Raw genomic sequence first — 72089 nt, 5'->3', positions numbered from 1 at the left:
TCATTCCAACTCATAAGCTAGTATTCTAGCTGTCATGGACACTGGCACAAGACATGAGACTTTTAGATTAGAGGCCTAGGACTTTATCACTGGGGCACACTTGGCATGAAGCATCCATAGCAGTCTATTTGGACTGTTCCCTTTTGCCTCTGCATCCCACAGGAACAGCAAGACAGGTCCAGATAGAGGCTTCACGTGAAGAAGGAGCATGGTGCCACAGCCAAGGCACCAAGGTTGGGACTCTGCTGCTCATATTGCAAGTAGTAAGCAAGCTCGGAGGGAGGCTGTCCTTTGCCCTTAGAAGTTAACACAGCACTCAAAATGGAGAAGAGAAAAACAATATTTATAAGTCAACAGAACACTAAGAAAGAAGCTACAAATAAACACAGAGCAACGGGAGCACTGTGATGGGAGTAACCAAATAATCCTAAACTACCTGAGGCAATGTTATCCTACAATTTGGTGGAGGGACTATGCCTGCTCCCTTTCGAGGTTCCCTGGAGAAATCAGCCTGGCGCGGGCTCCAGAGACATCTCTGCAGTGCGCTGCTCTCTTCTGAGATTTGTTTGTGAATCTCTAAAGGAGATTTTTAAATATTTCTTGAAAATTTGACTTCAAGGCTATGAATTTCATAAGATGTTGCCTGTGCATGAAGCCCTGTATAGTTCCTTCAAATCTGAATGAGAATCTAGCTGAATAGTGGTGAGGTGTTACTTTTAGAGTTTTTGTACAATATCCTTCCATGTTCTTCTGTTGTGTAGAATCTCATTTGATAGGTCTGCAGTACAACTTGTGGACTTTCTTTTTTTTTTTGATAATGCTTCTTTCCATACTATCTTTATCTTAGGATTTTGCCATTTTGAGTATAATGTGTCTTGGAGTTTTTCTAATGGGGTCTATTTTCACTGAGACTCTTTTGGCCTCTTGCATCTTAGTGTAAAGGTTTTTTTTTTTTTTGCATTTTGGGTCACACCCAGAGATGCTCAGGGGTTACTCCTGGCTTTGCACTCAGGAATTACTCCTGGCAGTGCTTAGGGGACCATATGGGATGCCGGGAATCGAACCCGGGTCGGCCGCGTGCAAGGCAAACGCCCTACCTGCTGTGCTATCGCTCCAGCCCCAGTGTAAAGTTTTTTAGGACCCAAATGGAAGCCAGTGGATGAAATAGTGACATTCCCAGAATCAAAGATCACCCTGTCCCCAGCACAGAAGACAGGACTTATGGCCCACCTGGTGACAGGAAGCCACCAGGCTGCATTCCATGCTTCCTTACATCCATCTCCTACAGATTTCCTTCACTTTATTTGTCTCTGTCCCTCTGTCTGTGCTTTGGTAGGGTTCTCAAATCTATTACGTGGTGCCTGTAATCCTCAACTCTAGGAAATTCTTATCCATAATTTCTTTAACTATTTTTCCTCATCACATTTGCCTTCCTGTTCTTGAGGGGCTCTTTAGTCCCTCAATGATTCTTTATATTGTTCTTGAACTCATAGTTCTTAAGTATGCTGTTAATTTATTTTCAGAATATTCTCTATTTTCTGTTGTTTCCTAGCAGTTTCCTCTTCCTCATCTTGGAGCTCCTTGATATTTTCCTTAGCTTCTATTATTTTGCTGTTTGAAACTTCTATTGACTTTCTTATATCACCTACCATGTCTTTTATTTCTGTCATTTCTGACTGTAGTCATTTTTCAATTTTTACTCTCATACTTTCTTATGCTTTGCTGACTATCTGTGCCATTATTTCTTTGACCTCATTGAACATCCTCATCATAGTGTGACTAAAGACACTCCTGAGGATTTACTGGTGTTGTTTATGTCTTTGGTGATACTGTTTTCAGTCATTGAGCTTGGTGGATTTCTACCTGTTTTCCCATTGGTTTTCTAGTGTTCTTGCTGTTCTGTGGGTAAGATTTTGTTGTTATCACCCCTTGGTATATGCTGAGGGATTAAGCTGGAGATCGCTCTGTCTTCTCTGCCCTTCCCCACAAATAACAGAAAGAATACGTGTGAGTTGCATTTAGTTTGTTGAGTATATCTCCTGTTCTTAAGGAAGGAACTATGGAGTATGTCCTTAATATGTTGCAGGTCAGGTGTGGAGGCTTCTGGGAGAGAGTGGCTTATTTTTTGTTTGAGCTCTGCTCCTGTTAAGAGTAGGCCCAGTGATATCAGCCTAAAGCAAGCCTGGTTTTATTGTTGCTTTTTTGTTTTTGGGCCACACCCAGGAGTGCTCAGGGGTTACTTCTGGCTCTGTGTTCAAGAATCACTCCTGGTAGGTTGGGGGACAATATGGGGTTCTGAGGATTGAACCTGGGTCAGCTGTTTGCAAAACAATGCCCTCCCTGCTGTATTGCCCTTTATTCAGCCTCTGTTTGCTTGCTTTTGAACTCTTTGGTGGTGTTCAGGGCTACTCAAGGCATGAGGTGTTGGTGAGGGCGTGGAGAGATCTGTGTTTGGGAGACCATGTGGTGCTGGGGATTGACCTAGGGTTCCCCTATATGAAGTCTGCACTCCAGTTCTTTGAGCAATCTCCTCATTCCAATTTCTTATTCACTATGGACATGACAAGGAGAGGGTGGGGAAACTCCTAGGAAGAGTATTTGCAAGAAATGAGCTGTTTTGAAATAGCTGGAAAGAATTCCTCATAGCTTGGTGAAAAACATTAAGCTGTTTATTTTTTTTTTAACTCTCCAGCAAAGTATTAAGATAAAATAATTTGTAGTATTCCTAGAAACCCCACAACGCTGTTTCGGCACCAGAGAAACAAATTTTCTGGCTGTTTCTTCTGGGGATCTTTCATATTCCATGGAAATAATTGGGATAAGCTTCAAAGTGCTGGTTGTAGACAAAGATGTATGTTTGTGTGTTAAAATATTTTCCTGACTCATTGAGAATGTGTAAGACTTCTTAGTATTTAGGCAAAAGAGCTACATAATTCTCTTTTAATTAAAAAACTATTTGATTGATATGAAATATGAGGATATAATAATAAACAAAACTCAATTTACAAACTGTCATTACTGTCACTGTCATCCTGTTGCTCATCGATTTGTTCGAGCGGGCACCAGTAACGTCTTTCATTGAGAGACTTACTGTTTCTGTTTTTGGCATATTCAATACGCACAGGTAGCTTGCCAGGCTCTGCCTTGCGGGCTCGATACTCTCAGTAGCTTGCCGGGCTCTCCGAGAGGGGAATTTATAAACAATGTTTAAAAAAAGAAATGGAGAAATTTTTTTGGATTGTTGGGATTGCAGAGTAATAAGTTCATATCAGACTGAGATCTGCATGCAAATAGCTCAGTACACTTCATTTATGGGCAATTTGCATCTGAATAAGCATTTGATGTTTCACAGATCCATGTGTATAATTCTCTGTGAGCAGGCATGAAAGAGGTAGACTTTTTGCTTTTTACCAGTTGTTATTTAGTCTGAAAGCACATAGTGAACAACAGAATAATCTGATGTTGCCAGGTAATGGCTCTAGCTCTGAGATGATGGTGTTACCCTCCTGCTTAGAACCTTCCCGTTTCTTCTCGTCACTTTCAGGCGAGTGTCTATACACCTCCCAGAAGTGAGTGACTTCTTCCCCAGCCCCATGTTCTTCTGGCCTCCCAGGCCTTTTGGGACACATTCAGTCAACAGCATCAGTGTGTGGCCATGGATGCACCTGGCACATCTGGTTTGGCTCATGTTTCTCTCTTCCCATCCCCAAAGCCTGATGAGTACTCTTAAGGTTTCAGGGTTCGGCTCACATTATGCCACTTTCCAGAAAGTTTCCTAATTTGTGTGTGGGGGGTGGTGGGGGGCGGCACACTTGGCAGTGTTCAGAGCTTACTCTTAGCTTTGTGCTCAGGAATACTCCTGGTGAGCTCAAGGGACCACATTGGTTGCCAGGGATCAAACCCAGGTCAGCTGCATGCAAGGCAAGCACCCTGCCCAGTGTAATATCTCTCTGGCCTCCAGCTTCCTGACTTTTATTTTTGCCTCTCATCAGAAATAACTCCCTGGTGCCCTAGTATCATAGGGCACTATGGTATCACAGAACTGTGTGGCTCTTTATTAGCCACCTTTAGATGGCCTTGTTAGACATCTGCTGGCCCCTCAGAGATTTTAAGTTATGAGGGCAGGGCCAGTATATCATTCCTCTTAGGAGTGTCCGTGCCTGATACAGGGTCTGGAGGATATTTTTCAGTAAAAGTTTATTGAACAAAGAAATAGCAATTTTACAGCAAATGCAGATTTTGCTTTGTATCTCTATTATTAATTTGTTTTTGTAATTTGTTTATTTAGGGTGCCAGGGATCAAATTTGTGCACTTGGATTGGTGCTGTACCATTGAGCTCAATGTTGACTGATGCCTTTTCATTTATAAAATTGTGCTAAAATATATGTAACATAAAACTTGCCTTATTAATAATTTCTAAGTGCACAAGTGACACTAATTCAGATTATTGTGCAACCACCACCATCATTCATCCGCAAAACTCTTGTTTATTTTTGTTTTGGGGTCACACTTAGGAGTGCTCAGGGCTTTCTCTTGGCTCTGCACTGTAGGATCACTCCTGGCCCAGGGGACGATACCTGGTGCCAGGGATAGAACCTGGACCAGCAATGTGCAAGGAAAGCACCTACCCACTGGATTATTGTTCTGGCCCCACAAAACTCTTATAGAATTGAAACTCTGTCCCCATCAAACACTTTTTTTTCTGGAGTGATAGCACAGCGGGTAGGGCATTTGCCTTGCATGCATGCGGCCAACCCAGGTTCAATCTCTCCATCTCTCTTGGAGAGCCCAGAAAGCTACTGAAAGTATCCTGCCCGCACAACAGAGCCTGACAAGCTACCTGTGGCATATTCTATATGCCAAAAACAGTAACAACAAGTCTCATAATGGAGACATTACTGGTGCCCGCTCGAGCAAATCGATGAACAATGGGACTGCACTGCTACAGTGACAGTGCTATCTAGATGTAGAAGTGTTTGGTCACTTGGTAATTCTGGGTTTATTACTTTTTGGAGGAATTTCTTGTGCCATTCCAGAACTGCATTTTATACACATTATTATTATTTAAACGGTATTTATTTGCTGCCCATTACAGTTCTACGAGTGAAGTCATTTGTTCTTTTCACATGAAGGCAGAGTTAACTTGCCGATTTTATGAAGCTTACCTGTTATCACTGTCACTGTTATCCCATTGCTCATCGATTTGTTCGAGCGGGCACCAGTAACTTCTCTCATTGAGAGACTTATTGTTACTGTTTTTGGCATATCCAATATGCACAGGTAGCTTGCCAGGCTCTGCTGCATGGGCTTGATACTCTCGGTAGGTTGCAGGCTCTCTGAGAGCGGCGAAGGAATCGAACACGGGTTGGTCGTGTGAAAGGCGAACGCCCTACTGCTATGCTATGAAGCTTACCAGTGGCAGGTAATGCTCCAGGGTCCCAGGTATTCAGCCTGGGTGGGCTGCATGCTGTACTCTCTCTCTGGTCCCTTACTATTTTATTAGTGATATAGAAATTTATCTTTGGATGGGGGCCACATAGAACTGTGCTCAGGGTTTATTCTTGACTCTGTGCTCAGAGATTACTCCAGGCAGGACTTGGGGTGGGGGTGTGTGTGCAGCCTTGTGTGTCTCAGGCTCTGTAACTTATAAGCTTTTTAAGAGATTTAAGCTATTTAATTTAGAGATTGAATCCATAACTAGGATTAACTGGGAATAAATCTGGTTATCTGAAATGTAGTAATGAGTTATGTGCATCTTTCCAGTATTTTTTTTTTTAGGAACAAAGGTACTGTTTTCAGGTTTTTTGGTTTCCCTTGACAAATTATAGAATCAAGAGTTTTAAATTCCAATTTGGTTAATTTATTATATTACTACTACTACTACTACTACTACTACTATTACTACTCTATGTGTGATAGCACATATAGACTAGGACCTTGCACGCGGCTGACCTGGGTTCAATTGCTCTGTTCCTCTCCGAGAGCCCGGCAAGCTACCGAGAGTATCCCGCCTGCATGGCAGAGCCTGGCAAGCTTCCTGTGGCGTATTCAATATGCCAAAAACAGTAACAACAGTCTCACAATGGAGACGTTACTGGTGCTCGCTCGAGCAAATCAATGAGCAATGGGATGACAGTGCTACAGTGTTACCAGTGGCAGAGTTGGAATCCAGATACAGAAATTTAGATTCTAAAATAGAGCTATTTGAGTCCTCAGATACAGGTGGTGCTCAGGGCTTACTCTTCACTGTGTGCTACCACTTCTGGAAGGTCTTGGGAGACCATATGGGATGCCAAGAATTGAACCCAGGTCAGCTGTGTGCAAAGCAAGTGCCTCACCCACTTTACTGTTACTCTGACCCTGAGTTCTGTTCTGTATTTTATTTGTCCCAGAAATATGGTGGACTCCTTGGTGTTTGAAGGACTTGTTTGGCCCAAGAAAAAGAAAATTCCTAATTAAGAGGCTTGCAGGTAGTCTTGGGATTCAGTGTATCCAGTTCTTCACAGGTCTGGATATTTGGTAGCAAGTCTGTAGCATGTTTAGTAAGTTTACAACCAAGTTTGGTAATTACAGAACCACTGATTCAACTTTCACAAACAGTTTGGTTGCTGCGTATTTGTGTGAAGTAATAACAATGCAGGATATCATTTAAAGCTAAATATTATAATTCAGCTTCCCTTTTAGTGGTTTCAGCCATGAAAAAGAGTTGGTTCATAATTAATCTATTAAGTTATTTAGAAATAATTTCTATACAGAATTTTTCCTATCAGGAACCTTAGGTTGTAGGGCTCGCACACCCAATGCTTGCAATAGCTCTTGGACTATATCATTGGCCCCATAATTACTTTTGTTAGGTTTTTTTTGCCGATCTGCATTAAGAGATCACTTTAGGAAATACATAGGGGATCATTTGTGGTGCCAGGGATTGAACCTCTGTCACTCTAGTGCAGGACAAGGATTTTACATGCTGTATGGTCTCCCCAGCACTTATATGTTTATTAATTAAAAATATTGTTTGGAGGGGCCACACCCAGATGTGCTCAGGGATCACTCCGGTGGGCTCAGAGGACCATATGGGGTGATGATCAAACCCAGGTCAGCTGTGTCAGCTGTGTGCAACACACAAGCCACACAAGCCCTACCCATGGTTCTATATCTACAACCTTCTCCAGCTCTTTTAAAAGACACATTTTAGTATCTTAAACTTCAAGCCTATATCACAGAATTTTAGTGGTTCAGATTTGCACAATGTTGCAGAGCACAGTGATTTTTAGGAACATATATGCTGGTGTTACAGCAAAATTGTATTGTTACAGATAGAGCTAACATTTATGAAATTTGAAATATCTAATAATTTAGTAGCTCAGCCTTTTCCAGGTTAGAAATGGTCAAAAGCTTTAATAGAATTAAACATAGATGTTATAATAAAGCTAGGCAGGTAACCCTAATGTATTGTTTCAGGAAGCACTTATTTTCAGAACTGAAGCAAAACAAAGAGGAGGAAAGTAAATTAGACTTATTAGATTAACTTTTGGCATAAATTGATGAAAGTGGAAAATGTGAAAGTTCCCCATCAGCAAATGCAACCTTCCTTCCCTTCACAAGCACAGTATAGTGGGGCTGCCCAAAGATACAGTGGATGACTGTTTCATAGCTCCTTTCAGCTTTTGTGTTCTTTATAATACAGATTTCCTGTGTGAAATCAGGCACTGCATTTTGGATTAGAAGGAGAAAAACGGGAAGGCTAGGACAAGAGGGCATGTTCTAAATGAATACAATGATTCATAAGCAACTAGGAAATATGCAACCACCAACTTAGTCAAATGTTCAGAGAACTGGTCTTAAGACCTCTTGTAAAAATAACTTTTGAGCTCTCACATTCAATATATATATCGCATACAGTCTTTATTACATGCATGACTTACTCATGCTCTCAACCTTGCTTCCATACCTGACCCTCAGGAAGAATGTAAAATGTGAATGTGAAATGTGCCTCCTTCCATTTCTTCTGGGAAGAAGAAATAGCATCCTAGAGTAAGAAGGAACTAAAAGTTACTTTATTATTTACAGATGTTTGAATGTTTCTTTCTCAACAAGATGAATTATGGAAATCCATAGGTTACTCTAGAGATTCTACCGAAGAAACAACAATATCAAAGCTCCATGTATTGAAATAGAAGCAAAGGTTTCCCCACATTCAGGCATGCTTTTCCCAATATTTACAGAGTAGTCTTTTTTCCAATATGCATCAACTTGGCATGTGGAGCTAAGGTCTCAAAAGGAACTGTTACTATTACCTTACAAAATGAAGATGACATGGACTTAGGATCATGCCTAGAAATACATTTTTTATCAGAGAAACCCATCCTAAAACAGCAAAACATTTTAGACCCCTGGTTTTGCTAGATGAAGTCATTGCCCTCATCAGGGGTATCTCCACACCCCAACCCCCCTTTGAAGTGCCAGACTCTTATCTACTTAGGGTGTAAACACTCAGTAAAGCCCATTTACTGTAGAACACACAAATTCTTTGCACTTATGTAATTAACTTGATCTTTTGTTCCTATTGGTCAAATCTGTCTGATAATAATTTGTTTGCTTGACTAGCCTGAGAAAAATTTAGAAGGGTTGGAGAATTTCCCCCTTACACCCTTACAATGTAAAAATTAGGAAGGGTATATGTTAAGTAATCTGCTTGGACTTTTCACAGAAGGTGAAGCTGATCTTCCAAAGTAATCTGATAATTACTTCCAAAATAATCTGGTAATTGCATAGTTATACTTCCTGAAAGACTAGTGGTCCTGAGCCCTGATAAATGAATTTTCATCCCAGGAAATGAATTCTGCCGGTTCAGTGCATTCGATGGTCCAACCAGTGATCTGAAGAGAAATCATCCAGAGTGATTGTAACAACCCAGATAATGCTCATATACTGTCAATTTTCCCCAAAAGGTAGAAATAACAAACCTTCCTTGATGTTTATTTCCTCTGTCTTCCTTCTCAATTCACTAATTTTCTCTGGGTCTGTTAAGTTTATATTATTAAATTTATATTATTTGTCATTTTTTAAAGTTTCAATTCCTTCTCAAGAGTAAATATTTTATTTTATTTTTAATTCTTAAATTTTTTTTTTATTGAGTTACCATGTGGAAAGTTACAAAGCTTTCAGGTTTAAGTCTCAGTTATACAATGCTCGAACACCCATCCCCTCACCAGTGCACATATTCCACCACCAAGAATCACAGTATAGCACCACCCTGCCCCCCCAACATCCCTAGGCCCCCAAACCTCCCCCCGCCTGTGTAACTGATAAATTTCACTTTACTTTGATTACATTCAATATTTCAACAAAACTCACTATTATTGTTTGGAGTTTCTCCCCCCTAAAGTCGGACCTGCTGAAAAGGAAGCATTTGATAATTTGTTTTCCATTGCTGAGAATGAAGAGATATGAGGTCAAGTGGCCACACTAGTGGCCACTTGATTTTGTATTTCTGTGTTTTAGTATTTTAGTAACTAAGTCCAGAGAAATATCTACCAGAAATTGCATCATTGCAAACTTGTACTTCTCAGCTATTTTATATTCCACATATGAGTGCTATCTTTCTATGTCTGTCTCTTTCTTTCTGACTCATTTCACTCAACATGATACTTTCCATGTTGATCCACTTATATGCAAATTGCATGATTTCATGTTTTCTGACAGCTACATAATATTCCATTTTGTAGATGTACCAGAGTTTCTTTAACCAGTCATTTGTTTTGGGGCACTCTCTTTTTTTCCAGATTGTGGCTATTGTAAACAGTGCTGCAATGAACATAGAAATGCAGGTGTCATTTCTACTATACCTTTTTGCCTTTCTGGGATATATTCCTAGGAGTGGTATTGCTGTGTCAAATGGAAGCTCAATTTCTAATTTTTTGAGAATCGTCCATATTGTTTTCCAAAAGGGCTGAACGAGTCGGCATTCCCACCAGCAGTGAAGGAGAGTCCCCTTCTCCCCACATCCATGCCAATACCGGTTGCTTTTGTTTTTTGGGATGTGGGCCAGCCTCTGTGGTGTGAGATGATATCTCATTGTTGTTTTGATTTGCATCTCCCTGATGATTAGTGATGTTGAACATTTTCTCATGTGCCTCTCAGCCATTCGGATTTCTTCTTTGGGAAAGTTTCTGTTCATTTCATCACCCCATTTTTTGATCAGGTTGGCAGTTTTCTTCTTGTGGAGTTCAACCAGTGCATTGTATATCCTTGATATCAACCCTTTATCGGATGGGTACTGTGTAAATATCCTTTCCCATTCTGTTGATTGTCTTTGTACTTTGGTCACTGTTTCTCTTGAGGCATAGAAGCTTCTTAGTTTGAGATTCGAGAGTAAATATTTTAAATGTTTCACACATACACCAAACTGCCTTTCCTTTGTTGTTATTGTTATTTTCATAACCAGCAGCTGAATGCACTCAATTGCAGTAACCACACACTTTTGTTGGAGGGTAAGTGGAGAGTTGGCACACCCAGTGGTGCAATGATTTTCCCCATCTCTCTCCGAAATTGTTCCCAGTAGGGGTTATGGTGATGCCCTGCAGGTCAACCTGTACCTGTGGGGTTAGTGCATCAGCAGCCTGATAGTGCCTTCAGGCTTCCTGATATCCCAAAATTGCCGCTGTGCCTCTGACTGGACCCCAACAATTTGGGACCAAGTTTCCCACGAAATTAAATGGCCAAAAGTTAGGTATAAACACCTCCAACTCAGCTATACAAAGTCATTTATTGGCCTTGCTTCAGAGACCCATAGATAAATCTAGAAAGAGAACAAAAGCAGGCTATTTAAGTGCATTAACGACTATGATTCAGAGACTCATAAATGAATCTCGGAAGAGAGTAGCATGCCAAAGATATGCCCCCGGACCCCAAATATTTAAAAATTTTAGAATTTTAGTGGTGCATGGCCACTTTCACAGCCATGTGACACCTCATAGTATTCATGAAAAGTAATACAAAATAAATTATTTAGCATCTGCCTAAGAGACAGGCTGGGGTGATGGTGGAAAGGTGCAATGGTGGTGGAATTGGTGTTGAAATATCAAATGTAAACATTGTCGTAAACAACTTTATGAAAAATTTTAAAAGAGTAATGTGGAGTTCATTATATATATGTATATACATATATGTATATAATGTGCAGCTTCAATCAGCTCAATCAGTGGTTAAATAAGTAGCAGTATTCCTACATTAAAAAAAAAAAGAAATCGTTCCCCGTGGTGTCACTGGGAATTGAATGGGACCCAGCTTCATGCACTTTCTCCCGTCTCTTAAATACCTTTTAGTTGTAGTGCTTGTCTGGGATAAAGCTTTAGTTTGGTGTACTGGGGTTCACACATTTTGTTGTGGCTCCAAAACGAACAAACTACAAAGAAATTCTGGGATCACATTTAGCATGTTAACTGGTGAAAGTGAAAGGGTAAGGTGGCAAACAATCAAGGTGATCTCATTGGTTATTTTAAACCTTACTTACATAGGGTGTAGCCATCAAATGGCAGAAACAGCTAAGGGTGGGGATATGATAACATAGATTACTGTATGAGAGATCAGACAGGCAGTGATGTAATGTAACAGTGAGAAGATGATACATAGTAGCCATAAAAGAAAAGCCTTGCACTTGTTAACATAGTGGTGGAGCTGGGTGTGAGTTTATAACCCACTATTTACTGAAGTTTCATCAGCTATGTGTATAAATTCTGTTCACCACAACTATATCAACAACACAGGGAAGGGGACAGCAGGGGTCAGGGAGGGAATTTTATTTTATTTTAATTTGGACCACACCTGGCAATGCTTAGGGGTTACTTCTGGCTCTGCACTCAGGAGTCATTCCTGGTGGTGCTCATATGGACCATATGGGATGCTGGGGATTGAACCTGGATTGACTGCATGAAAGACAAGCACCTTACCTGCTGTATTATCTCTCCATCCCCAAGGGTGCGGAGGATTTTAAAAAGTGATATCAGAGTCAATGTTTCATTCATTACAATAGGCTCAGTGTTTAGATTAGAAAGATAATATGTTGGAAACATGTCTATAGATTATTTAGATTAAGATGATTTACTCTGTGCCCTAAAAGGTTATTATTATTGAGGAGGGGTTGTTCGAATCATACTCTTCAGCCCTCAGGAGCTATTCCTGGCTCTGCTGTGCTCACTATGACCCCTGGTGATGTTATGGGGATGTGAACTGGGATTCCAGCTTCCTCAGCAGTGTGCAAGAACTACATTATGTACTATCTCTCTGTCCCTGAAAGGTTTATTTTAAAGGTTAAGTTTGTTAAAACATAATTTTAGTTTTAGCAAGTATGTTTCTGACTTTATAGCACAAAAATCAACATGAAGTAGCCTACGGCAAGCATTATCCTCAATGGGAAAAAACTAAGGGCCTTTCCTCTAAGATCAGGTACAAGACAAGGATGCCCACTCTCACCACTTCTCTTCAATATAGTACTGGAAATACTTGCGATAGCTATTAGACAAGAAAAAGAGATTAAGGGTATCCAGATAGGAAAGAAAGAAATCAAACTCTCACTATTTGCAGATGATATGATACTATATCTAGAGAAGCCTAAAGCCTCTACTAAGAAACTCTTAGAAACAATAGACTTATACAGTAACGTTGCAGGCTACAAAATCAATACCCAAAAATCCATGACCTTCCTATATACAAACAATGAGGCAGAGGAAAGGGACATGAAAAAAGCAATCCCATTCACAATCCTGCCCCAGAAAATCAAGTACCTCGGAATCAGCTTAACCAAGGAAGTAAAAGACCTCTTCAAAGAAAACTATAAAACGCTACTCCATGAAATAAAAGAGGACATGAGGAAATGGAAATATTTACCCTGCTTGTGGATAGGGAGAATCAACATTGTCAAAATGGCAATACTCCCCAAAGCATTATACAGATTCAACGCGATCCCTATAAGGATACCCATGACATTCTTCAAAGAAATGGATCAAGCAATCCTAAAATTCATATGGAACAACAAACGCCCACGGATAGCTAAAACAATTCTTGGGAAAAAGACGATGGGAGGCATCACCCTCCCCAACCTCAAACTTTATTACAAAGCAGTAAAAATTAAAACGGCATGGTACTGGAACAAAGGCAGAGCCACAGACCAATGGAATAGGGTGGAATATCCCTACACACAACCCCAAATGTATGATCATCTAATCTTTGATAAGGGAGCAAGAGATGTGAAGTGGAGCAAGGAAAGCCTCTTTAACAAATGGTGCTGGCACAACTGGACAACCACATGCAAAAGAATGGGCTTAGACCTCGACCTGACACCATGCACAAAAGTCAGATCAAAATGGATTAAAGACCTCAACATCAGACCACAAACCATAAGGTTCATTGAAGACAAGGTCGGCAAAACCCTCCACGATATTGAAGATAAAGGTATCTTAAAAGATGACACGGAACTAAGCAATCTAGTAGAAACAGAGATCAACAGATGGGACTACATTAAACTAAAAAGCTTCTGCACCGCAAAAGATACAGTGACCAGAATACAAAGACTTTTTACAGAATGGGAAAGGATATTCACACAATACCCATCAGATAAGGGGTTGATATCAATGGTATATAAAGCACTGGTTGAACTCTACAAGAAGAAAACATCCAACCCATCAGAAAATGGGGTGAAGAAATGAACAGAAACTTTCCCAAGGAAGAGATACGAATGGCCAAAAGGCACATGAAAAAGTGCTCTACATCACTAATCATCAGGGAGATGCAGATCAAAACAACCATGAGAAACCACCTCACACCGCAGAGACTAGCACACATCCAAAAGAACAAAAGCAACCACTGTTGGAGAGGATGTAGGGAGAGAGGGACCCTTCTACACTGCTGGTGGGAATGCCAACTGGTTCAGCCCTTTTGGAAAACAATATGGACGACTCTTAAAAAATTAGAAATTGAGCTCCCATGGGGCCGGAGCGATAGCACAGCGGGTAGGGCGTTTGCCTTGCACGCGGCTGACCTGGGTTCGATCCCCGGCATCCCATATGGTCCCCCAAGCACTGCCAGGAGTAATTCCTGAGTGCAAAGCCAGGAGTAACCCCTGAGCATCGCTGGGTGTGACCCAAAAAGCAAAAAAAAAAAAAAAAGAAAAGAAATTGAGCTCCCATTTGACTCAGCAATACCACTGCTGGGAATATATCCCAGAGAAGCTAAAAAGTATAGTCGAAATGACATCTGCATTTATATGTTCATTGCAGCACTGTTTACAATAGCCAGAATCTGGAAAAAACCCGAGTGCCCTAGAACAGATGACTGGTTGAAGAAACTTTGGTACATCTATACAATGGAATACTATTCAACTGTTAGAAAAAAGGAGGTCATGAAATTTGCGTATAAGTGGATCAGCATGGAAAGTATCATGCTAAGTGAAATGAGTCAGAAAGAGAAAGACAGACATAGAAAGATTGCATTCATCTGTGGAATATAGAATAACAGAGTAGGAGACTAACACCCAAGAATAGAAGAATAGTAGAAATAAGTACCAGGAGGTTGACTCCATGGTTTGGAGGCTGGCCTCACATTCTGGGGAGAGGGCAACTCAGAGAAGGGATCACCAAGTATAATGAGGTCGGAGGCCATGCGGGGGAAGGGTGATGCGTGCTGAATGTGGTCTAGAGACTGAACACAGTGGCCACTCAACACCTCTATTGCGAACCACAACACCTAATGAGAGAGAGAGAGAACAAAAGGAAATGCCCTGCCACAGTGTCAGGGTGGGGTGGGGGGAGACGGGATTGGGGAGGGTAGTAGGGATGTTGGGTGTACCGGTGGTGGAGAATGGGCAATGGTGAGGGGATGGGTTCTCAAACTTTGTATGGGAGTAACATGAGCACAAAAATGTATAAATCTGTAACTGTACCCTCATGGCGATTCACTAATTAAAAATAAATAAATTTTAAAAAATAAAAAAATCAACATGAAGTAATTTAATTTAAATGAATTTGGAAAGCTAGAAGAGAGATCCCTCACACCTGCAATTAATGTGTCCTGCCATCCAACCTAGGTAACACACTTGGTATTTCCCAAGGAAAATGATGGACTTTGCAACAATGCTTCAGGGTCACCAGAATCTCACCTAGCAATGCTCCAGGAACTAAGTGGTATATGGGACAAACAGGGTAAGGGAGCATGCCCTAACCATTGTACTATATCCCAGTCACAAGAAAAGGTAGTCACATTACTATTTTTTTCTTCCTGAACTTCACTGAACTTCCTTCACTGAACCCTTGGAGAGCAAGTGTCTCCCAGATCTCCTGAGCATGCTTGAAAGTCTTCCCTGTAAGTCCCTCACCCCCGATTTTTTCTAGAAATTATAGTTTTGTGATATAAAATCATTTTTTCTATTTTATTTTGGTATCACTAGTATCAGTTGTCATCCCATTGATCTTTGATTTGCTCGAGTGGGTGCCAGTAGTGTCTCCATTCGTCCCTGTCACATGCTTGTGTAGCCCAGTGGTATCTGCTCACTCCAGGAACAGGAAGAGCCTCAAACCTCAAGGTTTTGATGAAGAAGTCTGACAATCTTGTAGATGGGCAGCCAGGCGGTCTTTTGATGTCCCGTGGAATCCAGTCGGTAACAACTCTAATCTAGCAGTGGTCTCTAAATCGCATTACGTGTCTAGCCCATCTGATTTTTTTTTTTTTTTTGCTTTTTGGGTCACACCTGGCGATGCACAGGTGTTACTCCTGGCTCTGCACTCAGGAATTACTCCTGGCGGTGCTCAGGGGACCATATGGGATGCTGGGAATCGAACCCGGGTCGGCCGCGTGCAAGGCAAACACCCTACCCGCTGTGCTATCTCTCCAGCCCCCCATCTGATTTTTGACACCTTGGCAAACGAGACAACATCACTGATTCTTGATCGTCGACAGAGGTCGGAACTCCGGATTCCTTCTCTCACTTGAGTGAAACGTGATACTCCAAACATAGCTTTTTTGATTCCTCTTTGGGATACCCAAATAGCATTCTCGTTCAGTTTTCATAGGGCCCAGGTCTCTGAGGCATATGTTAGTGCAGGAAGAACGGTGGAGTCAAAAAGATGTGCCTGGAGCCAGAGGTTCTTTGTCCTTTTAACCACTTCTTCAACGCTCTTGAAGGCCTTCCATGCTGCTCTCTTCCTCCTGCACAGTTCTGGCGCCAAGTCGTTCTTCATGTTGAGTTTTCGACCCAGGTACACATAGCTGCTGCATTCGGAGATGTCTGTTCTGTTAAGAGCAAATAGAACGTCAGGAACTAGTTTGTTTTCCATGAACATTGTTTTGATGAGATTCAGCTGCAGTCTGACCTTTCCACACTTGCGGTTGAAGTTGGCCAGCATTTGTGCCTCTTGGCTAATGTTTGGTGCTGACCGTCTATCTTCACTCCCATTCCTTCCCATTCCAATTGTCGCATGACGTTCTTGAGGGTGGCACTGAAGAGTTTCGGTGAAATGGTATCGCCCTGCCAAACCCCTCTCTTTATGTCAATCACTTCCTTGTAGAATGGTGAGATCCTGGTGGTGAATCCGTAATGCAGCTTTTGGAGGATCTTGATGTACTGAGTTTGAACACCCTATTTGACTAGGACTTTGATGGCCACTTCAGTCCCAACAGAATCAAAGGCTTTCTTTAAATTTATGAATGTTAGACAGAGCAGCATCGTGAACTCTTGCGAAACTTCAATGAGCTTGGTCACTGTGTGGATATGGTCGATTGTGCTGAATCCTTTTCAGAACCCGGCTTGCTCGCATGGTTGTCCTTCATCTAGTGTTCTGCCTATTCTATTCAGGATGACTCGAGTGAACAACTTGTAGACAACGAACAATAGGCAGATTGGGCAATAGTTGCTGATGTCGTGGATGTCTCCCTTTTTGTACAACAGAACAGTCCTGCTTGTTTTCCACTGGGATGAAACCTTGCATATGGACAGGTAGTGTGTGAAGAGCCGAGCAAGTGTATTGACGAGTACTGGCAGCAGGTTCTTCAGATGTTCGGGTCTGACCTTGTCTGCACCAGGTGCTGTACACATCTTTGCAGATGAAATGGCTTGTTGGATTTCGCAAGGGAGGACATTGGGAACGACATATCCATCCTGCAGAATTTGATATGTGGGCAGGTGGATGTGGCTGTCGAAGAGATCCGAGTAGAAGTCACGAATAATTCTCTCCATTGCTCTTTTGGAAGATGTGATAGATACATCAGGACGTTGGAGGGTTATCTTGGTCTTGTAGTTTATTTTTAGTTATTTTTTTTTTTGCTTTTTGGGTCACACCCAGTGATGCTCAGGGGTTACTCCTGGCTTTGCACTCAGGAATTACTCCTGGCGGTGCTTGGGGGACCATATGGGATGCCGGGGATCGAACCCGGGTCGGCCGTGTGCAAGGCAAATGCCCTACCCGCTGTGCTATCGCTCCGGCCCTAGTTATTTTTTTAAATTAAGACACCATGATGTACAAAGTTATTTAATATAGTTTCAAACATACAATGTTCCACAGGGAACGTGGGAGGCTTTTTCTTGCCCAGCACTATCTCAGCCAATGAGAGGATGCCATAAATAGCCAATGAAAAGCCACTTCACTCAGAGCTCTCTTTCCTCCCAAGCACTGTTAACAGCATCACGCTAGAATCTGAGACCTTTATTTTTTTGTTCTAAAAATATATTTGCATTTTTGCCAAAAGTCCACAATTTTCCAAATAGCTTTTTGTTGCTATTTCTGAATAAACCCATTTTGCTGGTGAAATAACTGAGTTCTTATTTATTTAAGGTCAACAGTAGAGTTAGGATCTTCATGACTATGCTTAAAAATAGTTTTCTAGGGACTAGAAGATAGTACAATGGTTAGGGCATGGCCCTTTACCCTGTTTGCTCCAGGCAACACTTGATCCCCAAGCATCATCAATCTCTGGAGGTCCCTAAGCATCTCTGGTTGTTGCCCTGGAGGCCCCAGCATCGCTGTGGTGGTTTGGATAATTTCCTCTGCACTCCTCTCCACCCAAATTGCATGACCTGAGCAGCATTGTGTCCTCTGGTCTTAGCACTGAACAGCTGGACTGGTTGACTAAGAATTATCTGAGTTGCCTCCACCTCCTGTGCACTGCCACCCACTCCCCCAATAGTCCTCGTTTCCTCTGACTTATTCAATGTTACCAGCATTAGAGGACATGCTATAGGAGAGGAAACCTCAAAAGCTTTTCATATTTAATATCATTATAGAATTTTCTCCCACCATAAATTATAATGTGAGATAGATATCACAATGAAAGCATACATGAATTAATCTCTATGTATTAATTTTCAGTATAAAATCTTGGATGAAAATTTTAGCACATACTTAATACAATTTCTTTCTAGTGAAAATATGATGTGAGGGCAAAAGTAATGGTACAGGAGATAAGATGTATTTCTTGCATGTGGTCAACCCAGATTTGATCACCAGTACCAAATAGTCCTCCAATCAGGGGGCCATCTCAAAAGTACCTAGAGCATCACCTGATGGCACAGGTAATCCCTGGCACTGCAAGGCCTGATCACAAAGCATCCTCCAGACCTTTCATGGAAGAACCCGCCTACTTGGCGTGGAGTAGCAGGGAGCAATCCTGGGCCTCCCTAGCACACTTGGGAGATCCATCTAAGCCCACAGAAATCTCATGTCTAAGTGGATCTTCATGATCATGCCAATGCCAGCCATTAATTATCATAGAAAATTTCTATGACTTTCCTACTTAGAAAGATATGTACATTGTCAAAATGGTTACAAACAATTTTTACATTGGTAAGATCTTCTAGCATGATTCTCTTTCTAAAATAAAATGTCTGCTTTGATATTTGTCATTACATTCAGAACATCTACAGAATTTTCCTCCTGGATCTGATGGCAAGAAGGTTTAAGCTATGATTAAAAATTTCTCACAGTTAGTAAAAACTTTTAATTCTCTCTCTGGCATAAACATTCATGTGTCAAATTCAATGTTCTAAAGAAGATTTTCTCAAATGTAGTACATTCACAAGGTTTTTTCCAGTCTTCTAATATAGATTTATATATTTATATTTAAATTAATATAACATTATTAATTAATATTAATATATGTTCTCCAGTTTTCTAAAACATATGTTAGATAATATGTCTTATAAAATTGCAATCATGGGAAAACATACATTTATAATATTAAGGGTATTCCCCCCTCTTTGTATTATTCATGGGAAGCAAATGGTCTTTTACTAGACATTACCCTACTTTCAGTTTATAGATAGCCTCTCCCCACATGAATTCTAAGTAAATATAATGTAAAAAATCCTCTAGGACTGGGGCATTTTCACAAATTATTTACTGGTGGGTGGAGTGTGGTGTTTAAACCACTCTCAGTGTGCTCATGGTTAATTCCTGGCTCTGGGCTTAGGGGACCATATGTGGTGTTGGGAATGGAACTGGGATTGGAAACATGCAAGGAAACATCTTTTTAAATTTTTTGTTGTTGTTGTTGCTTTTTTGGGTCACACCCAGCAATGCACAGAGTTTACACCTGGCTCATGTACTCAGGAATTACTCCCAGTGGTGCTCGGGGAACCATATGAGATGCTAGGAATCGAATCCAGGTCGGCTGTGTGCAAGGCAAACGCCCTACCCACTGTACTATCTCTCCAGCTCATCTTTTTAAATTTTTATTTTAAAAAGTTTTAAAATGTATTTATTTATTTATTTATTTGTCACACCAAGCAATGGATGCTCAGGGATTACTCCTGGCTTTGCACTCAGGAATTACTCTTGACAGTGCTTGGGGAACCATCTGGGATGCTGGGGATCAAATCTGGGTTGGCCGCATGCAAGGCAAGTGCCCTTCCCACTGTACTATCACTCTGGCCCTGAAACATCTGGTTTTTTTTAAACATTTATTTTATTTTTATAGAGTTGTTCACAACCTTAGAGTTAGAGTCTCTTGCCCACACACCTGGCTGTCTTCCCCTGGACCCCTCGGAGGGGGTGGGCTCCAGCTTCCCTCCCCACCCCGAGCAGAGCTCTTCTCCACACGTTCGGACAGGCCTCATGCATGAAGGTACCGGCAGAGGAACCCAGGTGTGTGCAATCCTATCTACGGCCAACATCCAGAGAGAGACTTGAAAGCGAGCTCCCAGAAGTGATATCTTTAGCCTTCTTCTCCCTCTGGGAGAAACTGGCAATCTTCTGAGAGTTTCCTGCCCACATGGGACAGCCTTGGAAGCTTCCCATGGTGTATTCATATGCAAAATCCAGTAACAAGCTGGATCTCATTCCCCTGATCCTGAAGAGCCCCCAGTGCAACATCGTTAGGAGGGCTGAGTCGAGATGGACTTCTAAGATCTCAGGGAAAGGACGAAATGAGATGTTACTGAGCCCGCCTGAGAAATCGGTAATTAACGGGATTTTGTGATTTCGTGATTCATGAAGGTTGTTCACAATAATTTATTACATTCAATATTCCAACTCCAATCCCACCACCATTATTTCAAATTTTCCCAACCACCACTCAAGCCAGTCCCAATAGTAGGCTCAAAATAATTTATTTTGTATTTCTTTCTATAAATGTATTTCTTTCTAAAAATGATCAAAAAAGTTTTCCTTAGGAGAAAGTGTGTGAAGATAGTTGTATCTCATCCTGGAGCCATTGAACTCTTGTATAAGAGATTACTAACATGTTGATACAGATTGAGCTTTGTGTGCTGATACTTTTTTAAAATTGAGATTGTTTGCCTTCTACTTTACATTCTTTCCAATGTGTGCTAGTCCTGGTACATCAAAGGTATAGAGTATGAGATGTTGCATGACAGTGAATGTGACTGCATCCTCCAGGAATTTTAAAATTGTAAATAAGGTGATACAGTTGAAATTAAAGTTTTAATTAAAGTTTTAATTTACTTTGGGGTGTGGGGGCATCTCTTCAGCTTGTTGATCTCTTCCGAGATTTATTTATAAGTCTCTGGATCATGGCTATTAATGAATTTATATGGTACCAGAGGCAGTTTGGGGGCCTGACTGCCAGGCACTGGAAGAACAGGGATGTGAGCAGGGTGACAGGTACTGGAGCAGCAAAAACCCGATCTTGCAAAGTGGCCCTGAAACAAAACCTCGCATGAGGGAGTAACTGGGCCAAGTTAGCAAAACAAGATTTCTGCACAATGGTTTCTGCACCAAGTGTCCAGCCTTGAGCCTCACTTGAACCCCTAGTCACATACACCTGAAATACAGAAACTGTCACACATATGGCTTTAGCAAGTCATCCTAATCATGACATACAGCCTTGAAAGGGATTGGACTGGGGACAAAGCAGAAAGGAAAAAGTGACAGGCCAATAGTGTTAAGCTCTAATGTGATTGGACCTCCTGTAAGCCAAGATCCTCTATAAAAATGTGTGTATTTGGCAATAAAGTGAGCTGTGATAACTGCTCCCGGAGGGGTTAATCCGCGCGCTCGTCCTTTGCCCCACAGCCAGACTTCTGCCTGGATCTGGTGCACAACATGTCAGGGTTAACTCTTCCCCAACACACGGAGATGAAGGGAGGTTGCCCATCCCTGACTCCGTGAGAGCCTGGAGATTTTGATCACAAAACCCGTATACCTAAGTTTTTCAACAGATTCACTCCTGGATGAGGCTTGTCTGAGTCTATGGTAATCAGCCGCAAGCATAGTGGCTATTGCATTCTGGAAGTTTTTGGCTGCTGGGGCTCTGTATAGGCAGGTGGAGAAATCAGCGTCCCCCCACCGGAGGGCACGGAGGTGCCCCAGATATGAGGGAACACAAATATCTTGACCCCATTCTATCTCTCTGCTCCATTTCCACAATTCTTTTTTGTTCTTCCTGGGATCTAGCACTGTGAGCGAGTATCCCCTGGGATCTAGCACTGAGAGCGAGTATCTCTGACACATGTCTCCCAGATTCCCTGAGCTTGAGAGTCTCCCCTGTCTCCACAATGTTTTTCTAGAAATTATAAATTGTTTTATGATAGAGAATAAATTTTTGTTAATTTTTTAATTAAGGTACTGTGATTTACTAAGTTGTTTATAATAGTTTCAAACATACAATTTTCCAACACCAGTTACACCATCAGTGTGAACCTCCCTCCCCAATTTCCCCAAGTTTCCTCTCACTCCCCAGCCTGCATCCTTGACTGGTACACTTTTAAGTTTGGTTATTATAGTTTGAGTCTCATACTTACAGTATTGTTAATAAGGTGGTGTATATATATATACATATATATATACATATACCATACCCTTCCTTCCTTCCTTCCTTCCTTCCTTCCTTCCTTCCTTCCTTCCTTCCTTCCTTCTTTCCTTCCTTCCTTCTTTCCTTCCTTCCTTCCTTCCTTCCTTCCTTCCTTCCTTCCTTCCTTCCTTCCTTCCTTCCTTCTTTCCTTCCTTCCTTCCTTCCTTCCTTCCTTCCTTCCTTCCTTCCTTCCTTCCTTCCTTCCTTCCTTCTTTCCTTCCTTCCTTCCTTCCTTCCTTCCTTCCTTCCTTCCTTCCTTCCTTCCTTCCTTCCTTCTTTCCTTCCTTCCTTCCTTCCTTCCTTCCTTCCTTCCTTCCTTCCTTCCTTCCTTCCTTCTTCCTTCCTTCCTTCCCTCTCTCCTGTACAGACCACAGATAAGTGAAATCATCTGATATTTGTCCTTTGTCTTATGACTTACTTCACTTAACCTGATATATTCCAGTTCCATCCCAGGGGCAGTGAATTGCATAATTTCATCATTTGCTACAGCTGCATAGCATTCCGTTGTTTATCTATAACACATATTCATTATCCACTCATCTGCCTTTGTACACGCAGATTAATTCTGTATGCTAGCTGTTGTTTTAAGGGCAACAGTGAATAATAGTGTGCATATGTCATTTTGAATGAATTGTTTCATGTGTCTTGGTGGTAGCACCAAGAAGCAGAAATTCTGGACAATATCCAATATCGCAGCTCTGTTCTTACTTTTTCTGAGAAATTTCTATACTGTTATTCATTGGAGTTGAACCAGACAACATTCAAACCAGCAGCAGTGGATGAGAATTCCTTTCTGACCACATCCCTGCCAACAGATATTTTTCAGTTTTTATGACATATGCCATTCTCACTGGTGTGAGATGATATTGTTATCTTGGATTTCCCTGATAATAAGTAATGATGTGCCTAATGGTTATCTGTCTTCTTCAGAGAACTGTCTGTTAATTTCCTCTCCTCATTGTTTTTTAAATTATTATTTATTTATTGAATCACCGTGAGAACAGTTACAAAGGTTTCAAGTTTGAGTCTTGGTCATACAATGATCAAACACCCATCCTTTCACAAGTGCACATTTTCCACCACCACCAACCCCATTATCTCCCCCCGCATCCCACCCCTACCCTTGCCTGTGTGGCAGATAATAGATAATTTCCAAATTACTCTCTACTTTTATTTCCATCAATATTTTGACACCAGTCCCACCATTATTATTTGGAATTTTCCCCCAACACTCAAACCTGCTGAGAAGCAACATTAGATAATTCATTTTCTATTGCTGGTTATGAATAGCATATGATGTCACGTGGCTGCAAGAGTGGCTGCGAGCACTGTTTACAATAGCCAGAATCTGGAAAAAACCCGAATGCCCCAAAACGGATGACTGGTTGAGGAAACTTTGGTACATCTATACAATGGAATACTATGCAGCTGTTAGAAAAAAGGAAGTCAAGAATTTTGTAGTTAAGTGGATGGGCATGAAAAGTTTCATGCTGAGTGAAATGAGTCAGAAAGAGAGAGACAGACATAGAAAGACTGCACTCATCTATGGTATATAGAATATCAGAGTGGGAGACTAATACCCAAGAACCGTAGAAATAAGTACCAGGAGGTTGACCCCATGGCTTCGCGGCTGGCCTCACGTTCCGGGGAAAGGGCAACTCAGAGAAGTGATCACCAACTACATTGTAGTCGAAGGCCATGTGGGGGAAGGGAGTTGCGGGCTGAATGAGGGCTAGAGACTGAGCACAGCGGCCACTCAACACCTTTATTGCAAACCACAACAGCTAATTAGAGAGAGAGAACAGAAGGGAATGCCCTGCCACAGTGGCAGGGTGGGGTGGGGGGGAGATGGGATTGGGGAGGGTGGGAGGGACGCCGGGTTTACGGGTGGTGGAGAATGGGCACTGGTGAAGGGATGGGTTCCCGAACTTTGTATGAGGGAAGTATAAGCACAAAAGTGTATAAATCTGTAACTGTACCCTCACGGTGATTCTCTAATTAAAAATAAATAAATTATAAAAAAAAAAATAAAAAAATAAAAAAAAATAAAAAAAAATGAAGTGAAATTCATTAGTTATACAGTAGGGGGTAGGGGGTGGGGGCGGGGGGTATACTGGGGTTTCTGGTGGTGGAATATGGGCACTGGTGAAGGGATGGGTGTTTGAATATTGTATAACTGACATATAAACCTGAGAACTTTGTAACTTTCCACGTGGTGATTTAATAAAAATTTAAAAAAAAAATAAAAAATAAAATAATATCAAAAAAAAAAAAGAGTGGCTGCGAGATCTTGGAACTGTAAAATTTTAATAATTAGATCTGGAGAGATTTCTACCAAGAGCCACTTGGTTCTAAGATTTGTTTGTGTGTCTCTGGGAACATGGCTGTTAAGGAGTTTAATAAGTAGAGGCTTCCTCTTTTAATTTCACCATTTCTTGTAGCTTCAGAGTATTCCGTTGTGTATATGCCACATCTTCATGATTCAAAATGGGACCAGGGAGAGGTTTCATCAAGATACTCCTAAAATTTCTTCCATTTTCTTCTTTTGTCCCTGGACACCCTAGCAGCCTGGTCCAGGTCCTGACGGGACTATCTCCGACGCCAGTAATAAATCAGGGCCCCCAGCACAGCCACCAACATGATTACTGAAAGCCAGAAGCCAATCAAGAGAGCCAATGGTTCCCAGGAAGATCCTGGAATCAGGCCGCTGATGCCTGTCAAGCCTATGGCACTGATGGGAGAAGTCCTGCTGATGGACTCCTCAGTGGGCTGGATCAGGAGCCGGGAGCCCTGGGGTACAGCGGAGGGGGGGCAGGAGGCCGGAGGCCGGTGGTCACGTTCCATTCATGTTTTGGGCTCTGGTTTCTGAGGACACGTTGTTCTGGGTGGCGTTCATGGCTTCACACTAGGCATGAGGAGAACGGGGGAGAGAGGCTAGACGGGCTATAAGGCTGTGGCTTTCGTGCACCTGGAGGGAAGTGGTGGCGCTCTTGCCCTTGCCCTGGGGAGTGATGACGTTGCACGTGTAGTTGCCCTCGTCCTCCTACTGCAGCTGGGGAAGCCTCAGAGTAGCGTTTAGGTCTACCTCGTTGTCGTTGTCTAGCTTGTCGGGCTCTCCCTGGTCCGGCTCTCGCTTCTCCCGCCCTCGCTTGTCTGCTTAAGTAGCTTGGCTAGCTTCAGCTCATGCTCTATCTTTATCACGTCATCATCATTGTCGTCATCATAGCCATCATCGTCGTCGTCATCATAGTCGTCATCATTGTTAGACTTGACAGACTTGGCAGACTTAGCAGCTGCGAATTCCACGCCGTTGGTTTTGAAAGTGTTTAGCTTGTCCCACTGCTTGTCCAGTCTCGCCAGGGATCTGAATTTCCCCCACGGTGACCTCCACGTCCACCTTACCCGCGTCACTTCTGAGGTGTTGGGGTCCCAATATTTCACCTGACAGGGCAGCGTCACCGAGTGGCCCAGGCGGCAGTGCACTTTTGCGGGTGCCCGCACGGTCATCTTGGCTGTCTGGGCTGTCTCAGTCCTCTCAGTGGTCTCGGCCATCTCGGCCGTCTTGGTCGTCTGGGTGATCTCGATCATCTCAGCCGTCTTGGTCTTCTCAGCTGAGAGTGGTCTTGGCCTCCTCATTGTCTGGAGCAGGCTCAGACATGCTTAGTCCAGGGGTCTAGGGACGGTGTAGGACGTGGTTGGGACGAGGGGCCGGGTTATCCACTGCAGAGACATGTACCTCTCTAATATCAGATGTTTCATGTTACCATATTTTCTCACTGTGTTTACGCGATCCTGGAGCAACAACAGCAAGAACAGTGGGTACAGCAACAGCTGGGCGAGGGGTTCTGGGGAGCAGGTCAGCCCACTAGAAGCCCGCCACTTCCTTTTATCGTGCCTGGGGCGGGCCCAGGCAGTGACTGAGCTGGAAGCACCCGCCCACAGTAAGGCCCTGTGCCAGCACAGCGCCTGCAACTCACTGCTGCCCCCTACTGGCGGGGCGAGGAAACCAGGCGGGTCCAACAGACCAGGTCATCTTCTAATGCTGGTGATTGGGCTGAGATGGGCCTGGAGCAGGACTGGATCTAGTTCCTACCCATCCACAGTCCTTGTGCAATGGCCCAGAGCCCCACGTTGCTGCGGAAAGCTTCTTTCCCTTCTCAGGGACTCACTTTCCCTGAAAATGCCCACTCACAGGGCGGGGATTGGGGGTGCGTAGGTCTAAACTCCAGCCTTTTTAAACCCTGTTCTGGCTACAGCCTGGGGTAATTGGGTCATTATCACTCTGATGCTGACACAGCAACGTGCTGTGAGAAGGAGGGCATTCCTGCATGTGCGGGCACCAGGGATGAAACTCACGACCCTATGAGAGCAGTCTTTGTTGGGGGGGGGTGGAGAGGAGGACGCTTGGGGGTCCCACTGGAGAGTCTATGCCAACTGTGTGGTTATGGACATCTGGTGACGTGTATCAGCTGAATCCCTATCAGGACTGGAACCCAGGTCTGTTCCATGGGGTACTCTATGTCCACTGTGACCCCAGAGAAACTCTGGAAGTGGAGCTGAGCTGAGCTGTCTGTTGGGGGTTGACACATGGGGTCCTAGGAGAAGGTGGTGGGTGGGACTCCCAGGGAACCAGCAGAGTCCGAGCTGGTCCTCCAAGACCCTGTGATTTTCCCTTTGCAGAGCCCTATCACACTCGGTCAAGGGAGGAGCCGCCCGGCTCTCCTGAGTTCCGTGAGTCCTTTCAGCCACCACAGAGCCTGAGGGATGTGCTAGGACTTCAAGTGCACAACTCCACACTGTATGTAGGATGCAGAGAGGACCCCCTAGGGGCTGGCTGGGGCGGGGCCCAGTCTATAATGGAAACTTTGTCCTTGGGTCAAAGCTCAGCTTTGACATTACTCCCAGTTCTAGTGTCTCCAGGTCGGTCCTTCTGTCTCCTGGCTTCTCTGTTGACAGGTCCTGGGAAGCGCTGGCTTCTCTCTGCACAGCTGCACAGGAGACAGCCTGGAAAGGGAAGATTCAAGCCTCTAAGGCAGATTTTCCACAGATTACCTCCTTCCTCATGGATTTCTTCACTGTAATCTCCTGGCGGGCTCGCCACATTCTGATGTCAGTGGACCCCACAGCTGGCTCACGTGAGTGGGGAGGAGAAAGATAGTCACTTTCTCCCCATCCCCCCTTGCCACCTAGGACCCAGGGTTACTGGGTTCTTGTCTCACTCGCAGAAGGAGTAGAAAAGCAGTGAAGTAAAACCGGTTTTATTTGGAGGATTTTAAGGTGTGGAGGGAGAGAGGGTGAAAGAGAGAGTAATGTGCTCAGGAGAGAACAAGGGCTTCTCCAAGGGTGGAGAGAGCCCCTACACACATCCCAGCATTGGATACAAAAGCATGAAAGTACATATCTCAAGAGGGGAGATGTGGGCTACACATATGCTCAGACGCCACATGTGCTTGGCCATGCAGGCGCAAGCAGCACATAGGCTCTGGCAGCATATGCACCTCCTCATTGTTTTTGATAGGGGTTTTGTATGTTTTGTTGTCGATCTTTGTGAGTGCTTTATATACCTTTATTACACCCTTTATCTGGTGTGCTGAGTGAAAATATTTTCTCTCATTTAGTTGGGTGTCTTTAAATTTTAGTCCATGTTTCTTTTTTCATACGAAAACCTTTAAACTTGATGTAGTCCCATTTACCTTTCTGTTGCCTTTGCAATAAAACCATATCACTGAAAACAAGTTAGAGTTCCAAATCTTGGAGAATTCTGTCTATAATTTCCTTGATATATTTATGGATTCTAGTCTGATTTCAAGGTCTTTGAGGTAATTTTAATTGACTTTTGAGTAAGGTGTGAAAGTAGGATCGTTTCAATAAATGGTTAATAGTCTTCCCAGCACCGTTTGTTGAAGAGGCTATCTTTATTCTATTTGGTGTACCCAACTACTTTGTCAAAAATTAGTTGACCATAAATATATGCTTAACTAAAGACCCATAGTGTCTTTGGGCACCAATTCTAACCCATTGGTCAGAGAGTTTAATCTTGTTTCAGTACTATGCAGTTTTGATCACTATAATTTTATTGTATAGTTTCTAGATAATGAGATACCTCACAATTTATTTTGTAGTATTGCTTTAACAATTTTGGGTGTTTTATGATTCCTTACAAACTTTATTATTGACAGTTCTTTGAAGAATGTCATCAGAATTTGGATGGTGATGTTGTTGAATCTGTATAATAATAATTTAGGTGGGATGGTCTTTTTGACAATATTGATTCCTCTATTTCATAAATATGAAATATTTTTCCAGTTCTAATATCTTTCCCACCATCTCTGTAAGTTCCAATTCTCTAATCACAGGTTGGCTCCTCTGTCAACTAGCAAACCATTTTGGGGCATTGCAAAAGTCTCATTAACATAAAATCAGGCGTAATGTTACCAATAAAACACACTCTCTCTCTTTTTTTTTGTTTTTTGTTTTTTGGACCCTACCTGGCAATGCACAGGGATTACTCCTGGCTCTGCACTCAGGAATCACCCCTGGGAGTACTCAGGGGACCATATGAGATGCTGGGAATCAAACCCAGGTTGGCTGCATACAAGGCAAACACCCTACCCGCTGTGCTATTGCTCCAGCCCCATACACTCTCATTTTTGTCAGTCATAAAAGACAAATATAACAAATAATGGTTTTCTGCTATGCTTATTTAAATTTATTTCCAAATCAAAGTTTTTAGGATCTCTGGCTCAGAGCTAGCAAATCTGACTGGCAACCAAAGTGAAAACATTCATTTTGCTGCGATGCCTTTGTGAACAGGCCTCAACAGGCCTCAACAAGCCTTTATCTACTGCAGCATTGAGGACAGAAAATAAATGGTGAGGAAGGTGTCACTAAAATGGAAATATGCTCACTTTGGAGTTGGAAGTACTTTTCTACTGACATATATTTATTACAAATTTAGAAAATTAGACAAAATGTATTTCCAAATAAAAAATTAATTGTATTAATTGTATTCCCCACTCTCTTAAAATTAGTGGCAGAAGGTAGTAGAACTATCAAACGCCAACTCTGTGAAAGACTTTCTGAAAGTCACTCATTTGAATACTGATGATTTTTTTGTTTTTACTTTTTAAATTCAGGAACATTTTTCCAGAATGCTCTACATGTGACCATGGAAAAATATTTTTACAGACTTAAAGATACATTTTTCTTTTGGAGGAGGCGTTTTTTGTTAAACAAGTTCGGGGCTGGAGAGATAGTACAGTGTGTAGGGTGCTTGCTTTGCATGAGGCCAACCTGGGTCCAATCCCAGCAGCACTGAGTACTGCCAAGTATGGCCCCTGAGCATAGAGCCAGGAGTAAGCCCAGTGGACCACTAGATATAGCCCAGAACCAAAAACAAACAAGAACTTCCAAACTAAAAAACCTCATTAGAGCAATAGTTCAGTAGGTGGGGTCACTTGCTTTGCATCCTGGCATCACATATGGTTCTCTGAGCACCCCAGGAGTAGTTCCTGAGTGTAGAGCCAGAAGTAACCCCTGAGCATTGCTGGCTATGTCCCAAAAAAGCAAAACCGAAATTCCTAGTGAGTACATCTCCCTTTTTTTCTTTTTTTTTTCTTTTTGGGTCACACCTAGCAGTTCACAGGGGTTACTCCTGGCTCTATACTCAGGAATTACTCCTGGCGGTGCTCAGTGGACCATATGGGATGCTGGGAATCGAATGTGGGTTGGCCGTGTGCAAGGAAAACACCCTACTCGCTGTGCTATTGCTCCAGCCCGCCCTTTTAAAAATTTTTACTGATTAAATTAAAAATGTTTTGTTTGTTTGTTTTTGAGACACATCCAGCAGTGCTCAAGGCCACTCTTGGATCCGAGTTCAAGAGTCACTCCTGGTAGTGGTGGGGGACAATATGCAGCACTAGGGTTTGAATCAGAGTTGGTCACAGGTGAAATTAGTTAGTACTTTACCTCCTACTATCTCTCTGGCCCCTCAACCTCACTTAATTAATTTAATTTTTAATTTTTTAATGAATCACCGTGAAATACAGTTACAGACTTACAAACTTTCATGCTTATGTTTCAGTCATACAATGATCGAGTACCCATCCCTCCACCAGTGCCCATTCTCCACCATGAATGTTCCCAGTATACTTCCCCCCAACACCCCCTCCTTCCCGCCTCTCTGGTAGGCGGATTCCCTTTAACTCTCTCTCTCTCCTTTATCAATCTCACTTTAAAATTTCCAGGATAAAGTCATTTTCATATATATATGCATATATATATGAAGGTTCCTTAGTGGTATGGGGTTGCACCTGGTGGCCTTCAAGAGGCCATGTAATTCTGGGAGCCAAGATGCAGAAGCCTGTGCACATTAGCCAAATTTTCCAGTCCTTTGTGCTATCTCCCTAACCCAGGACAAAACCATTTAAAAAGTGTTTTTTTACACAAAGAAAAGTATTTTTATTTGTACAAGAAAAATTCCAAAAATGATGACATCATAAAGTTAGAAGTTTATGTCAAGAGCTGCATATATATATAAGAATTATCACTTCTTTGTTTCATCCAGTTTCCCTTGGATTATTATAGAGCATTTCTAGCACGTTCCTGGTTTATCTTAAGCCTGATGTATTCAGTTGATTCATTACATTTCCCTTCCATTAATCCTCATTTTATGTTTTCTATTTCTTCTTTTTCTCTGGGTTCATATTTGTTGTGATACTGCATGACTCTTTCTCAGAAACCACATCTTCCTTTATGTGTGTCTTGTTATCCTTTTACTTTTTTTTTCACAGATGTTTCCTGTTATCTCACCTCTATTACTCTGTCTTATCCTTCTTCTTTCTTGACTTTTTGGACTTTCTTTTTCAGTAACTCCTTCTTTTATAGGTACATGTTTTATCTTGAACTATTTCGAACTGGTTGGCAGCGTAGAATCACTAAAAGGATTGTAAGTCTTCACTTTCATATCCATATTTTTTTCTATGTTCACCAATACCTTTTCCTTATCCACATATTTGTCAGGGTCCTAAAAACTGGTCACTCATTTGTGTTTTCAGCTCCCATGGCAGAACTAAAATCTTTACCAAAAGTATCACACTTTATAGCTAGAACAGTCTTGGCTGCCAGGATTAGAGAAATCTTTCCTTTGTTTTTGATACTTGATTGGCATATAAGAGAAAAAGAATAAATGAGACCATATTTAAGAACATACTTTTTAGATATGAGGGTTCTGAAGAGTGCGAGTGCCTTTTCAAGAATCTAAACTGTTGAAGCTGCATGTTTGGCCAAATTCAAAAGAGAATCTTTAATAATCAATAAGTTTTACTTCAACTAACTCCTCAACCATTTTTGTTTGTTTTGGGGTCACATGCAGAAATGTGCAGGGTTTACTCCTGGCTCTATGCTTAGGGATTAGGCTCCTGGCCATGCTCAGGGGACTATATGGGACTGTTGGGGATTGAACCCAGGTGGGCCACATGCAAGGCAAGCAGCCTACCCACTGTACTATCTCTCTAACCCCTGTTATTTGTTTTTATAGTTTTAGAGCTGTATTCTATATTCTTAAATTTTAATCGCCTAAGTTCACAGGTGCAAAATGTTCCAAATATCTTCTGAAATCTTGATTACCAATGGTAACTCTTCAGCCACTTTTATCTCTTCTATTGGATAACACTGGTCAGTGTAGGATAACATCGGGTTTGTCTTTTCAGCCTTGGAGCAGGGAAGTTTACCTTAAATGTCCTTTTTTAAAAAAAATTTATTAGTGAATCACTATGAGGTACAGTTACAAACTTTCGTGTTTGCATTTCAGTCATACAGTGATAATTTACCCATCCCTCCACCAGTGCCCATTCTCCTCCACCAATGTTCCCAGTATCCCTCCCACCACCCCCACCCCATCCTCCACCACCCCACTCTGCCTCTTAGGCAGGGCATTCCAACTGTGTAGATGTACCAAAATTTCTTCAACCAGTCATCTATTTGGGGGCACTCTTTTATTTTCTCCAGATTTTAGCTATTGTAAACAGTGCTGCAATGAACATACAAATGCAGATGTCATTTCTACTATACCTTTTAAGCAAAGTCCTTTCTGTATGGATATAGGAAGACAGTTAATATTATGTTCTTTTAGCTTGGGAGTTGATTGACTCTGAATAATATTTACTCCTGGGCATCTGCTTTCTCGACTCAGTTGCCCTTAGTTCCTAGCACCCCAAAAGCAGGGTCCCGACGAGGAACTGAATGGATCCAGGGCAAGCTGTGAGCTATCCTGGCATCAAAATGAGCCAGGCCAAAGCACCACAATACTCAACTATAAATTGGGAGCATGGTCATAGACAAATGCTGTCATGATCCAAAAGTAATGACGAGACTAGGACCCTGCTGGGGTTAGGAAGACTAGCCTGACCTGAGGACTGTGGTCTGGAATATATAATGAGATGTCCTTGGAAGAACCAAGCTTTAAGTTTGATATATCTCTTACTGTGCTCATACAGAATGACATTGCTAGAAATATTAGAAGTAGATTTACTACAACTAATTAAGTGGATTACTAGCTGAGGAAAGAAGAAAGCAACACACCCTGGATGGGATCCTGCCCTTAAGAGGATCTCCTAGTAATCTGGAGTAATCTCCTTAGATGAGATTTGGTCCTTGAGTTAATCACCTGGAGAAGTGGTCTTACCTCTCTTTGTTGATTTGTTAATATTTAACCCACCTTTGTATCACCACCCTATGTGATTGCTATATAAACTAATATTGTTAGATTGGAAGGGTCAGAGTCAGAAGAGAGAGAAGCAGAAGGGCTCCAGAGAGAGATCGGAAGAGACCAAAGGAGAGGTGACAGAGACAGAGTCAGAGATAAAGAGACAGATGGAAGAGAGCACTGCGGCACACACAGAAACAGAGCCCAAAGGAGGAGCCATCCCGATTCAGTCCATACACAGAGGCTCGAGAGCACCGAACATGAGTGGTGAGAGATAGATAGATAGATAGATAGAGAGAGAGAGAGAGAGAGAGAGAGAGCCCTGAGAGCCCTCGAACACGTCATCACATTAAGAGATTACTAACATGTTACAGGTTGAGACTTGTGTACTAATTTAATTTTTTTACCAAGATTGATTGCCTTCTACTTTACACCCCATCAAATGTGCTGAGCTACTCTTAGTACACCAGTGGGGTAGGGCATGAGCTATTGCTTCAAGAATTCTAAAATTTTAAATAGGGTGATACAAGTGGAGTTAAATTTTTAAATGGATGGTGACTTTGGGGTCCAGAGGCATCTTTGTGGTGTGTTCCTCTCTTCCGAGATTTTGAAATTTATCTGTGAGTCTCTGGATCATGGCCATTAATGAGCTTACATAGTGCCAGAGGCAATTCGTGGACATGACTGCCAGGCTCCTGAAAGAACAGGGAGATGGAGGATGTCACCCATCCCTGACTTAGTGAGAGCCAGTTCCAAGCACTTTAGGCTTAACATTGGGTTGTCCTTTTCCCTCCTGCAGAGAGCTTAGGAACACCCACACTAGTGCTCCTGGAGACATATCTATTTTCATAGGGACACTCCCAATCTTCTGTGTTTACCTTTAACCTCTCCTTTGTGCTCTTCTTCCCCTATCTGTTAGTCACAAATATCTTCAAATCAGACATGGTAACTTGTAAAGTCAAACCTTCTATGACTCTGGATTTTGTACATGCAAGTGAAATATTGCTTTTGTCTTTCCTTTATGACCTTTGCATAGTTTTATTTTTTTGAGCAATGTCCATTTTGTATAGACACAGGAATACAGTTAATGTTATGCTTTTGTAGTTGAGTCAATTATAAAAGCATAATATTAACAGACTCTGGGAATCCATCATATTTACTTGACTAAAGCCTTAATTGCTTTTAGATTGACCTTAGTTCCTTACACCTCAAAAGGTGGGTCCCACAGAGGGATTGGATGGACCCAGGGCAAACTGTAAGCTACCCTCACTTCAATGTGGGACAGCCTAAGCACCATAAGAAGTACAGTTAGTTAAGAGTACAGTCATGTGTTTACAATAGCCAGAATCTGGAAAAAACCTGAGTGCCCAAAACCAGATGACTAGTTAAAGAAACTGGTACAGCTACACAAAGGAATACTATGAAGTTGTTAGAAAAGATGAAGTCATGAACTTTGCACATAAGTGGATCAACATGGAAAGTATCATGTTGAGTGAAATGAGTCAGAAAGAGAGGGACAGACATAGAAAGATTGCACTCATTTGTGGAATATAAAGTAACAGAATGAGATACTAAGAACCAAGTAGAGATAAGTACTAGGAGGTTTGCTTCACTTTTTGGAAGCCAGCCTCACATGCTGGGGGAAAAGGCAGCTCAGATAGAGAAGGGACCACCAAGTAAAGAGTGTTTAGAGGGCCTGCTCGGGATGGGAGATGAGTGCCTAAAGTAGGCTATAGACGAACATGATGGTCATTCAATACTTGCATTGCAGACCACAACACCCTAAAGGAGAGAGAAAGTAAAAAGGAATGTGCCTATCACAGAGGTGGAGTGGGGGAGGGCAGGTGGAATGGGGGGATGGGAGGGATACTGGGAACATTGGTGGTGGAGATGGGCACTGATGTAGGGATGGGCACTCGGCACTCGATCATTGTATGACTGAAATGTAAGCATGAAAATTTGTAAGTCTGTAACTGTACCTCATGGTGATTCATTAAAAAATAATTTTTTTTAAAAAAAGGTACAGTTATGGTAGTGGAAAATGTGCACTGATGGAGGGATGGTGTTTGATCATTGTATGACTGAACTTCAAACATGAAAATTTTGTAACTCTATCTCATGGCGATTCAAAAAAACAAAAGAGTACAGTCATGGAATAAACTCTGACATGACCCAAAAAGAAGTAACTGAATAAGTTCCCTATTGGGGTTAAGAAAAACTAACCTGGACTGTACGCTAGGAAATATAGCGATATATCCCCAGGAAATGCTACTCTTTACCATTATTCCAGAGAGACCATTTGAGACTAATCTAGGGTATAGATTAAAGTATATATCTCTTACTACTTATGCAAAATGACTAGAAATATTTAATAAGTAAATTTAATGATTGTTTAAATGGATTTTACCAGTAAAGGAAAGGAAAGGAAAGGAAACCAATATGCCCTTAGATGGAATTCCACTCTTGGGCCGATCTCCTAAGAAGAATCTAGAGTGCTGGAGCCCTTAGATGAAATTCCATCCTTGGCTATATCTCCTCCTGAAGGAGGAGATTTACATCTGTTCATTGTTTATATTAATGTTCAACCACACCTATGTGTAATTGCTTCCCCCCCTCTTCCCCAACCTTTCATGATTTCTCTATAATAATGCAGATAGATTTTAATAAAGTCCCACTATTTACCAGCCTTCAGATCTGTTTTTTTCATCCATCAGTTGGGGGAATGGTCGTCAGCCCCAAACACATCAAGAGACACACCCTCGTTATCATGACATGGTGACTTAGATAACTGGTACCCCAGATGGGACACCTCAGAATTTATAAACCATTCTTTACAATACATAATATAGTTATTTATTTTTTGTTGTTGTTTTGTTTTTGGACCACACCCAGTGATACTCAGGACTTATTCCTGACTTTGCACTCAGGGATCACTCCTGGAGGGCTTAGGGGACCATATGTGATGCTGGGTATTGAACCTGTGTGGGTCACATGCAAGGTAAGATCTCTATCTCCTGTACTATCTCTATGCGCTAAGTTGTTTAATTATCAATCTAAATCACCCAACAAGGAAATTGCCTGCACACTGGGTTCACATTATTCATGCTAAATTTCAAATCTATATTGGAGTAAATTGCCAATCCAAGGAATGCAGCTGCCATTCCTAACCCAGGAGTTAATCCATCTGTGAACAGATTCCTCTTAAGTTCATCATAACAGGATAGTGGATACAACTTTCCCTACTCATGCTTCTGCTATATCCTGAAATTTCTTAAAATGTTTTAGCTTTGAAAAAAAAATTAAAAAAATGTTTTAGCTTTGCTATTTTACTTATTTCTCTGAACTTCCAAATTATTTGCACAAACTATCAATCTCTTGAAGTTTCTTTTCATCCAGAACCTTAAAGATGGGCCACTCAGACAGCACCAACATGATCAGGCTGGGTTAGGGAGCAGTGTTACCCATTGCAAAGTCATATATCGGTGGAGCAAAAAATCTTGAGGGCCCCCAAAGGGCTACAAAGGCCAGGCCTGGACAAAAACAGAATCGTGCACTGTTGGAGAGTAACCCTAAGTTTTATAGGCTTCATCAGTGAATTGTCCTTTTTACTCCTCCCAGAGAAGCTTACAATGCTCTTGCAAATGCCCCTTATCCCTGGAATTTATCTTTAACCTTCCTTTGTGTTTTACCTCTCATTGTCAGTCTTGGTTACGTATAAGCCAAAACTTACTGGTAACTTTGGACTTTGTATTTGTAGAAATTACCTGCTTTTCTATTTTCCCTGTATCCTTTTCATATTTTACTATAGAGCAATGTTCTTTGCTTAAACACAGAAAGACCATTAATACTGTGCTCCTAATGTTTGGGAGTTGAGTAACTCTGAAATAGATCTACTCCTCTCCTTAGCATCTGTCATAATTACTCGACTCAGACTTCGGTTGCTATGAGTTCACAAAGTTTGTGAGTGCTGCACAACTCATGTGTTCGGTGGTCAAGAGCCACCTCCTGTCCTCCCCAGGCCTCCCCAGTAGAGAGACAGAGAGATGGGAGACCACAGCCTGATGGTGAAAATGGCCCATTTAATGCAGAGCTGCTAGCATACTTATAGAACATCTGAGGGGGTTTGAGGTATAGGACATAGATGTGACTGATCATTTACAGAGATAAAACATTTAGCAGAGGCAATTCTCTTGGGGAGATTAACTCAAGGAGAACTGTCTCCCAGGGACATCTACAATGCTTTTGTCTTTCCTTCTAGTTGTACGCTGTATCACTGTCATCCCATTGCTCATCGATTTGCTCGAGCGGGCACCAGAAACATCTCCATTTTGAGACTTGTTGTTACTGTTTTTGGCATATCGAATACGCCACAGGTAGCTTGCCAGACCCTGCCGGGGGGGCGAGATACTTTCGGTAGTTTGCTGGGCTCTCCGAGAGGGGTGGAGGAATTGAACCCGGGTGGGCCACATGTACGGCGAACGCCCTACTGCTATGCTATCGCTCCAGCTCCTCTAGTTGTATATGTTAACCAATTAAGTTTACTTCTTATCAATACCTGCAGTTATTTAGATAAACACAGTAAGAGATAAAGATCCCCAAACTTAGTTCTCTGGGCTCTGAGAGCAAGCAAGTCTTTTACTGTAAATACCAGACTAGGTCCTCAGGCCAGTTCAGCTTGGCCTTCCCATGGGGGTCCTGTCTCTTAAGTCATAACAGCTTACATCAAAACATGCATTTATGTTTTCTAGACTGTCCCATTTTGATGCTGGGGTAGCTTCGCCACTTGCCCCGGGTCCATCCCAGTCCCATGGTGGGACCTTCCTCTTGGGGTCTTAGGAACTACAGCAACTGAAGCCTGAGTCAAGTGATCATGACCAAAGCCCAGGAGTAGATACATTTCAGAGTCAATCAACTCCCAAATATTTGGAGCATAGCATTAATGGTCTTTCTGTGTGTTGTGTGAATATTCTTTCCATCGGGGGCACAGAGATAGAACCACGAGAAGAATGGCTGGAGGGCTGCTAGCTTGCTCTGGCATGGCAGTGGTGAAGAAGTGTCCAACGGCCTCTTTTATTCACTATCCTACATACATGCATCTAATGAACTCAGTACAAAGGAATCATTAACAGGAAATAGGGGTTACAGGAGGGACATCAAGACATCAAGGCCACATTGTCTTATCACATCTGTAAGCCCAAAGGTCGCAGCTTCCAGAGAGGAATCCAAGGCCAAGCAAAGCAGTCTGGCACCATGAGCTACAGTCCCTTGCACTTGGAGTGATAAGGGGATGTGAGAGACTGTATTCCAAAGCTGAGCTGGGTTAGGGATCTGTGAAAAAGGGAAGATTGCATCTATGTAATACTAAGAGCTAAAAGGCAGCCAAAGGAAGAGATGTCAACCCTGTCTAGATCAGTCTGGACACACGAGTTATGGCTCACCCATTATTATGGGATGTGTTTCTACCTGCCTGCGGGTCGGTCTCCATAGGCTCATCCTCACAGTCTGGTTGGGCACCAATATCTATGTTTAATCAAAAAACATTGCTCTATAGTAAAATATTAAAAGACTATAGGGAAATAGAAAAGCAGGTACAAATACACAGCACTTGAAATATGAAGGACAGAATTACCAGAAAGTTCTGGCTTATAAATAATCAAGACTGACTTGGGGACCTAAAACAAAGAGAGGTAAAACACAAAGGAAAAGTTAAAGTTAAACTTTGAGTTTGGGATGCTAGCAAAAGCACAGTAAGCTTCTCTGGGAGGAGGAAAAGGGGCAATTCACTGATGAAGCCTAAAACACTTAGGGTTAACATCCAACAATACCTGATAACCTTTATTTTTTTGCAATAAGCATCTGTATTGCAAACCATAATGCCTAAAATGAGGGAGAGAAAGAAAGAGAGAATTTAGGTGCCGGCCATAAAGGCAGGCTGGGCTGAGGGATGGTTTGGGGAGGTGAGAGGGGGAAAACTGAGGACACTGGTACTGAAAAATTACACTGGTGGAAGGATGGGTGTTGGAACATTGTATGACTGAAACTCAATCATGAACAACTTTGTAATGCTCTCATGGTGCTTCAATAAAATAGAAAAATATTAAAAATTAAATCTAAAAATCTAAAAAAAGTTAAATGATAGTGTCTGCATTGCATTAATGAGTCTAAGTTTGATCCTCAGCACTGCCCATGTCCTGTTATACTTAGCACTACTGTTGTGATCCCCATTGTGATGTGGCTGTGGTCACAAATGGGTGGCTCTTGACATCACAGCAATGACAATAGTAACAACACTAAAGGAAGAGAGAGAAAAAGAACCATTAATCTTTTAAAAAAATTATTATTGTTACTGATTTTTGCTTTTTTGGGTCACACCCAGTAATGCTCAGGGGTGGGGTTACTCCTGGCTCTGCACTCAGGAATTACTCTTGGTGGTGCTTGGGGGACCATATGATATGCCGGGAATTGAACTTGGGTTGACCGTGTGTAAGGTGTGCCTTACCTGCTGTACTATTGCTCCAACTCCAAAAATTAACTAATTTTGATTGAATCACCATGAATTATGTAGTTACAAAGATATTTGTGATTTTCAGGTGTACAATGTTTCAACACCCTTCACCAGAGTTCACTGCTCTCCACCAAGGTCCCAAGTTTCCCCTCCCACTCTCAGCCTGTGTCTCTGGGGGGCACTTTCCCTCTCTGTGATTGTTCTAGTGTTCCTTTTCCTAACTTATTTCCCCAAGACATGACCAAGTGATCTTTCCTACTGAAGATCAGTTAGTTCTCCTGCACCTCATTTCTATTGCCTTTGGGCATTTGATATTTCTATACTATTTTTTTTCTTTTTTTGAAATCAAAATACTTCATTTGAGCACCATGGTTTACAAAGCTGGTCATTAAACAATCGTTACAGGCTTTTAATATTGGCCGCTACGATGGAGGCCAATGTGCTTACTAAAATTTGTTGAACTTGAGGTCTGCACGTCCCTCTGCTGGCAAAGCTACATCCCCCTAAAGCAGCTCCGCTAGACAGGCACCTCGGGCTCAGGGCATACCTCCCTTTCACCCCAGCTCTCTGCTCCCGCGGGGCACTCCTGGGGAGAATTCTGGGGAATCTGGGGGAGGCAGGACAGGGGTGGCGGAGGGAAGGGGACGCCCTCACGGCCTGTCCGGGACAGGCTGGCACTCTTGTCTCCGAGGCTGCTGGCTGGCTGCGCCACACTGCGGAGTGTTCTTCCCGCTCAGCTGGGCCCAGCCAGAGGCTTGCAAGTGGTGCGAGTGTACGTGTGTGCGTGGGTGTACGCGTGTGCGCGCTTATGTGTACGCGTGTGCGTGCGTGTGCGCGTGCATATGCGTGTGTATGTGAGCATGTGCGCGCGCGAGTGTGTGTGTGTGCGTGTGTGTGATGGTGGTCGTGGGGGAGGGTGGACTTGCAGCTTCCTGGAGGCGCGGTGGGCTGTCCGCGTGGAGTGGGTGTAACAGGGTCTCACCGTGACGGCTGTCCACGCGGAATAGCGTGTCACCCTGAAGTGAAGAGAGGGCTTACTAGGAAGAAACGGCCCTCCCGACGCTCTTGCTTGGGGGAACGACCAACTTTTAGGATGAGGCGACAAAGAGTGGGGAACAGAGTGCCAAGGAAGCCGGTTTTTTTTTTTTTTATCGCAAGAGCCTAAGGAATTGAAGAACGCAGGAACCACACCACAAGGGAAGCACTGCCAAACGCGCCCAGAACAAATGTCGCAAACCCGGGCAAGGAAGGTCGGCAGAGGGCGGCATTGCTCGTCCGGGACTGCCTGGCACCACTGAAGGCCACTTCCTTGTGGACCGCAGCGGGCACCCTTCCCCACACATGCCTGCGTGCTACAGTGCTCTCTTCCAACAGCCCGCATGCTGGACATGTTAGCTAACAGACCTAAACCTCCCCCAGCTCTGCATTGACAGAGTTGGCTAACGGTCTGTAAAGGAATGGTAAATATTTCAGATATTGTGGCATTTTTTTTTATGGTTCACAACCTTGCTATTGAACAGAAAAGAAACTATACTAAAATGGGTGCTGACACCAAAATTTGAAATTCATGAATCAGGAGGTCTTTCAACCAGTGTAAAGCACGATGCTCAGAATGACTATTGTACTATAGGGTTTTTTGGGTAAGGGAGCAGGCAAGGTGAACACCCCTCTAGCAATTCTCAGCTGCATGATGCTGACCCTTCAATTAGGTGCTTGGCTGGCATTGTCACTGGGGCCATTAGTCTTGGTGAGCGTTAGGGGGCAATGCAGGGAATGCTTTCTTGCCTCTCTCCAGCTCCCACAGTAGTTTTAAATCAGTGAGTTTTTTTTTTTTCAATTAAGTTGTAGACTTTTAACAGGCAACTTTGTCTCCTATCTGCTTTATCCCAGATGCCAGAATGGCACACAGTTCTTTTATTTTTATTTTTTTGTATTTTTGGGGGGCACACCCAGTTGTGCTTACTCCTGGTTCCGTGCACAGGAATAACTCGTGGCAGGCTCAGGGGATCATGACCACATGGGATGACGGGATCAAACTTGGATCAGCTACATGTAAGAAGTGCCCTGCCTGCTGTACGATTGCTCCACTGTAGCAACCAGGTTCTTAGTGGAAGAGTTCCAAACTTTATGGGATTTTGTACTCTAGAAAAGATATAGGGGCTTAAGAGACAGCACTGAATAGAGTGCTTGCCTTGCACATAGCTGACCCAGGTTCTATCTTTGGTATCCCATATGGTCCTCCAAGCTCACCAGGAGTGATCCCTGAAAGCAGAGCCAAGAGTAAACCCTAAGCACAGCTGGAAATGGCACACAGACCAACAAAGGAAGGCTATTCCATGGGCCTTGTGTATCCCTGACACAGAGACAAAGGGAATGCTTACTTACAATTCTCTATAAAGTTAATGACTCCCACAAGCTTAGTTTTCTGTAATGTATTGCTTTCCCTTTTCATTCCTATCTTTTGGTTTCATGACCTCATATTAATATCTACAATATAATTGCCGAACACCAACTTCTTAACAAACAGAACTGTGAGAGGAAAATTATAAAAGGGACACAAAAGCATCTCATGTGCATTTGTTTCCTTCTGATTATTGGCTCATCTGATTTTCATCAAGGTGCATGCCTGACAGTCATTTACTAGCATGGTGCTCTTTCTCAGATTAAGCCTTTCCTCTGCTAATTTGAGTGCTCCTTCACTCAGGATGCATCCCTGCAGCCCTCTCTTCAGCACTCATTTACAATAATACAGATAGCTTGCACCTTCTTTAGAACCCTCGTGTCTTTGTAAGCTTGGCCTCTTGCTCCTGTTCTTTTTTATATGCACTAGAGAAAAAACTCAAATTGATGTCATTTTCTCTTGCTCCTTCTCTTTACCTCCCTGCAAGGAAAACAAACAAAAAGTCCAAGAGCTTTGGGTTAGAAATAAAAAAAAACTGTAATACTGTGGTTAGAGGCATGAAGTCTGAACATTATCTCACTCAGCAGACTGGCTGCCCCAGGTACTGAGATGTCTGATTTAGTTAATCCTGGAGAACATAGAGAAGCAAAATGTTTCACTCTCATTGCTCTCCTGTTCCTCTGGGATGCACGCTGCTTTATTTATCTATTGGCCTTCAAAGTTCTTCCCAACCTCCCCCACATAGAGAGCTAATCACAAATGATGGTAGCCTGTGGCCAGGAGCTCCACAGCTTCATCTGGCACGTGGCTCTTAGGAAGCTGAACTGGCGGGGTAGTCCTAAGCGCAGAGGCAGAACAGTTGTGTTGGAGAATTTCCAAAGCTGCCTGCTCATGCTCCATGGTTGTTCTGCTTAGAGATTATCCTGCCACCATGAGCTCTGGTTTCTGCCAAGATCTATAGCTCTGTGCCTCAGTTTTCTCATCTGTAAGATAAAAAAAAACTTGATAAAATACACCTCAAAATGTAAAAATGAGCTTTTGCAATAAAAATTAAGATAGGAAATGACTTAGTGCTGCACCTGATCTGGGTTAAAAAACACTAAAACAAAACATCTTGTGTGCTTCTAACTTAAAAGACTAGTACAGTCAAAACAACCTGGTGCAAAAGAAATACTTAGCCTAGCATCTCACTATGGCCACAGATTTGGGACTCTGCAAAGATTATAGTTGACTGCTATTTGGAGTTGGCTTATCTCATTATCATCAAGGAGCATGCCGGATAGCCCATTTACCAGATTGCAGAGGTCAAAGTTGGAAGAAAACTCCCCTAGAGTGGAGCATGTTGAGTCAAAGGAGGGACTAAGATCGTTAAACACAGGCAGAAAGTTGGAATATGACAGGTCCTCAAATATTCTCAGGACATCCATTTCTCTTTGGGACACCTGCTCTGTACCCTGAGCTAGAGAAAAGTTTTACTGGCAACAAATGAATTTTCTTTCTATAACTGAGTCTCTTGACTGAATTATTTCTTTCAGGAAGGTGAACCCAGATAGAGAGGGTCCCCAAGCTCTGCATCCCTTTTCCAGATAACAAAGGGTCTCTGACTAGATGGGTCTGAAACTTGGGAGATATAAAGATGGGGGACAGAGACTGAAGAGGGTACCCTCTGTGGGGCTATTTTCATCTACAGATTTGAATTTGAAGACTAAACATGAGGGAATAAAAAAGCATTTTAAATGCTCTATTCTCCTGGAAATAATTTTATAAATTTGTAGGTACATAATGTGTACTCTGAATTTTCACTTAACATTACAGGAAGAACTAAGTAACTGTTGAAGCCAGGGGTCCAATTCTTAGTCTATGAGACCTCAGGCAAGATACTTTAGCATCATGGGTCTGTCTTTCCATCTATATAGAGGACTTTGTTGCTTACAAATTTACACACATATTTATACATACCACCATAGTGCACATATTTGCACTACATGGCTATAGTGTGCAAAGGGGTAATTATAGTCATGAGAATAACTGAAAAAGAAGAGATCATATACAAGCATATGCAAGTAAACTACTATCAGAGGTTATAACCGAAGGATGAAGATATTGAGGGATGAAGAGTCTTAAAGTTTTAAGGATAAAATGAAATATTAGCTGCAATTCCCAAAAACCTAGTACTTAGATTTTCAAGAAACCCCCAGGATTCATAATCAGAAACCTGTCTAAAAATTGTGAGAAAAGGGGCTGGCGAAATAGCACAGTGGGTAGGATGTTTGCCTTGCATGCAGCTGACCTAGGTTTGATTACCAGCATCCCATATGGTCTCCTGAGCACTGCCAGGGTGTAATTCTTGAGTGCAGAGTCAGAAATAACCCCTGTGCATCACCAGATGTGACCAAAAAAGAAAAAAAATAAATGTGAGAAAAGAATGATTTGTTAATGCTATTAAGATGTACATAGTAGTATTATTATGCCTTTAATTACTCTGCTTTCTACTTAATCTGCTTGCTAAATTAACCATAAGTTAATTTACAAATTTCCTTTGTAAGAACTGCTGATGGCCTTGATACACAATGTCTGGTGCTTAAGTTTGACATTTATTATTGGGTTATATATGAGAAAAGACTGTCCTTCTTTTGGGGGGAGGCCACACCCGGTGGTGCTCTGGGACCACTCCTGGCAGTGCTTGGGGGATCATATAAGATGCTGGGGCTTGAAGCAGGGTCAGCAGCGTGCAAGGCAAGTCAAGAGAAGTAGTGGCTGTACTAGCACTCTTAGTCTTAATTGCCCTCATTTTAATGTAATGCATGCTAAGTATTTAGGTGTGAAATATCAGGTGTTTCCAATACTTGAAAAACATGATGAAATGTTAATTTTTAAATGTAGCTGGCAGATAAATTTCTTGCTAAAAATATCTAAACCGTGGACTGGAGAATTATAAAAGAGGGAAAAACACACCAAGATCTAGGATTCTCTACTATTATTCTATTATGAGGACATCAGTTGCTTCAGTGTATAGTGGAAATATTTATAAACACAGTATTTACATAATACAAAGGCAGGAAATACAAATTAATGCAAAAGATGTGGTATGGACTTAATACTCCACACATGCATTCCAAGAGAAAAGGATTCTGTAGGTATGAAGTGGCATTATAGAAATTGCATCTTACATTTTTTTAAAAAAAAACATGAGTTTAATACCGGAGACAATCTGCTTTGTAAAGTATGATTCCATGATATCAAGGTTAAGTAATGTTAGGACATGGGGAAACAACAACTTCTTGAAGAAAATACTTGAGAGTCTTAAAAATGTTATCACTCTAAGTTTTTCCTTCCATACCTGTTTGTAGGATGTTTACACAACAGTAATGTTCAAGTTGTGTGGTCCACAATGGTTAAACTGATATTTATGACACTAGTATTCACACCAAATTTTCCTCATCTTGCTCAGGTAAGCTCCCTGTGCAAAGATATCTCACAATTTCTTTAGGAACATCTCTATTTTTAAAATCTGGGGATACTAATTAATTTTCAAGTAGTTCCTATTAATCAGTAAATAATCAATATTTAAATGTTATTTTGCAAATAATCACGAATATTTGAGATCCTACCAATTTCATACCATATCAACTAATTCTACTTTGTTACTCAAGCCAATCTATTTATTAATTTAATCAATATATAGTGATCATCTATACTATGCAAGGCACTGAAGAAACAAGAACAAGATGAAATTTTAATTCAGCATATCCTGATAGTGGAATGTTATATATAGTTAATATATATATTAAAAAATTATTATTTTTTTGCTTTTTGGGTCACACCTGGTGAAGCTCAGGCATTACTCCTGGCTTTGCACTCAGGAATCACTCCTGGCAGTGCTCAGGGGACCATATGGAATGCTGGGAGTTGAACCCAGGTCGGCCACGTGCAAGGCAAATAGCACTCATTGTGCTATTGCTCCAGCCCCCATATATTTCTATTTTCATTTCTGTTGATGTTCCTTTTTATAATTTAGAGCCCACTCGTTTCTTAAATTATTGCATTAATAATTACTTTTAATAAAAACTCCATCAATTTGCAGTATCTATATCAGTACTATTCCCAATAATTTCCCCTTGTTTTCTCAGCAATCTATTTTACTTTCAGTATAAAGAAATAGCAATTCCAATTATTTCATTAAAATCTGATTTTTAGTTTCTCATAAACAGGTGGAATTTTGCTTTTTAAAATCCAGTCACTTTCCTCAGGTAATTAAGCCCAAGACTATTACGTGTGACTAGCTACCTATGTATTATTATTCCTGACTTAATCTGATTTCCCCCAAGCCACTTTCTGCGGTGAACTCAAATTACCACTTTCCTCTTATGTTTCACCTCTTTCCTTTTGTGGTATATAGAACATTTACTGGACTGGTTCTAACTTATTAATGCTCATTCAATGACACAGTATCAAAATTCATGTCCTTATCTTCTTTCACTTTAGAAAGATTTCTTTCTCTTAAGAAATCACCTGTGACTTTCAGCAAATAAGCCTTAAAAGGCTCTAATTAGGAAGTCTGGGACCCTGAGAACAGTGGACACCCAAGAACTTGTATTTCAATGGAATAAATGGGTTATCTACAGTAAAAGTCATGAGATTTTGTTAGTTTAGAATATAAATAAAAGGGAATTTTACTGTTTAATTTTAATAATCACAGATATAAAAATTTAGTGAAACTAAGGCCAATATGTATTAAGTATTAATACTGGATGTATAATTTTTGCATAACTAAGTTTGTATACATGTCTAAGGGTTGGGGGCTGGAGCGATAGCACAGCGGTTGGGCATTTGCCTTTCACGAGGCTGACCCGTGTTTGATTCCTCCGCCCCTCTTGGAGAGCCCAGCAAGCCACCAAGAGTATCGAGCCCTCGAGGCAGAGCCTGGCAAGCTACCCGTGAGTATAGGATATGCCAGAAACAGTAACAATGAGTATCTCAATGAGAGACGTTACTGGTGCCCACTCGAACAAATCGATGAGCAACGGGATGACAGTGACAGTCTAAGGGTTATATATACACTAACTCCTACCATAACACATTAAGAGATTTGAGATAATCTCATTAAATCTTTAATACTTAAACATCGAAAAAAAAAACCACATAAACAGTGGTTATGTAGAAAGCATTGATACTACTGCTTTTTGTTTTGTAAACCTATCAGGTCCCCATGGCAGTTACGGCATAATAGGAAAAGAAAAGTGAAAAGCAGAAGAGAATTCTCTATTTAAGGCTTCAGAATTGAGAAAAACTAAAGACCCAAAAGCAGCATTTCCTTTTGTATACCAGTCATGTTTTCTAACGTAAAATTTCTACTTGATGGAAGCTTCCCTAAGTCACACTTATAAGGCCTCATTAAGAAGTACTTAAAATATAGTAAGTTGATGAGTTGCAGATTTTTGAGTACTTACCTTCATAAGGTTTCTTTCTAGAATAGAGCAAATTGATATAGAATTAAGAAGTGAATGAACTTCTCTTCTTAACACATTAAACTTAAAAGGCTATATTGACATTACTAATTCTGATACTTCTGCCGAGTGCCATCTAATACATATTGCACTTCAGGTTTTTCTTAAATGTTTTGAGTACAAAATAAGATTTAAATAATTAATTTTAAAGATCTAAACAAAAATCTCCATATAGGTTAATTACGGTTTTTGGCACCTGTATGAACACGCTGATGCTGAATAAGGTTTGTACTCTGGGTGAAACTTTTACCACATATACGGCATGCATAGGGTTTCTCTCCTGTGTGAATTCTCTGGTGTTGAATAAGGCATGTTCTCTGGCTAAAATCTTTATCACATTCATTACATTTATAGGGCCTTTCTCCAGTATGAGTTCTCTGATGTTGATTAAGTGATGAGGAATAAATAAAAGCTTTCCCACATTCATTACATTTGTAGGGTTTCTCTCCCGTATGAATCCTTTGATGCTGAGTAAGATTTGCACCCTGTCTATATGCTTTCCCACATATATTGCATTTAAAGGGCTTTTCTCCATTATGAATTCTCTGATGTTGAGTAAGGTGTACACTCTGACTGAAGGCTTTCCCACAGACACTGCACTTATATGGTTTCTCTCCAGTGTGTGTTCTATGATGCTGAGTAAGGTTTGCACTCTGGCTGAAGGCTTTCCCACATATATTACATATGTAGGATTTCTCTCCAGTGTGAGTTGTCTGATGCTGAATAAGAGTTGAGGAATGAGCAAAGGCTTTTCCACATTCATTGCACTTATAACACTTCTCTCCAGAATGAATTCTTTGATGTCGAATAAGGTAAGTACTTTGACTAAACACTTTCCAGCACTCATTGCATTTATATGGTTTCTTTCCAGTATGTATTTTTTGATGTTGAAGAAGGTGTGTACTTTGACTGAAAGTTTTCCCACATTCATTGCATATATAAGGTTTTTCTCCAGTATGAACTCTCTGATGATTAATCAGTGATGAACTGTGGCTGAAAGTTTTACCGCATTCCAAGCACTTATATGGTTTCTCCCCAGTATGTGTCCTTTGATGTATAGTGAGGTGTGCACGCTGACTGAAGTCTTTCCCGCAGTCATCACACTTATAGGGTTTCTCTCCTGTATGAATTCTCTGATGTATAGTTAGATGTGCACGCTGGCTGAAGGCTTTACCACACTGGTGACATTCATATGGTTTTTCTCCAGTATGCATTCTCTGATGTGCAATAAGGGATGATATGTGCCTAAATTCTTTTCCACACTCTTCACATTCGTAAGATTTTTCTTTGGCATGGGTACTTTGGTGTTTCATTAGAGATGGGTATCTCCTAAATTTTTTCCCACAAATATTACATTTATAAGGCTTCTCTCCAGGAAGTATTTTTCTATGTACAATACCATAAGCGACATGATTGAAGGTTGCCCTAACTTCATCATACACAGAAATTTTATTATTTGATAGGGCACCAAACTGTACAAGTAGGTCTGAATGCTTTTCAAAATTATTTCTATATATACTATATTTACTAAAATACTCTTCTGTTGGATCATCTTCTTGTGAATGGTCAGACTTAAAATTCAAATATCTTTCATTGGTGGTAATTTTGCTGTAAGTATCGGCTGCTTGCCTCTCTAACCTGTCACCATAGTCATACGGTTTTTCCAATTTGATAGCCTGGGTTCCTTCTCTCATGTGTTTAGAAATATTCTCCACTAGAGTACTTTCTTGGTTTTCTGTTTTCCATTCTGAAACACAAAGAAAATAAAGTATTTCCCTCTATTTGGAGAAAGGAAAGTGCCATGATATAAACAAAATGACTGATTAAAATGCCTAAAGTGACTATTGCTCTGACATTATAAAAGGTCCCAAAAACTTGGTAAATGAGAATAAAAGGGTAGAATAACTGAAGCCTAAATGGTTGAACAAGGAGGTGCTCCTCATTATTCAACGTGGGTATAGAATAAATAAAATAGATTAGAGGAAGTGTTAGAGCAAAGAGAAGTGAAAACAGAAAAAACTCCATATGGATAATCTGGAATGACTTCATGGATTACTTTATAAAGTAGACATGCTAACCCTCACAACTCCCTCTAATAAGATGTGCACAATCCTATATAATCTTAAAACAACCTCATAAAGTGTTTTCCATGAGTAAGTATGTTTAGTAAATTTTCCAGAGGCTAAATCCATGATTCTCAAAGCACAGCCCCAAACTACTCATAGACACCATTATCATGAGACTGTTTATTATATTATTAAATCCCATATGACATATTGAATCAGGAGCAAGCAATATAGCTTGTTTTGATGCACACTAGTGTCTGACTAAACACAATTTAGAAATGATCACTGCACTTCTATGTTCATTGCAGCATTACTTACAACAGTCCAAAACTGGAAACAACTCAAGTGTACAAGAGAAAATGACTGGAAAAAGAAGTTATGGTACATACACATACAATAGAATACTACTTGGCTGTAAGAAAATAAGAAGTCATGCAATTTGCTGATACATGAATGGATCTGAGGGCATCATGATGAGTGAAATGAGTCAGAGGGAAAGGAACACACAGGATGATTTCACACAAATGCATGATATAAAGAAACATAATAGGGAAATAACTAATGCAAAAAAGGCAACAGAAACGAAGAGTAGGAGAATTGATTCTTAGTAGGAAGTATACTACTAGGGAGAGTGAATGAGGGCAGAAAGCTCAGTGAAGGGACCACTATGATAATGACAGAGGGAAGTGGTCACTTCTGAACAAGGACTGGATGCTGAAAGGAGGTAAAGTGATATGCATGATACCTTATCAGTAACGGTGGCTAAAAGGAGGGAAAATAAAGAAAAAGAAAAAGAGAAGAAACAAGTGCCTGCCATCAAGGCTGGAGAATGGGAGGGAAACTCTGGTGGAGTGCTACAGACACTGATGAAGTGATTTGTGTTGGAACATTGTATGTATGAAACTCAAACATGAATTACTTTGTAACTTTGTAATTCATGTGATTCAATAAAAAATAAATGGCTTAAAAACAAAAAGTTCTAAAAATGTTTAAAATATATTTACACATTCAGTTCACAAGTACTCTAACCATTTTAACTAAGGTATAGTCTCCTATAGCTTTTTATCACAGTTTATATTCAGTTTAACCTATTACACAATTCATAAGTACTTACTAAAATCTTCTATAAGTAGGACTCACAAATAAATCTTGGAAGAGAGCAACACCTGCAGCGATGCCTCTGGATTCCAAAATCGCCATCCAGTTAAAAATTTAACTCCAGCTCTATCACCCTATTTAAAATTTTAGAATTCCTGTGGTGTATGTCGCTGCGCTACATTTTATACTTTATGCCACTTATATACCAAGAGCAGCACACCATATTTGATAGTGTGTAAAGCAGAAGGCAACCAATCTTGATTCTATATGCATAAAAATTTTTTATACACATGACTCAACTGTAACAACATGTTAGTGATCAATTATACAATGGGCTTAATGGCTCCAAGGTGAGATACAACAATTTTTCACACACTTTCCTTTAAGGAAAACATTTTGGATTATTTTTGTGGATAACAAGCAATACGAAATAAATTATTTAGGATCTGTCTTTGGGGCAGACTTGGGTGGTGGCGATAAGGTGTAATGGTGGTGGGACTGGTGGGAATATTGAATGTAATAAATTACTATGAACTTTATAAAAATAAAATAAAAAGTAAATTAAAAAAATCTTCTACAGGTTCCATACTAATTCCAAACTCTAGACCTCTCTTCTCTTTTTGGGAGGTACTTCTGAAGTAATCAAGGGCTGCTCCTGGAGGATCATGTAGGGCTAGAGATGAAACCTGGCCTACTGCATACAAACCATGCACTATAGTCTGTAAACTATCTCCCTGGTCCTCTAAATCTTAAGATAACTCTGCCTATTAAAAAAATAATGAATCCAACTCATATTTCTCCTTTGGATCCCAGATTAAGTTGAGTCACATAAAAATACCTCTTAATGTCAGTCAATATGGTAGGCTATCATCAGTTTCATATGGATTTTCCTATGAAAATTCATATAGAGACTATGACAGTTTTTGGCCTTACATTAGCACTGTAGCATTGTCTGTAGCATTGTCGTCCCGTTTGTTGTTCATCGATTTGCTCGAGTGGCACTGGTAACGTCTCAATTATGAGACTTGTTGTTACTGTTTTTGGCATATCGAATACGCCACGGGTAGCTTGCCAGGCTCTGCCGTGTGGGCAGGATACTCTTGGTAGCTTGCCAGACTCTCCAAAAGGGACAGAGGAATCGAACCCAGGTTGGCCTCGTGCAAGGCAAATGCCCTACCCGCTGTGCTACTGCTCCAGCACAGCCTTACATTAATATTTTACAATTTGTATGTTTCTTATATTTTCGACTTATCTTCAAATTCTGTTTTATGCTTCTTCAGTAATTCATAAAAATGCTGACTCTAAATAAAGATAAACACTGAACTGTTAAGTGATAATAACTTGTAAAAAGGTGAACTCAAGTGAAAAGTGTACACAGAATAAAGACAAAAACAAAACAAATGCTGATTTCAAACTTGGATGTAAACCAGTTAAGTATTTGTTGATTTATACTTCTGATATGACTTAAAATAATTTAAATCGTGATCTCTCTTTTTCCTTGCTTTTGGACCACACCTGGCTATTATGCTCAGCAGTACTCCTGGCTCAGTCCTGTAGTACTGAGCTAAGTAGTACTGGGAATCAAACTCAGGGCTTCTTATGCGGCTAGAGTAATAGTACAACAGTTAGGGCCTTTGCCTTGCACACAGCTGATCCAAGTTTGATCTCCAACATCCCATATGATCTCCTGAGCACCATTAGGAGCTTAGGGGTTATTCTTTCATATGGACTCAGATGGGGACCTCCATATGGTCCCCCAAGCACTTGTATGGTTCACTTATGGGTTATTCTTGGCTCTTCACTCAGGAATAACTCCAGATGGTTCTTGGCGATGTTAGGGATTGAACCTGGCTTGGCCAGGCGCAAGACAAGTGCCCTTTTCCCTGTACTATTATTTCTCTGGCTCTCTTTCAAAAACTTTCTAAGATACACATCATAGTATAACTTTAGAAATATAACAATTCAAAAGAATAAAAAGTGACAATATGATCCATTAATAAAGTAGTAAGAATGGGGAACGAGATATCAATAATTGATAAAAATAATTAGGTAGGTCTCTATACACTGATATAAAGTGGTATGTGGTATCACATACAGAAGAGGTATAGAACAGTATGTAGAGTAAGAAACAATCAGTGAAAAGAAACGCTAAATTATAGTTACACAAATATATATATATGTACACACAGTGATAATTTAAGGGGAGAATGATACTGATAATGGGTGAGGGGAAGGAGACATATATTTCATTTTCTTTCCTTTACTGTTTGAATTCATAAACCACTTTTATTATGATGTCAAATAAGAGCCAACACTAAAATATGCTTAGAAGTAATGTTAAGTGATAAAAGCAGCATCAGGGCTAGAAGGATAGCAGTTGGTAAAGAACTTGCCTTGCAGGTGGCTAAATATGGTTTCTCAGTGTTGCATACTGTCACTGAGCACCACCAGGAGATGGGCACTCCTGTGTTAGCAGGTTAGAAAACAACCTCCCACCTACCCACTCGACCCTCCAAATCTCACCTTTAACGAAGGAAAGAAAGAACTTTCCCTAAATCAGTGCTTGTTGGAGGAAAAATTTCACCTCAAAACACGCAACAGTAGTGGGGCCGGAACGATAGCACAGCGGGTAGTACGTTTGCCTTGCACGCGGCCGACCCGGGTTCGATCCCCGGCATCCCATATGGTCCCCCAAGCATCGCCAGGAGTAATTCCTGAGTGCAAAGCCAAGAGTAACCCCTGAGCATCGCTGGGTGTGACCCAAAAAGCAAAAAAAAAAAAAAAAAAAAAGCAAAAAAAAAAAAACCCCACACAACAGTAAACTGTCTCCTTTGGTATGGATTCACAGCTTTTACCACTTACAGGATCTTGGTTATTTGTTATACTGAGAAGTTCATCTAAAGTGTCCATCTAGAATAGCAGTACCTCCTAGAAAACTATTCTCACTCTTGTTTTTGCATACTGATGCATATATATATATATGTGTGTGTGTGTGTGTACATATATATATATATATATATATATATATATATATATATATAACTTGAGGGACTGACTAGATAGTAGAGGGATTAAAGTGCTTGCTTTGCTCAAGGCTGACCCTGGTTTGATCCCAAGCACAGGATATGGTCCCCCGAGCATGCCAGAAGTTATCATTGGGCATTTCCTGGTTTGTCCCAAGCCCTGCTCCCTTCAAAACAAAAGTGAAAGAACGGATAAACAAGAAAACACTAACTAAATACAAATATAATCAAATTTAAGATAATTAGGGCTGGGGATACAATTCAGTGGTAGAGAGCATGCCTCTCAAGTGTGAGGTACTAGGTTCTAAATCCAGTGTCCTCTTCTGCCCCCAAACCCATAATTAGAAGGAAAGAATTCAAGAAATTTTGAGTCTAGTATACTATTCTTTTTGTTTCGTTTTTTGTTTGGTTTTGTTTTTTGGGTCACACCTGGCGATGCACAGGAGTTACTCCTGGCTCTGCACTCAGGAATTACTCCTGGTGGTACTCAGGGGACCATATGGGATAATGGGAATCGAACCCAGGTTGGCCGCATTCAAGGCAAACGCCCTACCTGCTGTGCTATTGCTCCAGCTCTGAGTCTAGAGTACTATTAATGAAATATTTTCAAAGAAAAAAAATTTGAAGAAACTGTGAAATTTTTCAGCTTGTTATCGGTAGTGATATTATTGGTAGTGTATATATACAATTTTATATGCACATATTTATATATATTTTGATCAAGATTATTTATCTTATACCTTACACCCCATCGATGTGGTGTGCTACTCTTACAAGAAACCAGTCTTCCCGTGCCCGCCAGCGGCAGCGGGACAGCTCGGAGCACCCCAGCCCCGCCAGGCAGGTCCAAGTCATTCGCCCACCACGCCTGAGCCCGCCCTCCCGTGTCCGACAGGTATATTGGCTCTTCCCCTTGGAGACCCTGTGCCACCCGGAAATGCGCCCCCTGCGTCCCATGCCCGCCCACGGCAGCGGGACAGCTCGGAGCACCCCAGCCCCGCCGGGCAGGTCCCAGTCATTCGCCCACCGCGCCTGAGCCCGCCCTCCTATGTCTGAACAGGTTAGGGGCGTGTCCTCTCGTTAGGGGGCGTGGCCTCGAAAGTGGGCGTGGCCTCTTTCCGGACACCAAAGGTCATTTTATATTTATCAAGGAATATGTACAACAGGAAGAAATCACACTCCTAAATGTATACGCACCTAATGAACGACCAGCTAAATACTTAAAAGAACTAACAGAATTTAAGGAGGACATAACAAGCACCACGATAGTAGTTGGAGATTTCAACACTGCCTTATCACCTCTGGATAGATCGACAAGAACAACACTCAGCAAGGAAACGATGGCCCTGAAGGAAGAAATGGAGGAGACAGGGCTAACAGACCTATACAGGGCTATACACCCCAAAAAGAAAGAATACACATTCTTTTCCAGCGCGCACAGAACGTTTTCCAAAATAGACCATGTTCTGGGCCACAAATTATACCTTAATAGAATTGGGAAGATAGAAATTGTATCAACTATCTTTTCAGACCATGATGCACTGAAGATGGACGTTAATCACACACAGATGCGGAGAACCAAATCAAACACTTGGAAATTAAACAACTCACTATTGAACAACGAGTGGGTCACGAAGGAAATCAAGGAAGAAATCAAGAGATACCTCGAAACAAAAGAGAATGAAGACACAAGCTACCAGAACCTATGGGACGCAGCTAAAGCTGTGTTAAGGGGAAAATTTATAGCTCTGCAAGCCTTCCTCAGAAAGGAAGAAAGGGCCTATACAGATAGCTTGACTTCGCAGTTCAAGATCTTAGAAGAGGACCAGCAAAAGGAACCCAAACCAGATCGAAGGAAAGAAATAATAAAACTTAGATCAGAAATTAACGATATGGAAGCCCGAAAAACAATCCGTAAGATCAATGAAACAAAGAGCTGACTCTTCGAGAAAATAAATAAGATTGATAAACCGCTAACAAGACTCACAAAGAAAGAAAGAGAGAAAACCCTAATAAACCGAATGAGAAATGAAAAGGGGGACATCACAACAGAAACCAAGGAGATTCAAAGGATCATCAGAGACTACTTTGAAAGTCTGTATGCCACGAAACAAGAGAACCTAAAAGAAATGGATGAATTCCTTGACTCCTACAATCTCCCAAGACTGAGCCAAGAAGACGTGAAATACCTGAATAGGCCCATAAATATCAAGGAAATCGAAACTGTAATAAAAAGTCTCCCCAAAAACAAAAGCCCAGGTCCAGACGGATTCACTGGCGAATTCTTCCAAACATTTAAAGAAGACTTGTTGCCAGTTCTCCTCAAGATTTTCCAGGAAATCGAAAAGACAGGAACCCTTCCGAACAGTTTCTATGAAGCACATATCTCCCTAATACCAAAAGCAAACAAAGACACCACTAACAAAGAAAACTATAGACCAATATCCTTGATGAACACCGATGCGAAGATCCTCAACAAAATACTAGCAAATAGAATCCAACAACTCATCAAAAAGATCATACACCATGACCAAGTGGGATTCATCCCGGGGATGCAAGGATGGTTTAACATTCGGAAAGCAATCAACATAATCCATCACATCAACAAAAGTAAAGATAAAAACCATATGATCATATCAATAGATGCAGAGAAAGCATTTGACAAGATCCAACACCCATTCATGATAAAAACTCTCACCAAAATGGGTTTTGGAGGAACTTTTCTGAAGATAGTCAAAGCCATCTACCATGAACCTATGGCAAGCATTATCATCAATGGAGAAAAACTAAGGGCTTTTCCTCTAAGATCAGGTACAAGACAAGGATGCCCACTCTCACCACTTCTCTTTAATATAGTACTGGAAGTATTAGCAATAGCCATCAGGCAAGAAAAAGATATTAAGGGGATTCAGATTGGAAAGGAAGAAATCAAGCTCTCACTATTCGCAGACGATATGATACTATACCTAGAGAAGCCTAAAAGCTCTAGTAAGAAACTCTTAGAAACAATTGACCTATACAGTAAAGTCGCAGGCTATAAAATCAATACCCAAAAATCCATGGCCTTCCTATATGCAAACAATGAGACAGAGGAAAGGGACATGAAAAAAGCAATCCCGTTCACAATTGTGCCCCAGAAAATCAAATACCTTGGAATCAGCTTAACTAAAGAAGTAAAGGACCTCTACAAAGAAAACTATAAAACGCTACTCCATGAAATAAAAGAGGACATGAAGAAATGGAAACATATCCCCTGCTCATGGATAGGGAGAATCAACATTGTCAAAATGGCAATACTCCCCAAAGCATTATACAGATTTAACGCGATCCCTATAGGGATACCCATGGCATTCTTCAAAGAAACGGAGCAAGCAATCCTGAAATTTATATGAAACAATAAATGCCCACGGATAGCTAAAACAATTCTTGGGAAAAAGATGATGGGAAGCATCACCCTCCCCAACCTTAAACTCTACTACAAAGCGGTAACAATTAAAACAGCATGGTACTGGAACAAAAGCAGAACTGCAGACCAATGGAACAGGGTGGAATATCCCCACACACAACCTCAAATGTGTGATCATCTAATCTTTGATAAAGGTGCAAGAGATGTGAGCAAGGAAAGTCTCTTTAACAAATGGTGCTGGCACAACTGGACAACCACATGCAAAAAAATGGGCTTAGAACTCGACCTGACACCATGCACAAAAGTCAGATCAAAATGGATTAAAGACCTCAACATCAGACCACAAAACATAAGGTACATTGAAGACAAGGTAGGCAAAACCCTCTACGATATTGAAGATAAAGGTATCTTCAAAGATGACACGGAACTAAGCAATCTAGTAGAAACAGAGATCAACAAATGGGACTACATTAAACTAAAAAGCTTCTGCACCGCAAAAGATACAGTGACCAGAATACAAAGACTATCTACAGAATGTGAAAGGATATTTACACAATACCCATCAGATAATGGGTTGATATCAATGGTATATAAAGCACTGGTTGAACTCTACAAGAAGAAAACATCCAACCCCATCAAAAAATGGGGAGAAGAAATGAACAGAAACTTTACCAAGGAAGAGATACGAATGGCCAAAAGGCACATGAAAAAGTGCTCTACATCATTAATCATCAGAGAGAAGCAGATCAAAACAACCATGAGATACCACCTCACACCACAGAGGCTACCACATATCCAAAAGAACAAAAGCAACTGCTGTTGGAGAGGATGTGGGGAGAAAGGGACCCTTCTACACTGCTGGTGGGAATGTCGGCTAGTTCAGCCCTTTTGGAAAACAATATGGACGATTCTCAAAAAATTAGAAATTGAGCTCCCATTTGACCCAGCAATACCACTGCTGGGAATATATCCCAGAAAAGCCAAAAAGTATAGTCGAAATGACATCTGCACTTATATGTTCATCGCAGCACTGTTTACAATAGCCAGAATCTGGAAAAAATCCGAGTGCCCTAGAACAGATGACTGGTTGAAGAAACTCTAGTACATCTATCCAATGGAATACCATGCAGCTGTTAGAAAGAATGAGGTCATGAAGTTTGCATATAAGTGGATCAGCATGGAAAGTATTATGCTAAGTGAAATGAGTCAGAGAGAGACAGACATAGAAAGATTGCACTCATCTGTGGAATATAGAATAATAGACTATAAGACTAACACCCAAGAATAGTAGAAATAAGTACCAGGAGGTTGTCATCATGGCTCGGAGGCTGGTCTCTCATTCTGGGCAACTCAGAGAAGGGAACACCAAGTAAAATGTGGTTGGAGGTCATGTGGGGGAAAGATGATGCGGGCTGAATATAGACTAGAGACTGAACACAATGGCCACTCAACACCTTTATTGCAAACCACAACACCTAATCAGAGAGAGAGAACAAAAGGGAATACCCTGCCATAGTGGCAGTGTGGGGTGGGGGGAGGCGGGACTGGGGAGGGGGGGAGGGATGTTGGGTTTACTGGTGGTGGAGAATGGGCACTGGTGAAGGGATGGGTGATCAAACTTTGTAAGGGAGAAACATGAGCACAAAAATGTATAAATCTGTAACTGTACCCTCAGTCTGACTGACTAATTAAAAATAAACTATTAATTAAAAAAAAAAAGAAACCAGTGTTTTGAGGACATACTCCTGATGGTGCTTGGGAAATCATCAGTGCTAGTGAGTGGTTCCATATGAAGCATATACCATCTGTCTGGCCCTAGAACTATTATTATGTGTATTACGTGATAAGAAAAAAAATGGATAAATATACTGTTAGTGGGAACCAGTTCATTTGCTTATAGGAAAGGAAATACAAAATAGAATATTCTTGTGATGTTGGATGTGAATTAGTTATTAGTGTGAAATCATGATTTACAAATACAAAAACAATGTACATGCATTTCCCAGCTCTACCTACTGAACAGATCTAGAAGGAATGGCATTCCTGGTACACAGCAAATTTACTACCCAGTTTCTAATATCTAAGTTCTACTTTCCACTAAAATGAATTATGATTAGAGAAATTCCAGACCTAAGATTGGTACTGGGTAAGCCTAAACAACACCTCATGTCAGAAAACAAGAAATGGTCAATGAATAATCAGCAATCTCAAAAGGATACTTGACTGTTTCAAAAGCTCCCAGTTGTCCAAATCTGGGACAACTGATCTTCAAAACCAAACCAATTTCCACACATCCCAAATACTGGAAAAAATAAACTGACAAGACATTGAATTTTAGAAAACTCATTTAGTCCACTCAGAAATACACACACAAAAATTGGGAAGAGACATCTGTTTTTAGATAATATTCTATTAAACCAAAAATTACTAATTACTGAGAAAAGAAAGTTCTTTAATATGGAGTAATGTAGTAAACAACATCTTAACCAAACTGAATCATGATTTGACAACTGGCACTGTCTTCTGAGATGCAATAAATGCACACCTACGGAGTGTTCTCAGAAAAGTTTGATTTGCTTTTAATCATGAGGAACTAATTATTTAAATCTAAATTGTAGGTTACTCTAAAGATCAAATCAACCAAGATTCTTAAGAAAAAGATTTTTTTTCATGAAAGATTTTAAGTGAGCAAAATGGTAAAGGCCAGGAAACTAATTTTCAAATAGTTTACTAAACATACTGTGCATAAAGGAAAAGAGCAAATGTGTCTAATAACTTGTGATTCCAGAAGAATGTGTGTATGTGAGCATGTATATTTAAAGTGCTGTTCAACTTCCCTGCAGGTTCTTTGCCTTTTCCTCCCCTTAGCTGGGAACTGAGAGACTCACACATGCATCACAAATTTGTCTTCCCTGAACCACGTTCCTAGCCTAAACTTTTCAGCAGGTTTGAAATTTTTCAAAATGAAATGTTAAGAAGAAAGAAATATATCCAAAAAATCAAGCCATACAGAACATATTCAATAAATTAGAACACAATAAAATAATAGAAATTAAAAAAAAGTTCTTACCATACCATACACATTCCTACCACAAATCAAGATATTATTATAAGTCAAAAAAAGTAAAGTACCAGGGCTGGAGAAATAGCAAGGGGTAAGGTGCTAGCTTCGCATGTAGCTAACCATGATTTGATCTCTGGCACTGCATATGGCCCAATGAGCACCACCAGGAGTGGCCCCCAAACAAAAAACAAAGCGAAAAAACAGAGTACAAAACTGTGTATAGTATACTTCTATTTATATAAGGAATTGAGAAAAGTGCTGGGCAGGCATGCAGTCTGGGAGACTGCATTAGTGGGCATCACACATGCAAGGCATATGTTTCACTCCTTTGAGTTATCTCTCTTCTTCTGGAAGTGGGTTTATTTAAAAAAAATTTTTTTGCAGTGCCTTTTTGCAGTGCAACCCAGGGTCTCATGTAAAGCACACGTGTTACCACTGAACATTTTTTCCTAGCCCGGGAAAAAAGTAATATATTGATTTCATATGCAAATGAAACAAAATAACACCTGAAAGGATAAATTAGGACATATAACAGTGGCTGTTTGATGGGGATATGTAGAAACCATATAGGATGAATGCCATATAGAGGTGACAGGTTTTTATCTGTGCATGTTTAAAATTCATTTTGAATCCAAGAACAAAACCCCATATACATTAAGGTCAGTTAATCTTTGACAAAGGAGCTGAGGGGCTGAAATAGAGTAAGGACAGCTTCTTCAATAAATGGCTTGGGAAACGAGTAAAAAATTAAAACTGGATCTGTATCTCACACCTCACACCTTACATAAAAGTCAATTCAGGATCTGGAGAGAGTAGGGTGTAGGGTATGTGAGTAGGGTGCTTACCTTGTAAATGGTTGACCTAAGTTTTTAAAACCTGGTGTCCCATATGGTCCACTAAGTACCACCAGGAGTAGTTCCTGAGTGCAGAGCCAGGAGTAACCCCTGAACATTCCTAGGAGTAGTGGCTCAAAAGCCATGAAAAAAAATAAAAAACAACCCTAAAAACAATTCAAAAGTCATCAAAGACCTTGGGATAAAATGAGCATCTTTAAAGTACAGTGAGGGGGGGCTGAAGCGATAGCACAGCGGGTAGGGCGTTTGCCTTGCACGCGGCCGACCCGGGTTCGATTCCCAGCATCCCATATGGTCCCCTGAGCACCGCCAGAGAGTGATTCCTGAGTGCAGAGCCAGGAGTAACCCTTGTGCACCGCCAGGTGTGACCCAAAAAGCAAAAAAACAAAACAAAACAAAAAGTACAGTGAGGAAAATATAGGTAGAATGCTCCAATACTTGGACTTCAAAGGTGTCATCAATGATATAATGTTACAGGCAAAGACAACAGAATCAGAAATAGACATATGGGACATCAAATAAAAGAATTTCTGCATGGCAAAAGAAACATGAGCTAAAACTAAGACAGCTAACTGAATGGGAGAAAATATTCACATTCAACACATCAGATCGATATCCAGAATATAACATACAAAGGTCAACAACAACAACAAAAAACCCCACAAAAACTCTCAAAAAATGGAGAGAGGAAACGAACAGGAACTCCTCTGAGGACTCCAATGGCCACATGAAAAAATGCACACCATCACTTATTATTAGGGAAATCCAAACTAACATGACAATGAGATATCATCTCATACCAGTGAGAATGACACGTGTCAAAAATACTGAGAAAAATTTGTGTTAGCAGGATTGTGGTTAAAAAGGAACTCTCATCAACTTCTGGTGGGAATGCTGTTTGTTTTTGGGGGGAAGCCACCTGGCAGTGCTCAGGGTTTACTCCCAGCTCTGTGCTAAGGGATCACTACTGGAGGGGCTGAAGGGACCTTAGGGGACTCCAGGGATTGAACGTGGGTCAACTGTGTACAGGGCAAACTTCTTACCTACTGTACTGTCTGGCCCCATATTTTGCTCTGATCTAGATTTTCTTTTTTTTTTTTTGGTCACACCTGACGGTACTCAGGGCTTACTACTGGTTCTGCGCTCAGGGATCACTACTGGGGACTTTGGGAGGCTATATGGGGTGCTGTGAATCAAACCTGGCTTGGCTGTGTGCAAGGCAAGTGCCCTACCTGCTATACTACGTCTTTAGAATATTTCAACCCTGTTTCAAATAGTATAGAGATTTCTCACTCTATAGGCTGCTATAAGACCCAATAATTCCACTTCTTAGTATATATTCTAGGACACTAAAACATTTATTTGAAAGGATATATGTATACCATTATTCATCACAGCACTTAGAATAATAGCTAAGATCAAGAACCAACCAATAGCAGACATGAAGTGGATCATGCATAAGTGGTATATATACACAAGGAATAATGAAATATTGAAGTTTGCTAGAACATTAATTGAACTGGAAGATACCATGTTAAACGCAATAAGCCAGAAAGAGTAGGACAAACAGGATGATCTTACTTATATGTGGTGGAGATCATCCTTAAACCCAGAGTATAGGGAGGAGATGGACAGAGAAAGAAAGAAATTGAAGGGTTGAAAGCAACAGGAAGCAGGGATTAAAGAGACTCAGGTAAATAGGTGGTGCAGAGGAGTGTTATAGATATGAATCCAAAACAGAGTGATGACACTAAAATCATGACATTCAAAGTTTGAAATTTAAGATTTTAGGGGACATTCATGCATGTTTAATTATTGAAGGAGGGAACAGAGGCACAATTAAAGTTCTAGACAAAGCACTAAAGGACAGAAATGGGGACACATAGAAGGTAAAATACAAGAGGTACTGGGGAAAAGATATAAAAATGACATGAAAATAATTTCTTCCTGAAGCTGGGCCTGTAAGGAAGCAATGCTAAACAGCTTAGAGCTCAGTACACATTAGATACCTTTGTAAAAAGTGACTCCACCATATTTTAAAAAGTATGTCACCCAGAACTGAGGTTACCAGGGCAGGGGCAGGGAATAGACAAGAAAGGTCTTTTGGACAGTGGTGAAGGGATATTGGCACTTTGGTGGTAGGTGTACCGTTGTAACATTTATCCTTAAAATACAAACATTTAGTTTTGTAAATCAATGTCACCTCACTGAAAAAACAGAATTTAGACACCTTCCCACCCCAGATAACTGTATTTTACCACACTAAGGCTTAAGTGCAAACAATCTTGTGCTGAATATTTTCTCACCTGGATTAGGTCCTTCTAAAATTTCTTTTAACACCATCCATGGTTCTTCCAACATGGGAATTACAGTTGGTCTGTATACTGTAAGTCCTGCTCAGGAGGAATATAATGAAATAAAAATGTATAAAATTTATCTGACATCTATCTATACGTGAGGAAAAATAGAAAATATTTTTTGTAGGAAAAAAAAAGGAAAGCATGAACATCTAATCAGCGAATTAGGTTATTATCCTTTCCAGAATCAGGATAAAAAATTCTTGCTCCACTGTACCTCAATAAAAATGGGAGAAAATGGTTATGTGGAGAACCAGAGGGAATTATGGAAGAAGGGAATGGGCAAGGCACAGAACTATTTTTTTGGAGGGGAGGGAGCACCATATTAATGTAATGCTCAGGGCTAACTCCTAGTTCTGTGCTCAAAAATCACTTCTGGCAGTGTTTGGGAGAGCACATGAGATGCCAGGAATTGAACCCAGGTCGGCAACGTGCAAGGCAAGTGTTCTACCCACTGTACTGGCATAGGATTAGGAAATCTGCTCATCTTTTTTTGTTTTGTTTTGTTTTGTTTGGCCACAACCAGCAGTGCTCAGGCTTACTTCTGGCTCTGAAATCACAGATCACTCCCGGTGGGACTCAGGGACCAAACTGATGTTAACTACATGGAAGGCAAATGCAAGTACAAATTCCCTTGTACTCTCTGGCCCCGCATCAGTTTTTAATGAGCTTTAGAAACCTTTCAGTTAGGAAAATGAAATAGGACATTGTTATCTCTGTGCCCAATGGGAAACACACAGCATTTTTAGGCCCACATTTTTTTTTTTTTCTGGTACCAAGGAGATAGAACCAAAGTCTCTCATAAGCAAGATTCGTGTGCTTTTACCATGAAGACACACCCCAACCCTAGACCAAATCCCCTTTTTGGGGGGCAGAAGGTGGGCTCTCAAGTGGTGCTCCAGAGGGGGGCCACACCAGGGATTTTTTGCCAACCAGGTTGGTGGTTTAATACTGGGTATTACCCAGGTCACCTAGTGGTATCAGAGATTTCCAGTGCCACATATAGCAAGTGGCTCTAGCAATGTCAGGGCCTCTATATTTGTACCCAGTGATGTAGAGCTGGGGATGGAACCAAGGCAAATGGTATTGAAGGTGCACAAAGCCCCTACATTATCTCTCAGCCTCTGATCCACTTTTGACAACTGTAAGCTAGTCTTGTGGGTACACTAGAACAAGGCAGAAAGATGCTTACCCAGAGAAACCATGTTCCAATAGTTCTGTAATGTTACAGTCTTGTATAATTCTTTCTGTATGGGGCGCATTAACTCCCAGTCCTCTTGGGTGATATCCACAGCCACATCTTTGAATGTCATTGATTCCTAAATATAAAATATAAGGAAATAGTTATAACATTAGCTGTACATGTGTAAGAGTAATCACAGAACCTTATGCCTTATTAGGACTCTAATGATTGCCTAGTCAAAACCTTCAGCAATATATGGATGGGCATAAATGAATGACACTAAAGTGAAGTTAGAAATAAAGTAGAGGGCCTGTATATGTCCCTGTTCAATCCCTGGCACCCCAGGAAAAAGAATTGATCATTTTCAGTTGCCTCTAGTGCACATACTGGTGGCTTCATTTAAAGAACAATTGGTGACAGAATTGAATGGTTTGGCTTTTGAAGCTTTCCTTAAGAATTCAGAGTGCTTGACGGACAAAGTGACAGTGCAGGGGGTAGAGGCACTTGCTTTGTTCCTGATCAACTGGGTTTAGAAATTATGCACATAAAACTATTTTAAAATATTTTAAAAAATTTTTTAAAATACATATTTTTATTTTTTAAGAAAAGGTTGGCAAACTCTCCAAGACAATGAAGCTAAAGGTATCTTCAAAGATGACATGCCACTGACCAAGAAAGTGGAAACAGATAAACAAATGGGACTATCTTAAACTAAGAAGCTTCTGTACCTCAAAAGAAACAGTGACAAGAATACAAAGACAGTCTACAGAATAGGAAAGGATATTCACCCAATACCCATCTGATACGGGGTTGGTATCAAGGATATACAAGGCACAGTTTGAACTCTACAGGAAGAAAACATCCAATCTCATCAGAAAATGGGGTGATGAAATGAACAGAAACTTTCTCAAAGAAGAAATCTGAATGGCTAACAGGCACATGAGAAAATGCTCTACATCACTAATCATCTGGAAGATGCAGATTAAAATAATAATAAGATATCATCTCACACCACAAAGACTGGCTCACATTCAAAAGAACAAAAGCAACCGGTGCTGGTGTGGATGTGGGGAGGAGACTCTCCTCCACTGCTAGTGGGAATGCCAACTGGTTCAGCCCTTTGGACAGTATGGACATTCCTCAAAAAATTAGAAATTGAGCTCTCATTTGACCCAGCAATACCAATTCTGGGAATATACCCTGGAGATGCAAAAAAGTATAATAGAAATGACATCTGCACTCATATGTTTATTGCAGCACTGTTAGAAAAGATAAGGCAAAAAAAAAAAGAAAAGATAAGGTCATGAAATTTGCATATAAGTGGATTAATATTGAGAGTATCATGCTAAGTGAAATGAGTCAGAAAGAGAGGGACAGAAATAGGGAGACTGCACTCATTTGTGGAATATAAAGTAACAAAATGGGAGACTAACACCCAAGGATAGTAGATATAAAGACCAGAAGGATTGCTCCACGTCTTGGAAGCTGGCCTCCCATGATGGGGGAAAAGGCAGCCCAGATAGAGAAGGGATAACCAAGTAAAGGATGCTTGGAAGACCCACTTGGATGGGAGATGTGTGCTGAAAGAAGACTATAGACTGAACATGAAAGCCACTTAACACCTGCATTGCAGACCAAAAGACCTTAAAGGAGAGAGAGTAAAAGGGAATGCCCTGCCACAGAGGCAGGGGAGGGGGATGCGGTGGAGGTGGTGGGAAGGATACTACAAACATTGTTGGTGGAGAATGACTGGTGGAGGGATGGGTACTCGATCACTGTATGACTGAAATGCAAGCACGAAAGTGTATAAGTCTGTAAATGTATCACGGTGATTCATTAAAAAATAAAAAAAATTTTAAAAATATTTTAGATGTTTTAAAATTTAAAAATATTTTAGGTATTATTTTAAAATAAAATATGTGATATTTTAAAATAATAATAATATCTGGTACCCATATAATTCAGAGGAACCCTGGTGTGCGGGACCCAGGGCTGAGATCTCCAACCAAGCCTGCTCGGATCAGGACTGTACCTCTTTCACCCAGATCCCCCATTTTCCAGTAGCTAGGCAGTCACACCCACAAACTGCCCCTGGAGTTGAGTAATCCCATCAACGGCCAACATCCAGAGACCAAGCTCCCAAAAGCGCATGGGCGCATGATATCTTATAGCCTAATTCTCCCTCTCGGAGAACCTGGCAAGCTACCAAGAGTTTACTGCCTGCACTGGAGAGCCTGGGAAGCTCCCTGTGGTGTATTCATATGCCAAAAACAGTAACAATGATGGGTCTCATTCCCTTGACCCTGAAGAGCCTGTAATGCAGCACTGTTGGGAAGGATGAGTAAAGAGAGGCTGCTAAAATCTCAGGGCTAGGATGAATGGAGATGTTACTGGACCTGCTCGAGCAAGTCGACGCTCAATGGGATGACAGTGATACAGTGATACAGTGATACCCATATAATTCCCCAAGCCCTGGAGTAAGTCCTGAACACCAGTGGGTGTGACTCAAATCCCCCACCAAATTTTGGTGTTCTTGATAATAATGTAATCCTGAAAGACATCAACATATAAACAGACACTCATATAAAAGACACTCATATAAACCAATGCTACCCCAAAAAAAGGGGAAGGGGAGAAAGATGTCAACTGACTGTGCTATATCTGAAACTTTAACACACTGATGCTGACACTGCAGTTTGTGTTATTTTAGCCATATCCAAGTGTGAGCCACAAATGGTATGCATCAACATGTGAAGATATTTGGGGTGTGAGGGGGCGGGGTGGAGCTATACTGGGATACTTGGTGGTGGAATATGAGCACTGGTGAAGGGATGGGTATTCGAGCATTGTATAACTGAGATTTAAACCTGAAAACTTTGTAACTTTCCACAATAAAAAATTAAAATAAAATAAAATAAAATAGCAGCATGGTTGGTAGGTTGTCAAAACAGCACAAATAGGAACTTTCCAATAAAACAGACTAACCCACAAAAAAAAAAAACAAAAAAAAAATGTGAAGATAGTTTTTGTGCTCTACACAACAGACTCCTTCCTTCCTTTTAAAGGAATGAATGACCACATGAACTGCTATACTTTTAAATAAAGTTCATAATCTGGTAAGCTTAGTGTCCCTCTTTGCTCTTTCTTTTGTGAAAAAAAATTATCAATTACATATTTTTCAAATAAACTATATATTGGGGTTTGAACTCACATTCAGTTCTATAATTTAAAAAAACCGACAGCTTTACAACATTTATATATTATTTTATGTCCTATAGAATAAAATGCCAATGTTTTAAAAAAATGCACTTCCACATCATTATTCTTTTGAGGGGGAGTGTCACACCCAGCAATGCTCAGAGGTTACTCCTGGCTCTGCATTCAGGAATTACTCCTGGAGGGGCTTGGGGGATCATATGGGATGCCAGGGATTGAATCCGGGTTGGCTGCATGCAAGGCAAAAGCCCTACCCTCTGTACTATTGCTATGGCCCCCTAAAATGCCAAACTTACACATGCTTTGTCTTATATCTATTTTGAGGGGATGGTAATGGTACTGTAAATAGCATCTTTTATCACTTACATATACAAAATGTAACCTATATATGTAATATCATGATACAGTAAAAATATATAATACAAAGTAATTTTTGTATGCATTTTTCTGTTACTTAAAAGTGACCATGTTACTCAAATTTCCTATTATTTCTTAAAAAAATTTACCTTTGATTTTATTAGCTTTTAAAAAATACTCATTATAAATGGTTATTTTACTCTGGTGACTAATTTCAGGGCATCTATTAAGTTTTTACATTGAATACTTTTCTTAAGGTGGTCTCATTTGAAATTCCTTAAAAAACACTCATGGGAATAGTAACATCACAGAATGCATGGCTTTTTAAAATAAAAGAATGTTAACAACAACTGTTTACTAATTATTTACTATACATGTCTCATAATATTTAATCTTTATAATCTAAGAAGTAATTTCTATTTATTAGCATTGAATAGTTCAGGATTCATATTGACAAAGTACGTGTTCCAAATCATAGATTCAATAGCAGAACTAGACAACCAGGAACCAAAACCTAATCTGTCTGGTTGTTGAAGTAAATCCCTTAATCTTTATATACCTTGCCTTAAATCAAAGAATAAGGAAAGGCATAGCCAGAAAAGGCAATGAGAGCCCCTTTCATATACAGTTAATTTCCCTATCCTAACTGGTCAAAGTAACAGGTAAAGAAACTATGGCTAGGCACCCTGATAAGACTTTTGAAGGCACAGACGCTATAGAGCCAGGATAGAATAAATCCTCATATATTAAATAAGCATTTTATTAATTTTTCTGTCAATAAGAGATGTAACTGTGCTTTTAAAAAAATCTAAATCTGGCCTTCTCCAGAAAAAAAAGTCAACCAGTTTATTTATGACTGTTTCAAAGTTCAACTGCTGAACATGTTCACTTAAACATTCTGATTTGTATTAATATTAACCAGGCATTTTTAAAATCACAGAAGAAACTAAAACTCACTTTGGTCATGTCATTTAGCCAACCAGTTTGGCACGTAAGTCTTCTTTTAGTATCTTCCTCTGTTGTCTCTTGAGAAAGAAGAGAGTTTTGAGGAGGAGCTAGAATGAGAGAGAGAGAGAGACAGGGGGGGGGGGAGAGAGGGAGGGAGGGAGGGAGAGACCTTTACAGAGATTAGTCCTATTTAAATAGCTTAGGAAATGCTCAACCAAAAAGATGCTTATACTTTCTTTAAGAATCAGATAAGGACTAGTGACTTGCACAGGCTTAAAAAATAATTCTGTGTGAGGAATCAAATATATGGTTAAACCTAACAACTTTAATCATCAAATCCTTATGTGATATAAATTTTGTGATTTGTCCTTTTAGTTAAGAAGATATTCTTGGGCTGAGAGACAGTATATAAGTTACTGCTGGATTTGATTTTTGGTATCACATGGTCCCCTGATCACCACCTGGTGAAACTCTGGAGTAGCTTTTAGCATTGCCCATGTGGCCCCAGATATCCCTGGCACTGCATCCTCTTGCCCTTGGGCTGAACTACTGGCCTATTTGGCCAAGAATTAATTGTAGGGACCCCAGACCTCCTGAACACTGCTTGGGAAGTTATCATATCCCTTCTTCTTCTTCCTGCCCCCTCAAGTAAGGGAAAGAAAATATTCTCTGGATCCTTTTCTACTTTTCAGGAAATACATTATTAAAAAATTTGAATTCACAAATTATTGTCACAATGGTTCAAAATACTGCAGGTTCACTTTCTGAGGTTTCAACCAGGTAATCTGGTTGTGCTGACCTCTATGACACTAGATAGCATGTGCTTGATCTCAAACAATTGAAAGGGAAATACTATACAGGATAGGGCTCCTAAACTATGTGATGGCTCACCAAATGACCACCATTCTCTTGAATTTCTTTAAAGGGCTGCTCCCCTTTTGGCCCCAGGGGTCCTCCTGTATTCCCTATAATTCTCACCTTCCTCTTCTAGGATCTGAGTCAAATCCTCCACCAGAGTTATAACTTCCTCGCTGCTCCCTGGGTACTGGGACTTCACCCAAGTCCTAACCTCCCCAGGTAGGATGGTCAGGAATTGCTCCAGTAATAGCATTTCCAGGATCTGTTCCTTTGAGTGAATCTCAGGTCTTAGCCACTTAAGGCAGAGCTCTCGGAGTTGATTCAATGCCTTTCGAGGACCAGCCAGATTTGGGTACAGAAAATTCCTAAAATTCTGTCGACAGGTCTCAGTATCACGCAAGAGTCTTGAAGCCAGGATTTCCCTCTCAATATTGTGGAGTCCAGTCTGAGCTTTGTCTGACTTCCACATCAAAAACTGGGAACGTGAAGAATTGGTCATCCTCTTGCTTGGTGCTAACATTTTGTAAGAAAGAAAGTCAATCTGGTAATATTTCCCCAGCAGTTAGCCAAGTATGAAAAATTTCATGTTAGAGTCACAAAGACATTATTTCAAGATTTGCTGCACTCAGAGGAGGAACAGATTCACGGCAGTTAGAGCTTTAATTATGAATTCTGAGGCCAAAAGATAAAGATGGCGAGGAGTCCCTGAAACACAAGAACGAGCCATAAGGTCAACAATTCCTGCTGCTCTCTGCTGTACTTTACACATAAATACAGATTTTAAAACGGTGTCTTTCACCTGGATCTACAGACTAGTAAGGGAATGCATTTTAGGGATAGTGGGATTATTTGGATTGTCATAAAAAAAGGCGGAAAGATGGTAAGGCTTAAATCATTAGTAAAATGACAGGTCAAACTTCTAATCCATCTAAACAGAAAGATATCAAGCTTGTTAAATGTTTGTGAACATAAGGAAATATTTTATAGTAATTGAATTTAGAAAAAATGTTAATAACTGAATTGTCTCTCAACCACAGAGCAAATTTAGTACAGAATTTCCTAATGAAAGTGCTCCAGGCTCCCAAGGGAGGCGCGGGGGTGTGGGGGGCAGGGGGAAGGGGGGAGAAGGGCGCGCAATTCCCGCATCGCGTTTCAACGCCAGCCTGTTCTGTCCAGCTTCTCACAGGCCCACGGGTCAGCAGGCCGCGGGCTGTGGGGTCTGGTCCTTTCCAGGCGTCCACAGGAGCCGGTTTCTCGTGAGGCACGCTCGCCCGTACTCTGGGGCCGACCTCACAGGCCTCAGCGCGGGCTCGCGCCGCGACGTGGTCCTATCACCCGCGCCCGCGGCGGCGCTCGACTCCCCGCCGCGCCCGCGCCCCGACACCGTTACCTGTCTCTGCAGAGGCGGCCGAGCAGAGGCCCGAGAGCCCCGGGCCGCAATGGCGGCGAGGCAGAGGCGCCTGCGTGACGGGGCTGTCCCGCGCTGCAGCGGCGCCTGTGACGCCGCCGCCTCCTTTACCTGACGGCTAACGCCCCGGGGCGTTTCTCTGCTAGGGCCGCACGCCAGCTGCGTCCAGAGAGCCCGGCCGCCGAGAACCACCTCACCTCAGCTTCGCCGCGACCTCGCCTCGGCGCTACTGCGCATGTGCGCAGGGCTGAAAGCTGCGCGTCGGCCGAGCCAATAAGAAGCGCAAACCCGACCCTCCCTCCCCTGCCTCCCCTGCCTCCCCTGCCTTGCTCCAAGGACCTGTCTCCGTGGCAACCACCTTCACCCATCACTGTGACTTGCTTGTGAAACCCAGGGTTCTGCCACTAGCTTTAAAATTTCCCTGGGGAGAGGCAGATAGACCGCTTGGAGGGCAGAAGTTAATGCTCAAAGGGGTGGCTTTAGCCCCACAGTCATTACCTAGAGAAAAATCCTGCACCTGAGTTGCAAAGCACATGGGGATGGACAGGGAGGACACGATTGTAAAGGCAGTAAGTGCTGGTTTGGGATTTTCGGAACATAAAAGTTCTCTATTAAAGTTCTGAATTACCCAACTCCCAACTTCTACTGACCTCAGGTATCACTGTTATCGATTTGCTGAGCGGGCACTAGTAACGTTTCCATTCATCCCTGTCACGTGCTAGTGCAGCCTGACGGCATATTGGGGTTTTTTTCAGGTTCAGGGGAATGAGGACAGTCGTTGTTACTGTTTTTGGCATATTGAGAACACCATGGGTAGCTTGCCAGGCTCTGCCATG

At 41.2% G+C, this 72089-nt stretch overlaps 1 protein-coding gene across 5 annotated transcripts; it reads right to left on the bottom strand.

The window, feature by feature from the left end:
- Positions 1 to 30738: 30738 nt before the first annotated feature.
- Positions 30739 to 71483, bottom strand: ZNF287 (zinc finger protein 287). 5 transcript variants are annotated; one of them, XR_008630197.1, is made up of 7 exons: positions 71236 to 71472; positions 69966 to 70550; positions 68997 to 69094; positions 64476 to 64602; positions 63233 to 63319; positions 47359 to 49162; positions 30739 to 44280 (listed from the first exon to the last, which is right to left on the bottom strand). XR_008630197.1 is itself a non-coding variant. In XM_055138309.1 (7 exons), the coding sequence occupies exons 2-7, from the start codon at positions 70363 to 70365 to the stop codon at positions 42827 to 42829; spliced, it is 2328 nt and encodes a 775-aa protein (XP_054994284.1). In that variant the 5' UTR covers positions 70366 to 70550; positions 71365 to 71483; the 3' UTR covers positions 30739 to 42826. The 5 variants fall into 5 exon arrangements, 4 of the variants coding, with proteins under 4 accessions (XP_054994284.1, XP_054994283.1, XP_054994285.1 ...); XM_055138309.1 differs by having other exon boundaries at positions 30739 to 42891; positions 47612 to 49162; positions 71365 to 71483; XM_055138308.1 differs by having other exon boundaries at positions 30739 to 42891; positions 47612 to 49162.
- Between the last annotated feature and the right edge of the window lie 606 nt (positions 71484 to 72089).

This window comes from Sorex araneus, chromosome 5, assembly GCF_027595985.1.
Source record: "Sorex araneus isolate mSorAra2 chromosome 5, mSorAra2.pri, whole genome shotgun sequence".
NCBI lineage: Eukaryota > Metazoa > Chordata > Mammalia > Eulipotyphla > Soricidae > Sorex > Sorex araneus.
The sequence above is the reverse complement of the archived record's forward strand: the minus strand, read 5'-3'. Positions and strand labels throughout refer to the sequence as shown.

Coding starts and splice junctions, on each gene's coding strand:
- ZNF287 (XM_055138309.1), bottom strand. CDS start 70,365: ATGTTAGCACCAAGCAAGAGGATGACCAATTCTTCACGTTCCCAGTTT. Junction 69,095..69,965: donor TCAGATCCTAGAAGAGGAAG/GTGAGAATTATA, acceptor CTCTCATTCTAG/CTCCTCCTCAAAACTCTCTT. Junction 64,603..68,996: donor GGCTAAATGACATGACCAAA/GTGAGTTTTAGT, acceptor TTTTATATTTAG/GAATCAATGACATTCAAAGA.